Source organism: Cornus florida, unplaced genomic scaffold, assembly GCF_030987335.1.
Source record: "Cornus florida cultivar Cherokee Brave unplaced genomic scaffold, ASM3098733v1 CherokeeBrave_3.0.0_Hap2_Chr03, whole genome shotgun sequence".
Taxonomy (NCBI): domain Eukaryota; kingdom Viridiplantae; phylum Streptophyta; class Magnoliopsida; order Cornales; family Cornaceae; genus Cornus; species Cornus florida.
In genome coordinates, this window is record NW_026775573.1 from 63,446,254 (window position 1) to 63,518,342 (window position 72,089).

General features: G+C 36.3%; 2 protein-coding genes across 4 annotated transcripts; one reads left to right on the plus strand and one right to left on the minus strand.

Moving 5' to 3' along the window:
- Positions 1 to 15,145: 15,145 nt before the first annotated feature.
- Positions 15,146 to 44,017, plus strand: LOC132300669 (ubiquitin carboxyl-terminal hydrolase 26). Of its 3 annotated transcripts, none has more exons than XM_059797849.1 (16): positions 15,146 to 15,191; positions 15,358 to 15,476; positions 15,750 to 15,863; positions 16,252 to 16,848; positions 18,089 to 18,344; positions 19,901 to 20,658; positions 20,956 to 21,064; positions 22,685 to 22,866; positions 23,218 to 23,502; positions 23,577 to 23,784; positions 24,346 to 24,417; positions 24,625 to 24,849; positions 27,271 to 27,510; positions 29,493 to 29,634; positions 36,372 to 36,571; positions 43,548 to 44,017. In XM_059797849.1, the coding sequence occupies exons 3-15, from the start codon at positions 15,781 to 15,783 to the stop codon at positions 36,482 to 36,484; spliced, it is 3,270 nt and encodes a 1,089-aa protein (XP_059653832.1). In that variant the 5' UTR covers positions 15,146 to 15,191; positions 15,358 to 15,476; positions 15,750 to 15,780; the 3' UTR covers positions 36,485 to 36,571; positions 43,548 to 44,017. The 3 variants fall into 3 exon arrangements, with proteins under 3 accessions (XP_059653832.1, XP_059653833.1, XP_059653831.1); XM_059797850.1 differs by lacking the exon at positions 15,146 to 15,191 and adding an exon at positions 15,610 to 15,652 and having other exon boundaries at positions 15,240 to 15,476; XM_059797848.1 differs by lacking the exon at positions 15,146 to 15,191 and having other exon boundaries at positions 15,240 to 15,476.
- A 15,121-nt stretch (positions 44,018 to 59,138) lies between these two features.
- On the minus strand, positions 59,139 to 62,834 carry LOC132300670 (polyol transporter 5-like). The gene is made up of 3 exons (XM_059797851.1): positions 62,559 to 62,834; positions 61,820 to 62,182; positions 59,139 to 60,437 (listed from the first exon to the last, which is right to left on the minus strand). Exons 1-3 carry the CDS (start codon positions 62,707 to 62,709, stop codon positions 59,383 to 59,385), a joined length of 1,569 nt encoding a protein of 522 aa, XP_059653834.1. The 5' UTR covers positions 62,710 to 62,834; the 3' UTR covers positions 59,139 to 59,382.
- Positions 62,835 to 72,089: the final 9,255 nt, after the last annotated feature.

The following is a 72,089-nucleotide window of genomic DNA, read 5'->3' on the forward strand; positions in this document are numbered from 1 at the left end:
GTGCCTTCAAAACCTTGTGAATGATAGAAGATGTAACTACCATACAAGCCATAAAAGCATCCGACAATTCATCCACCTTCTTCAACGCATTCCACTCAGTAGTGAATAGAGCAGAAAGACTTCCCACAGGTCGGCGACTGAGTGCATTCGCCACCACATTCATTTTCCCTGGATGATACTGTATAGAAAAATGATAATCCTTTATGAACTCCAACTATCTGCGCTATCTCATATTCAACTCCCGCTAAGTGAATAAATACTGCAAACTCTTGTGATCACTGAATAATCTAAAGGACTCACCCAACAGATAATGCCTCCATATGCGCAAGGCAAAGACCACAGCTGCCAATTCCAAATCATGTGTTGGATAATTAAGCTCATGAGGCTTAAGCTTCCAAGATCCATATGAAATCGGTCACTCCTCCTGCATCAAAACACATCCAAGACCCTGCAACGAAGCATCCGTGTAAACCAGATACTCTATCCCGCTTTGTGGGGTAGACAAAACCGGTGCAGAAGTCAACTTAGTCTTCAGCTCATCAAAAGCTTTCTGACAATGTTCATCCCACACGAACTGTACACCCTTTTTAGTCAAATGAGTGAGTGGTCCTATTATCTTTGAGAACCCCTGGATAAACCTCCTGTAATATCCTGCCAAACCAGGAAAACTCCGAATCTCGGTAGGTGATGTAGGCTGTCCCCACTCAATCACCGCTGAAACCTTGGCCGGATCCACCGCTATTCCCCTTTCTGACACCACGTAACCCAGAAATTTCACCTCCCGCTGCCAAAATTCACATTTCTCGAACTTGGCATACAACTGGTGATCACAAAGTGTCTGTAAGACTATCCGAAGATGTCTAACATGATCGTCCTCTGACCTTGAGTAAATCAAAATGTCATCTATGAAAATAATGACAAATTGATCCAAGTAAGCCCTGAAGACTCTATTAATTAAATCCATGAAAACCACTGATGCATTAGTCAACCCGAACGGCATCACCCGAAACTCATAAGATCCATATCCAGTGAGAAACGCTGTCCTTGGAACATCCTGCTCCCGGACCCAAAGTTGATGATATCCAGACCACAGATCAATCTTAGAGAAATAGGTAGCTCCCTTCAATTGATCAAACAAATCATCAATCCTGAGCAAATGATACTTGTTACGAATCGTAACCCTGTTCAACTCCCGGTAATCTATACACAGGCGGAGCGAACCATCCTTCTTCTTCATAAATAATATCGGTGTTCCCTAAGGTGAAGTACTCGGCGAATAAAACCCTGGCTGAGTAGCTACTGAATCTGATCCCTTAGCTCGCGCATCTCCACTAGTGCCATCCTATACGGTGCCTTAGCAATAGGCGTAGCGCCTAGAGCTAAGTCTATCACAAAGTCAATCTCGCGGCTAGGCGACAACCCTAGAATCTCCTGAAATACATCTGGGAAATCCTATACAATTGGTATGTTATCCAGTGATACAGTAGTCCCCTCCTCCGTGCCCTCCTCCATATGGAACAAATAGGTACTAGTGACCCCACTAGAACGCAGCATAGCTACGACGTACATATCCTGACCAGGTATGGTGAAAACAACTGACCTATCATAACAATCAACCTAGGCATGATAATGCAATAACCAATCCATCCCAAATATCACACCATAAGTATGCATGTCCAGGACCAATAGATTGGCTAGAAATCTGAGTCTACCAATATCTAGTGTCACAGGCCCATCACTCTCATGAAGAATGGCTATATCGCCTAACGGTGCAGAAATATCATGAGGTCTACTGCATACCCGAGTCGTCATCCCAGACAAAACAACAAAAGTCCTAGCTACAAATGAGTGTGTAGCACCCGTATCAAATAAAACACGTCCAAGTAAACCATGAATAGGAAACTTACCCTCAACAGCCCGAGGTGCATGCATATCATGTGGCATGGGATTGTACACTCTGCCATAATGTAACTGCTGCGGTGCCTGTCCCTGAGGCTGCGGCGGTGCCGGTAATGCCGGATAAGTCTGTCCTTGAATCCGTGGAATCTGTGGAGCTGGAAGAGGCACTGGCGCCCTCTGCCCCTACTACACATGCTGTCATTGCCCCTGTCTCTGTCCCTATCTGGCTGTAGCACACTGCCTGGAAGTATGACCATACTCTCCACAAGTATAGCAACTACCCTGGAAAGTACCAAATGGCCTCCTCTGTCGGTTAGCCTGTGGCTGACCTTGTCCTACCTGTGGTCCCCCATTCTGCTGTCGCAGAACAGGTGCCACATCCCTGGGAGCATCCGAACCACCCTTGTGCTTCTTCCAAGGCTGTTGTCCCTGGAATTTGCCCTTGTCATTCTGTCGGTGCCCGTTCCCATTCCCTTTCTCAGCTGACTGATTAGCAGAGTCTCTGTCACCCCGCTTTTCACCCTTGGCCTGTCTGACATCCACAGTCAACTGATACTGTTGTAGAATGGCGTCTACCATCTGAGCATAGGTAGTATAGCCTGGACTACCCGTAATAGCTCTCTTGATAGACCACATCAGTCCCTTGACGAAACTGTTGCGCTTCTTCTCCTCTGTATCCACCTTCTCTAGTGCAAAGAGAAACAAGCGTGTGAACTACTGCTCATACTCTGCCACTGTCATGTTTCCCTGCTGCAGATTGAGAAACTCAGTCTTCATGGCTGCCCTAACTGCATAAGGGAAATACTTTTCTTCAAAGCGTGCATTGAACTCATCATATGTCAATGTCATCCTCTCCTCTGTGGTGGTAACTGATTCCCACTACTGTAGTGCATCCCCGACTAGCTTGAAGGTAGCAAGCATCTGCTTCTACACCTTTGTGCACTGAACCAAGCGAAGATGTCGCTCGATATCCTGTTTCCACTGGTGAGCTGCTCTCGCATCAGTGGAGCTTGTGAACTCAGGTGGGCTCCCCGTTGTGAAAGAACTCCTGGCCTTCTCCCAAGTATCAGTCTGAACAACCGGTGCTTATAGCGGTGCCGGCTGTACCTGAGGCTAATTCTGAAGTGCAGCTATTACCCCAGTTTTTATAGCCTGAGCAATGAGATCATTAATGTAAGGAGGGTACTCTGGCTCTCCTCCATGATCCCGAGTCTGTTGAACTGCCTCCTGAAACTGACCTTCATCATCCTAAAACCCAAGCCTTTGCTACTCTTCCTCCATTTGCTAACGACGTAGGAGATATTGTTGCCTACGAGACACTCTCATTTCCTTCCTAGTTCCTTGCATGTTCTGTCTGTTTCTAGCGTTGACCATCTGTTAACATGGAAAGACAAACATCAGTACCATTTCTAACGAACCGTAAGGAATACAATGAATCCTAAACTTAAGCTCTAATCAAGAGAAAACACTACGCGGAAGTCTTATTACGAAACATCCTAGAGACACTTGAACCTGGAGTGCTCTGATACCAACTGTGATACCCCTCGGATCCGAGACACGGGTTGATCAGGCCTAGGCCCAAACCCGAGGGAATATCAAACAATTAATATTTTAAAGTGAACACAGAATACGAAATGAATTTAAGAAATAAATATTTAAGCTGAATAAAAACTAAAGTACATAATCCTTTTGAAATTAAATACTTAAATCCCAATAATCCAAAACCTCCATAAGTTAAACAACTAGGGAATCCATCTCTAGTGGACCCCTAATAAAAATCCCAAACTGAATGAAAGTAAAACTGAGGATAAAAAATCCAATATTTGGAAAGAAATCTTACATCGTCGGTAGAATGGAAGATCGTCTCTGCTCAGCACGAACAAGCTCAAGCCTGGAACTGACGTACACCTGAAAAATAGGAGTGGGTCAGGCCCACGCGCAAGTTCTATACTACTACAATCCAAACAGAAGCCCGATACGCATTTACATCCTAAACAATTCAATAATAGCTAATAGTCCGTAAATATATATATAGTCACACTAAAGGACTCTCACTGGACTACAGGTCGGTCTCAACCTGAATAAAGGTAACATGCTAAAATGCACACGAAGCGGACATGTGTACCTAAACCTAAACAGGGTACACCTCCAACCATCGTATCTAGCTATGCATGCATATGCGCTCCCTAACCGTCGATCCTGAGACTCAAGCTCATATCAAGGTACCATAACAATATATTTAAAATCCATCCTGTATCCTAGTAGTGCCGCTCAACTAGTCGTTGCCATGACACTACAATCAATAGGACTTAACTTTTAGCTAATCCAGTTCTTAATCCAGAGTAGGTAGGTATTGGTATTTTGAAACCAAACCGTCCCTAGTATATGACCGTCCCATACTGGTGTATACTATCCAATCATCCAGCAGTTGGTAATACAGACGACTACAATAAATATCAACTAAATCCATATCTCCGTTTCTGATACTAACAGTCATATTGTAAGCATCAATAAACACAGTCAACCATATACATAAACAGGCTCAGTTTTATATCCATTACTGATACTATCAATTAAGCACAGTCAAAATATTTATTTACACAGGCTCAGTTTATAGTGTTCCACAAAATCCGATCTAGTGCTAAGTTTAAATCTTATTAGCATTCAACATCCAGCAGTTAATATTACAGTCAGTTAAGATAACCATCAACTATTTCCATTCTTCCAGTAATTGATACTAGCAGTGGTAAGATAAGCATCAACAACAAAAACCACAGTATATACATAAACATGCTTAGTTTAAGTTGTTTTACAAAATCCCATTAGTGTTAAGTTTAAGACCTAATATCACTCAACAATAACCCATCCTAAACAAGTTTAATTCAGATACATGATCATGATATATGATAAAGCAGGTTTTCATTATATTATCTGTCTCAGAAGATTCAAATCACAGAGAATTAAACCAATTTAATTCTTCCATCTCCAACCACAGTGTATTAATTTGTTTAAAACGTATACTGTTCAAATGACCACCAAAGTTAGATTATTAACATGCCTTCCTAAGTCTTAGAATTGTCTCTAGACATCATCCATACCCCTCACACACAGTCCTAAACCCAACTGGAACCACAGAAAACCAACCACTACAACCAAAATTGACTAGAAATGAAGAAAAAAATAAAAACACAGCAAGGAGACGTCTCCCAAAAGTGGAGCCACCTCCTTTAGGCCTTGGAGCTGGCTCCCACACTTGGGAGCCGCCTCTAAATCAAAAGGAGCCCGCTCTCTCCAAGGGAGAGCCGGCTCTCTCCCTCTCTGCCTCGTCTCTTTACCTTCCCTCTTCTTTAGACGTCTTCTGCAATTTCTCTGCCCTACGCTATGGTTTCCAGAAGTTGTAACTCAATCCCAGTAGGTTCCCAGTCCATGTTTAAGTCATTAACACATTCTATACATAGGTTTAAACAGAGAATTAAGCAAGCAAATAACATGTTTTAACAGATTTTTCAAGCATGCAACACATACTGATATGTTTCAGTTTAAGAACGAACAAAGAAAATTTATAATTGATTCACTTAATCCTAGAACTATTTAAGAATGCAAAGAATATGAAGCCTAAGGCGGAAAGTAAGGATAGAACTTTCCTTACACCAACGTCCGTTTCAAATCTCCGGCAAAACCCTTTGTTTGGTCTCTGTTTTCTCCCAACCGTCTCCAAAACTTCTCTCAGCCTTACTATGTCATAGTATATCTCTCAAACCCTAGGCAGACATCCTAAGTGAGTATTTATAGGCCACACCAATCCTAGGCTCTCTTAAACCCTAACTGGATTTACTCGGCCCATAAAGTAATCTAGGTTTATATCAATGACGACTGTGAACTATAAACCTAACATACGCAACCAATCTTACAGTCACGTTAAAACTAAATAAATTTAATTAATTAAATTCATACCATTAAATCAACTAATTAAACAAACACAATTTAAATAACAATTAAGTAATTAATACACTAAATCAATAATTAACACAATTAAAGCAATTAAATAAACACATATACATTTAAACAATTAAAAATGAAATTTAAACAATAAAGAAAATATTTAAACAATAAAGAAAAATACCAGGACTATCCTTTTGAAATTAGGGGTATTACAGGAAGTTTTATAGCAATGTTGTGAAGTTTAAATGCATATAAATGTCTAAAATATTGATTTCAAGATATGCATATCGATAGGGGGAGCATTCTTTCAAATGCTCCTTCACTTGATCATAAACACATAAATGTTTTGTTATCATAAAAAATGGGGAGATTGTTGGCCTTAAGGATTTCATCTAACGAACAATCTAATTCTTTTGAAGATTACAAACCATTAATGATGTTTAAAGTACTACTCCCTCTGTCCCATATTAATATTCAATTTTTCTCTTTTTACATGTCCCAAATTAGTTGTTCTCTTTGAAAAGTCAAAGCATCTTTTCATTATAATTCCATTATTGTCTTTTATTTTAAAAAAAAATTTCAAAATTTGTAACTATATATATATATAAATTAAAAAAGACAATTTGGTAATTTTAAAAGGGGATAATGCACTAATTGCATGTCCCCTTAAAAACTTCAATTTCTAAACATGGACTTCTATTGTGGAACGGAGAGAGTAATATTTTCATTGAGTGTTGTATAGATGATCAATATTCAAGGGTAAACCTTAATGATGAGCTACAAAGTCTATGCCAAGCAATGGATACAAAGTGATGAGCTATTGTGACGACCTTGGATTTTTCAACCCAGTGTGTCCTGTGATAACCCAAAACGGATCCAAAATGCAGAAGCAAAAGATAGAACAATGGTCTCTAGAGATATAACACTCCTCAAAGACACCAATGTGACCCTCAATGAGGTCGCGAAACCCAAAGGAAGAAAATACGGAAGCAACATTTCAAAAACGGATAAGAATGAACCTAGGGGAAAAATGGTTATTCCACACTAAAATGGGTGCCACCGTGCACACCATTGGAAAAAAAATGAAAAATTAATAAGGATAGACTCAAGAATCACTTGATTCGGAGTCCGGACGGCAAAGATATCCAGTTCTGAAGTCGAAGGAAGGGAAACCCTATCCCGGTTCGAACCAAAAACAGACACTACCTTACTAAAACTTAAATAACTTGAGGCACAAGAAGAATCTAAAGCTCTAATTAGTACCATTAGAAAGCTTATTTCGACGCGATCAATTTAGACTTAAGAACGGACCAATTCGGAGTTAAAACGAAGAAGTTATGATGATTTGAAGTCGGAGGTGCAGTGCTAAACCAAGACACACACACCTGTGAACAGTACTTCGAGTGCTCGAACAAGGACTTCGAGCGCTCGAAAATTGCCCTAAGAATTCTGCCCAAAGTTTGAGCGCTCGAACTCCCCATTTAGAGCGCTCGAACTCCTGTAGGCTACTCTTGAAATGCTGACTTGAAATGCAATTTTGAGGACTTTTTAGGCCTTTTTGAGAAAAAACACAAAGAAGAAACTACCTTCAAAATCATGTTTTCTAGCCAACCATGCCAATAGAAAACTTTATTTTTCAAGTGAAAACCCCAAAATGCCCTTATGCTTAGTTTAGGCTCAAAACGGCAAAAAATGTAAGTTTGCACCAAACATACTTTTGACCCCAAATGCACTTCTAGGCTAAAAAGAATATGCACGCAAACGTAACAAGTGATTTTGAGCACGCCGGAATGGTCCGTGGCTCCCAGAAATGGTTGAGTTAAAATCCGACCCCCCTAACGGCCAAAAAGGCGAAAATGAACTTGAAATGGAAATTTTGAAGACCAAAATTAACAAATGATTGGAAATTACCGTTTAGCCCTTGGCCACACTTCATGTATGATTAATGAAATCCTACGAAAGAATCAAAACGGAATTTCCACACCCGATGCAAACATAGTGAGATAATAACTTAACATTTTTCAATATTTTCATAATATATCATGAAGTCAAAACTATATAGGATACAAATACATGTCATTGGCCTCCGGCCTCATCTCATACATGTCAAATACATTGTAAAGAGTGTACTCATGTACACATTACTTTTATGGAATCAAATATACATATTTTGACATATAAGGCTACAAATGGCTTTTCAAGCCAACCTTTACAAGAAATGGAAATCTTCAAGTCCACCAATCATCCAAGCATGACGAGAATTGCAACATTGATTCTTGTACCTGAAATATGCTCCAGTATCGTAGGGGTGAGTAACATAAAACTACTCGTAGGAAATGAGCATGCATCGACCTACGTTTTACAAGTTTGCATGATTTAATTATTGTGGTTCATTCCACCTAACGTCTGTGTCAAAGGTGAGACTCAAGGAGCATCCTAGCTACCTAAGATCATTTCTAGCATCAATCACCTCATTCATGCAATTTTAGCAACATAGGGTCATGCTTACACAAAGCAACAACATAGGAGTATGCTTATACAAAACAACAACATATAGATTCTCAAGGTAATCAACTTGAAGTCTAAAATGCAACATCAACTAAATATAACAATTTAGCATAATTAGAATATCTAATACCACACATCAAGACATAGGTTCTCTAGGTTATCAACTAGAAATCTAAAAGTGTGAAATCAACTAAATTTATCAATTTAGTATGGATGTACTTAACAACATCAAAATCGCCAATAACTAAAACCACAAGTTACAATATAAACATGATTGTTAACTTGGAATTGAATGCGAAAACAAATAATGGAAGACTTGGACATCTAAGCTCGGAATTCTGCCGAGACCTCAATGGTTATTCCAGGCACTAACCCGCAGGGAAGACCACCCTAAGTGCGCACTATCTCAATGACTTAGAGGACTCATGTCCCCGTACTAGAGCCAAACTCTAGCCATCTCAACTCAACAATGTTCCAAGATTCCAAAATTAAACTAAATAAGTTCATAACTTATACATAACTTATATAATGCATGAAAACACCTTCCATGCACAAGTAGGTTGAAACCACACAATCCATGCCTTAAAGTTTCAATTCTAAAATGACATACATAATGTCAATTACAAAATGTGCAATTCACTACACATGACATCAATATATTCTATAAAGAAAACATGTTCTCATGAATATAAATATAACAACAAAGTTGTCCAATGCTCAAAACACAACCAAGTGAATACATAACAAGTTCAAGTCCATGATTTGAATATAGAAATAACCTCTAAAATACCAATAGATCTATGGAGCAATTAGATAGAATTTAATTAAACAAGGTGATTAAATTCTCTAGATTTGAAATGATCTCAAATTAATATATGTTAAGCAACATATCATGGTCTTTACATATATCAAATCAAAAGTGCAAGATAAGCAAGATATCATCAAATAGAATTTAATTAATTTAAATCAATTAAATCTCTAGATTTCAAAAGTTGTCCAAATAATCTCAAATTAATTTATATCAAGCACTAAGTCATGATCATACCATATATCAAGTCTAAGATGGATTACAAGCAAACACAATTTACTATAATTTAAACCAAATTAAATCCATTTAATCTCTAGATTTGAAAACTCATCTAAATCAACCCAAATTAATATATATCAAAGATCAACTCATGGTCATGCCATTTACCAAGTCTAAAATGAGTTATAAGCAAACTACCATTAACCATAATTTCTCAAATTAATACACTACATGCATACAAGTTGTATAAGCATTAAAAACATGCAAGACAACAAACATATAACCCTATAACATTCCCTACCTCACTAGAGAAGTGTCTCTCTAGAATTCAAGACAAAATCAACACAAAATAGCAAACCCTTCTAGGGTTATGAAGAGGAAGATGAGGGGAACAAAATGTATTCCCAAGTTCAAGCTTGGAAATCAATGGAAGGCTCTCAAAAATCAAGGTCAAAGCTTAAAACTTTAGGCTCCATCCATGGAGGCTGGGGTTTTCTTTACAAGAGAGGAAGGAAATGAAAAATGATGAAGATGAAATGTGAGTGGAGGGGATAGAGATCCTCCACTCACTATGTGCTCTTACACTACCTCTCACACACATACTAATGTAAGATCAAATTGTGAGCCTACACTTGTCACAAATCCAAGACTCCATCCTAGGCTAAATCTCAAGCCTGCACTTGTCAACCATCCAAGCCAACAAGTGCACCAATCCTAGGCCAACAAGTGGTTAAATCTCCACCCTCTACATGTCCTCATCCAAGGCCTCAAAGTGTTTCCACACACATCACAACAAGTGGACCAATGAGAGTGTGACACTTGTCACACTTTCTGGAAATTGCAAAAAAATCCTTTTTGAAAATATCTTCCAAATTAAATTGCAAAATGGTCCCTAAGACGAAAAATAATTACTTTACAGTAATTACACAAAACCCCTAAAGTTTATAAAATTACAAAAAAGTCATGCATCTATACTCTTTACAAGAAAAGGAAGCATTTAGCATGCTTTTATACAAAAGTGAAAATACACATAGTATGGAATTTAAATATCGTGGATGCATGCAAAACCGGAATCGAATAAAGTGAAGTTATGCCAACAAAGTGACAACCGAGAAAAAGACGAAAGTGAATAGTGTCACAAAAGTGAAAATATGAAAATGACTCGGTCCTCAAAGGAAGTCGTCAATCCAAGGAAAAGAGTCTCGGAAACCATCCCCGAGCACTCAAGATGACACTAAGTGACGAGAAACTGAACTCAGAAAGGAAAAGATCAACGGAAAAAAAATATCCGTGAAAATCTGAGAAAATGAAAGGAAGGAAAATGGCTGGGTCATTATAGCTATAAAGACTATCCCAAATATTCCAAGTAATGGATACAAAGTAGCCTTAGAGTTGCAAGAAATCAAAGTCATATCCAATCAAAGAAAACTCGGACTACAATGATCACTCAAGCATTTCAAAGAAAGAAAGCAAGTCTTCATCAAGCCTGAACGATCATGGTCAAAGAATGATGAAAAGGGTAGATAGAATGGTGAGAGCTTAGGACTTAATGTCAAAGTATATTTGAATATATTTTAAAGCTCAAAATTATAGGATAATGCATATTCACTCTTATTCAGTTTTTAAATGCCTAAAAATTGCTCATGAACTTCATATATACACTTACACATTAGCTCCACATGATAGGAAGTGTATAGAACTTAATTCAATCCATTTTTAGTCATGCACAGCAATGGAGCCACCTCCATGAAGAGTATAGTAGGCTCTTTTTATTCCAGTAGCCAATCCTTGGCACAAGAAGCTCACTTCCAGGTAGAGAGCTGCCTCCCAAAATTGGGAGCAGCCTCCATGAAGATAGAGCCGCCTCTATAAGAAATAGAGCCGGCTCTCTCAAGGCAAAGGGAGCCGCCTCTCTTTAGGACAGAGCCACCTCTTTCCTTATCAGATTCAAACTCAACGGATATCTTTGCATTTAATGCCTCCAACCACCTCTAAAAGTTATATTGAGTTTCGAATTTCTATAAATACAGAGGGCTGGTCTACTGAACGGATACACCCCTTGAAAGAGCATTCAAGAAGAGCATCCAAGAGCATTCAAGAGCCATAAATATTTTCCCTTGAGCATTCATTTATATCACTACATTCTCTGCTCACATCATCTTAGAGCTTGAGCTTCATTTATATTCTTATCTACTCTAGTTGTGAGTTGAAATTGTATATCTTTTCTTTGAAAGAGAAACAATCTTGTATTTTACTTATATTACTTCAAACTTGTAAAGGTTGGTGTAACCCAAAAGAAGCCTAGGAGAATGGTGTTCTCCTAGCAAGGAAGAGAAGTAAGGTCTTACTTTATTTGAGGGTTTGCTCTCCACCATTAAGAAGAAGCTCTAGTGAATTTGGGAAGTCTCAAAGGGGACCTTGAGTCGAGGAGTACGAGTTTCCGAACCTCGCTAAATCGCTGAGTCATTGTTTGCAATTTCTTATCTCTATCTGTTTTATACTTATGCTATATATTGCTTAACTATCTCAATTGATTATTGCATGATAGTTAGTTAGAAATAATTTTTATAAATTGCAAAAATTGGCCATTGACTCTATTCATCCCCCTCTAGAGTCAATTAGTGATTAACAATACCTTTTTAAGCTGACTATTGATAAGATTACATCTTTACCCTTTGAAGGTAATCTTTGGACCCTTTTGCCTTTTGTAGAAGATCTTAGACTTTTTTGCCCTCTTGATGTATTATCCTTCAGCACCCTAACTCATCTGAGTACTATATTTCTATTTCACTCACTCAACAATTAAATATTAAAACACATTGTGTGAGATTTGCTAATCACATTACTAGAATCCTAAAAATCTTTAACAACTTGAAATTTGCAAACCTGTGCCATTAATCAGTTTAGTGATGTTCTTCCTATCTATTCAGCCTTGAGTCGATTGACTTGAAGAAGCAAGATGAATTGTTGTCCCTAAAAGCAACCAATAGATCCTTGATTTCTGCCTAGCATGCTTTCTTTTGCATTAGAAAGTTGTATATAGTTTTTGATCAATTCTTTTCCTACAGTGTGATAATAGAGCTATGTGGGTTGGAGTCCAAGATTAATTGGCAATGAGTGTGTTGTTGTTTGACTGCTGAAACTTTTAGAAAGATCAGGAAATTTCTTACAGGTGTCTGTTAGTTTATGTTTTATCAACTTTAACTTTTGACCACTTGCCACATGGAGTTGCCACGGATGCATGTATGATTTCCAAACTTTGCCAATTGGAAAAAATATACAAGGTGGGCCCTCACTTTTGTTATTCCATGTATGGATGGTACCTTGGAATATGAGCTCCTCAAAGGTTGGATTCCTCACTTTTGTAGCTAGGTTTTGAAATCTGTACGTTATAGTAGGGTTCCATCTAGAATAACCACCAAAGCTTTCACAAACATCATCAACAATGGCGTTGAAGATTCCAAGTTAACAATGTCTCCATCTCTTCAAGGGTTCTACCTTATGTCTCCAAGACACTCATGCAATCCCCTCATGTAGATATTAAATACCAACACCTTCAAATTTATCATAATTAATCAAAATATTTCAATTACCCTTATGCATGAAACCTTTAAGTCAATATATTGAATTGAATACCTAACAAAATTATATTTAAGTGGTCAGAGAGCATTCTCTGTCTGGCATATTCATTTTCTTAAAAACGAGTACAAACAAGTATACTCACACACTCAATGCGATTTCTTACTCTTCAACACCCAAAATCAAGACTCATGAAAAAAAAAACAACTCTATTGAACACGTGAATTTACCAACACAAAAACTTAGCTTGAACTTGTGCCAATTCATGCACTATTTAATATTCTTTGTCTCAAAATAAACATTCCCCTCCCTCCCTCTCTCTCTCTCTCTCTCTCTCTCTATTTTGAATGTTTCAAAATAAATGTCTCATTTTTAAATTTAATATTAAAAAAAAGAATAATGTTATTAAGAGAGCATTCTCTTGAGTATACTAATGAGCTTCCTTTTTGCAATTCTTGAATTAAAAAAGTTTAGAGATTAATGAAAGTTGAGAACGGTAATTAAAAGGGGACGTTAGTTTCCTATTTTGTGAGCATTTCTTTTTGGAAAAAGAAAAGAAAAAAATTGTTTCTCTCCCTCTATGTTTTTTTAGCAAGTAACATGTCACTCTTTAAATCTCTCTTCATAAAATTTCTCCATTTAAAATTTTATGAATCACTGTATCTTTATACAATCTTATAAGATCCAAGATTATGAAATTTCTATGTATTGTTGTATTTGATAAATTTGAGTACCAAACATTCTAACTAATCACACTTCTTTTTGTCTTCTTGATGTGTGAAAAATGAAGAAAAAATTACAGTTGTTTTATTGTTTTATTCTTAATATCCTTCTTTCAATAACTTTTTATATTTTTTTTGTATATCGCAATATTTAATCTTCTTATTTTTCTGATATTTTTTTTTTTGTAAAAAATTAATGATGTAAAATCTCCTAATTTCCAAAAAGTTAATGATGTAAAGACTTCTTCCATTTGGAAGAGTATTATGGCAGTTAGAGAACTTATCAAATCAAACTGTACATACAAAATTTGAGATGGCAGGAGATTAAATTTTTTATGGATCCTTGTGTGATGGGAAAACGATCACAGAGCTCTTTAATCACAGGATTTTAACTCATCTTAGCAGAAGTAAAAAAGAGAGTTGTTGGTGATTATATTGATTCTATTACTAATGGTACCTTCGAATTTCTCTTGCAGTACCCAATTATGGGAGGGGAGGATAATTTTGAGTGGTATCCAAAGGAATTTACATTTTAGGGTGCATGGAATGTCTGCAGAACCAGAAGAATTGAGGTTTTTTGGGTTGGTTTGTGTTGGAATGGAGAAAGACCAAGATGGTCTGTTATTGCTGTAATGGTATTACAGAATGATATTCTCACTAATGATTATCTGCAAAAAAAGAGGGGTTAGCTTAGCTCTAGATGCTGGCTGTGCTACAAAGAGAGGGAAGGGGTTGACCATTTGTTTTGTGGCTGTGAGTTTACATGGCAGGTTTGGATGGAACTTGCTATTTTGTGCAGATGGAAGTTACATATATATTTCTCAATCAAAGGGATGGCCAAAGACTTTGTTCAGAAGTTTAAAGTGAACAATACTAGAAATAAAATTTGCAAGTTGGTGTTCATAACTATGCTTTACTTCATTTGGAAGGAGAGAAATGATATGGTACATAATGACAAATGCTTTAATCCTAAAGAGATTGGCAAGTGCATCATGTGGGAGACACTTGATATTGTAAGACTTTGTTTACGTGATGTTATCTTAATGTTTGCATAGTTTTAAGGTTATTTTTCATATGCTTATGCATTTTCTTCTTTTCGGAGGGGATGCCTGTAAATAAGGGTCAGGTATACCCCTCTGAATTTTTGTATTTTATTGTTCATATTTATATAAAACTTTCCTCCATTTAGAGAAAAAAAAAAAAAAAAAAAACAAAATTTAAAGCTCTAGAAGCTAGAGTGTTGTAGTGTTAAATGGATTACATACAAATTAATTGTACTATAAAAGAAGGGGGGCGTAATCGTTTGGCCCGTTTGGCTAAACACAACAACTACTCTTTATCTTCTCTCCCCCAATCAAACGAAAGTAAAAGACCAAAAACACCCTACAATTGCCGAAGAAGAAAATTCTATTTTATATTCTTCCAATTATTAATACAACAATAAAAATATTCACGGGTAAAAATATACTTTTCTCTTTACTATTTTTCTCAGTGAAATTCTCTGAATAGAGGAGGTGATCTCTCTTTGGTCTTCTAAGCCCTCTTTTGTTTTTATCTTTTGATATATATATATATATATATATATGTATATATATATTCTTTGATTCTTGTGAAAACAAACTACTTGTAACTTCTGTGTCGATCGACACCAATTGACATCAGGCATTTCTGGTGATGTAGGACCGGAGAGGATACCGGCGACGACGACGGCGAGCTACGACTTCGAAACGAAATCGAAAGGAGGTCGGCGAGAAGCAGCCGACAGCGTTCCGGTCTGAAGGTTCCGGCGATAAACGCTGGTACATTTTTTTTTTTTAGCGTCTTCTTCTCCTTTTTCTGGGCAGCGAAGGTCTGATTAGGGTTTTAGGGACAGTGGTGGGTGGATTTTTGTGAGAGAAACAGTAAATTGATGGTTTGTGTTGGGTGTTTTAGGACTAAATTTGGTGTTGATTTGATGAAATTACTTTAGGTTAAGGTAATGGTCGTCGATGAACAGTAAGATTGTGTGGGTTTTTTTTTTATTTTTTATTTTTTATATTTTATTTTAATTGTGTTGTTGATGTTTAATTCAGAATTCCATCAGTGTTAGCTAATGATACAAAGATGAGTCATCGGCCGACTACGCGCAGCAAAAACAAAAGGCACAAGGTGGACGACAATGCTCGAAACACTTCCCTAGTATTTAGGTAACACACCACTCCACACCACTTCTAAAGCAAAATGATTTACCTTTTAAGACAATAACCAAAGGTCAATTTCTGGTTTCTTGTCTATTAGAACAAAAATTGTTTTGATTTTTTTTCCCCCCAAGTAAAAACTAGAAAAGAGTGTGTTCACAGTGCCAGTAGTACCCTACTTCCTAAATGTTGTTTTTGAAAGCAATTCTTGAATTTAGCTCAATGGATAAAGAAAACCCAATTTCCCATTGCATGCAAAACACTATCTTTGACATCTTACTTTTGAAAAGAAAATCTTTAATTTGATCAGTTTTTCTCCGAAAAGCAAGAATTCTGCTTTGAATCATAAACACACTACCATTGTTTTCTTAAAATTTGAAACTTTTTGACCATGTAGGAAAATTCACTCAGTGGGTCAAGTGACTGTAGACGATGTAAATCAGCTGTACATGATTTGGAAGCCTGTTTGTCAAGGTTGTAGAGTGAATACAAAAGACAACCCAAATTGTTTTTGTGGATTGGTTCCCCCTCTCAATGGAGTTCGAAAATCTGGCTTATGGCAGAAGACATCTGAGATTATTCTTTCACTTGGTCCGGACGTGTCCTCAGACCTTCGTTCTTCCACTAATTCACCTGCGGGCCTCACAAATCTAGGTGCAACATGCTATGCCAACAGCATACTACAATGCCTGTACATGAACAAGTCATTCAGAGAAGGTGTGTTCTCTGTTGAACCAGAGGTTCTGAAAGAACAACCAGTGTTGCATCAGCTTGCACGGCTATTTGCGCAGTTGCATTCTAGTAAAATGGCTTTTGTTGATTCAGCTCCATTTATAAAAACTCTGGAGCTAGATAATGGTATTCAGCAGGATAGCCATGAGTTCCTCACCTTGCTTTTCTCTTTGCTTGAGCGATGTCTAAGCTGTTCTAAAGTTTCTAAAGCAAAAACAATTATCCAAGATCTTTTCTGTGGAAAAGTGTCGCATGTGACCACGTAAGTTTGGAGTTGCTTTGATTCTAATTTCACTATGTGGTTTCTCCCATTTTCATCAAGTTCAAATTCTCAACCACATGATTATGACTCTTACATTGACTTGGAAATTTGGTGCCTTTCATCCAAACTTGCATTATTTGCTAGGCTAACTTCCTCACTTAGAATTGGCAAAGGCAAAGGGAGTTTAATGAAAGAGGTTTTATGTTTAAATCACCATCATGATTCTATCAAAACTTTGTCTGTTCTAACTTTCCCCACATAGGGCATAACTTTGAAGGGAATAATGATCTTGTTCCCACAAATTTGCCTATTCTTCTGATTTGATTGATTTATTTATTATTATTATTATTATTTTTACACAAAGTGGTTTTTGTTTTTTCATAATTTTTTAAACACAGTTTTTTTTACACAGAGTGGTTACCGACAAATACTAAGCTTACCTCTAAATTCTTGAATCCTTGTTTTGTGCACCTCATAGTTCTCTGTTACTCGGTAAGGTAAATATCAAAAATTATTGTTTAGCTCCTTATCAGTTTTTCTGAGAATTTTGAATTATTACAATTATGTTGAATAAAGATTAGAACTCCCTTTCGTTGCTTTCTTTCCCTCCAATGACTCCACCAACACTAAGTTGCATGTAAATCTTCCTTTCCTTCTATTAACATGTTAGGGTTGTATGTAGACTTGAACCATTGATAGACATGAATTGAGAACTTATGCTGGCCTCTGGCAGTGTTGATAACATCTTATTAGCAGTTTGGCATTAAAAAAAAAAAAAAAAAAGAGGAGAAGAAGAAAAGCGATAAAGAAAAATTATGTTCAGAGTTGCAGACTGACCTTGTTGTAAATGGCTTTCTTCATGTGTTGGGGAGTAGATATGCCGTAAATCCTGTTAGTACTTTCTCTCTTATTTTATTCTTTTATGGATCACATGTGTTTCTTTTTAGTAACAATAATATGCTTATTTTAGCTCTCTGGTGATAAAGTCCTCTGCCCTATTCAAGTTTGTAATTTCTTAGGGGTTTAATATTCTTATAATCAAATAAAAAGTTGAAAAGATCTAATTTTTTTTTTTTTTTTTTTTTTTTTCACCTTATATTTTGGAAAGCTATTTGTTGGTTATGTTTTTCTTTTATAACATGTAAACAGTTGCATAGCCAATCCTGTCTAAAACTAGTGCCTATGCATGAGATGAAAACTTGTCTTTGCTCAACTTTTTATTTGTTAATTGATGATCTAGGTGCTCAAGATGTGGAAAAGATTCTGAAGCTTCCTCGAAAACGGAAGACTTTTATGGGCTTGAGTTGAATATCAAGGGTTTGAAAAGTTTAGATGACAGTTTAGATGATTACCTTAGTGTGGAAGAACTTCAAGGGGATAACCAATATTATTGTGAGTCATGTGACATTCGGGTTGATGCTACCCGTAGCATTAAGCTGCGTTCTCTGCCTGCTGTCCTTAATTTTCAGCTCAAGCGATGTGTTTTCGTTCCAAAGGTACTAAAATTATTATTTGGAGAACATGTTTTTCCATCCTTTTTGTTATTTTTGTAAATCTTCTACAAGTGATAAATATGTAACTGCTTCTTTTATATATTATTTAATCTTCCATGCCTTTCTTTTTGGTTGACCTTAAAATGCATTTTAGAGTTACTGAGAATTATACATGTAAAAATATAAGTGGGAGTTAAAGCACATCAAAAAAATAACCTTCATAAATTAATAAGCCCATATATTTGATTTACAGAAAGCTTTCAAGTTCTCTTCCAGATGATAATAAATTTGTGAAAAACAAATCCTTTCACCTCTTTCAATATAGAGTTATGCTAGCTCCTAAAAGCTTTATTTGTCATATATCATTTGATTGTTACTCACAATCAACACTGAAAGAAAACTACTTATCTCAAATTCTTCCTAGAAAGGAGAAGGCTTTTCTTTTGGCTTATGACAATTATGGTGCAGTCTACTGGATTAGTTTAATGATGTAGTGCCACATCTCTGGTCTCTTGCCTTTTGCAATGGATGTCTCAATCTAGCTTATCATTTGATTATCAGTCAGAATAAATTGCAATATGGGATCGCGTAAGAAAGCTACTTATCTCAAGTTCTTCCTGGAAAAGAGAATGCTTTCTTTTGGTTTATGGCAATTAGTGTGCAGTCTACCGGATTATATTGTGCTCCGTTTGGATGTCTATTACATGTCACACAATATGGGTGCTTTATATTTATTTATTTTTTTTTGGATTTTGATGTTGATAATAGATGTTACAGTTATTGGTTCATCACCTTAACATGTTCTTCAAGGTTAACTGCTTGTTATTTAGGAGATCCTATAAAAAAAAAAAATAATAATAACAAAAATAAAAAATAGGAGATCCTAAGCCTATGCTGTTCTTAATCTAAAGCTTCAATTTTATCATACACAATGTTGCTACTAATTGGGAAATTAGTTATTAGCTGTGTGATGTCTTGCATACTGGGGCATTACCCATTGGCCTAGTTGGTAGAGCGCCCCGAGTGGGTGTGCCCGTATTTGAGTCCCCCCTCCCTAGTATGCGAGGGGAAAAAAAAATAGATGACGTCTTGCATAATGAAAGACAAAAAATCAGGTGGCACCTAGGTGATTAATCAGGCTGTTGTGTATACAATGTATGCCTTTTAAACTGTTAAGCTCCTGCACACTGTTTTGGGCTCCTTTAATGAAATCTGATTTTCAACACCAAAGCTCTATTCAAGTACCTGACTCCGTACTTTATACTCGTTTCTGGTGTGTTTGAGGAGGAGGATTCCCAACTACTCTAGTGCTGAATTAATTGGTTGTGATCAAATATCTTAGAAGTCTCTGCATCCTCTTGTTCTCTGGGCTAACTATTATTCAAATTGCCGTCTTCTTTGTTCCTTATTGTTCTTCTGTTTCATGGTCTAGTTGTCGTTCCATATTAAAGAAGCCAAATATATATATATATATAGTGTTGAAGTAGCTCTGGTAAAATTTTCCTTCTTTATTCTCTATATTTTACTCATTCCATTGTTTCTCCTGTTAACTGCTGTAGAGTACAACAAAGAAGAAAATCACTTCTCCATTCTGCTTTCCTGGAAAACTGGATATGAGGCACAGACTGTCTGAGCATTCCGAATCAGATGTAATATATGATTTATCAGCTGTGTTGATTCATAAGGGAACTGCTGTAAATAGTGGCCATTACATAGCCCATATCAAGGATGAGAATACGGACCAATGGTGGAAATTTGATGATGAATATGTCTCAAACTTAGGTCAACACCCATTTGGAGAAGGAGCTTCAAATTCTGTTGCTAAACCTGTTCAAACTGAGGCAATTGCCCGTTCATCTTCCTCTGAACCAATGGATGCTGTTGTGATTGAAAATCATGTAGATGTTAGTCTATCAAAATCCTCAGAAGCTAATGTTCTTAGTCATGTAGAGACATTTTCATCTAGTGATGCATACATGCTGATGTATGTGCTTAGGTGTTCAAAGAATGATGGTGAAAAACCACATATGGAGTCTGGTGGCAACAATATGGAGAAAAAAGGTGATATTGTTTCCCCACAAAGTGATGTTTCTCTTCCTTCTCATCTCTCTGAAGAGTTAAAACAATTGAATGCTTCATATCTTGATGCTTGTCAACTATACAAAACGAAAAAGGAATCAGAGTTGAATCGTATAACAGAGCGGCGACAGGAAGTGCGATCAGTTATTTCTGAAGCCCCTGTTCAATCACTTGGGGAGCCATATTATTGGATTTCTACTGACTGGCTTCGCCAATGGGCTGACAGCATATCTCCATCGTAAGCATGAGTTAGTTTATTTCAAACTTTATTTCAAGTGAGCGGTTAGTTCCAAAAATATTTTTCTGCAGTGCCGAAGTCACAATCCCGTTTTACATATTCTACAGTTTTCATTTAAGCTTGTAGTTGTGTTCTGTTTATGGTGCATCTTTGATCTTGTTTCTGTTATATTTGGTTTACTTCAATGAGAGAGAAAATAAAGGGAACATCCCATGAGTCATGGCTCATAGTGGGTCTGTTGTGACCAAAAGTTATTAATTTCAACTTTTTATGGATCTACTTTGTAACCTCCTGCAGTATTATTGACAACACTCCTGTCCAATGCTTGCATGGGAAAGTTCCAGTTTCAAAGATTGGTTCAATGAAGCGATTGTCGTCTAAAGCTTGGAACATGTTATTCTCTAAGGTAACCATGTGTGTGGTTGGAGTAAATGCTGTCGCTTGAACTTTAAACTAGTTTGTCAGAAACTGTTATCATGCTTTCTATAGCTATTATTTTATCTGATTTTTTTCTTTCTTTTAAAGTAATTAATTTGATTATTCAATCTTTTAAATCACATACAAGTACACAGCTTTTGCTAGTACTGTTTTTTGATATGGGGGGTAAAATTCAAAATAAAATGATGATTACCTAGTGTTGGTACTGCTAATGTGGGGTGTATGAGGGATGAATGACACAAATTTAGGAATGACACAAATTTAGGGATGGCAATGGGGCAGGTTTGGGGCCCCTTCCCTGTCCCCATTTAACCGAGTACAGCCGTCCCCGCCCAAAGCTGTTTAGCAAACGACCATCGTGCCCCCCCCCCCCCCCCCCCCCCAAATTTTCTCATTCATATTTAAGAAGATAAACCAAATAAACAATAACATTTCTTAAAAGCCTGGTGAGATTGAATGAACATGTTATGACTTATTTTTTTTATCAATTACAGAGATTAAATTAAAGATTTGTTCTATAAAATCCATGATATTATGTCTGTTGAAAACATTGGATTGATACTATGTTTGCTAGACAATTAATAAAAAAAAACTGGCATAGAAGAAATACTTCCACATGAAAGGGTGAATCGCTTCCTGATGTCTGTAATCTCAAACAATAATGAAACCATCAACCCTCTCACATCCAATATGTTCAAAGACCCAAACAAGAATAAATATTGTATTAAATTGTAAACCTGTTTGCAGCGTAAATAAAAAGCGAGAGATGTTGACACAACATTCACCATCTCATATCAACAGAAGGATCTTTCGGATAAGCTTAAATATGGGCACCGTTCAATTCTAGACGCACTGAGACGGCTAGGTACACTGATCGGGAACCGCTATAAGCACTGATCGGAGATGGCTAGGTGCATGGTTGAGCTCTCTAGAAGCGGCTGTGGCTGAAATGGTTACAGCCTTACAGGATATGAGTCATATGACTTATGTTAGGGTTTCTTAAGCTATATATATTTAAGGGGATTTTTTATATAATATAAACTATAAGGGTAAATGGTAAATTCATAGTATAAACAAGGTGGGGAGACCATTCCCCGTCGGCTGTCCCGCCCTGCACCCGCATGGATTTTCGTTATTAAACCCCGTCCCCATTCAAAGCCCTTGAACGGTCCCCCATTTCTGTTTTAAACTTTGCAATCCCTACCCACAATGCTAACCTCTGACATTATTTACATGTGGCTGCCGTTAGGCTTAGACCTGCATTCTTGACAGCCCGGGCTTATACCATTGCACCAAGCAATGGTCCTTAGGGTAGAATTTCAAGTGTTGGAGATATTTTGTTTCGCCCAACATTTTCTAATTCAGGCTTTTCTGTTGTTTATGTACAAATTTTATCCGTGTGTTTTATTTAGTATGGATACATAGGATTCATGTAGCCGACCCCAAGTAGTTGGGAAAATGGCTTGGTTTTTGATGTTGTTTTATTGAGATTAGATGCCATGGATTTGTTTTCCCGATTCTTCTGTTCTGCTACTCGTTAGCTGTAATATTGTTGTTGATATATATGTATCTAATGTTGTCAATCTAGTATGATGGGGGCCCGACATTGGCCATGGATGACTACTGTGTTGATTGCCTTCTCGAAGGGGCACATACTATGGTCTCTGCTGATAGCTATAAGGATCGAAGAAAATTGATGGTAGAACTTGCTGTGGCTGTAGTTGCGGGGAAGTGTCTAGATGGAACGTTGTATTATGTATCTAAGACATGGTATGACATTATAAAATATTTGACTAGTTTTCTGTTTGAATACTGGTGCCTATATTATTGCTTGTTTCATAAGTTCTTATCAAAAAAAATTTCTGAACTTGGAATTTCGCTAAACGCAAGAAAGGATTTGTGAAGGAATTTCACCGTACTTTTGAGGAAGAAAAGCCTAAGAACTTGATCATGTTCAGCTAAATACACTCTGTGTCACTGTCTGTCTGTCTCCTGGTACACAGTGGCATTTCAGATCCATTCTTTTTCATTATTGCAATTGCTCCTGTTCTGTTCTCTGTATTAGACTTTTATGTTCTGCGTGTTGTGTGTCTGGTGAAATTGATCAGTTCTAATTTGTAGGTTGCATCAGTGGCTACGAAGAAAAAACACAGACTCTCCATGTGAAGCTGATGCGGGACCAACAGCTTCAATTAGGTGTCCCCATGGCGAACTTTTGCCTGAGGAAGCTATGGGTGCTAGGCGTTTGCTGGTTCCTGAGAGTCTCTGGCTTTTTATTTACGAAATTGCTAATGAAGTAAAGCCTGATGATCTTTTGGGGTGTTCAACTTTCCGTTCAGACTCTGAGACATGCGTTCAATGCACTGTGGAGCTCACTGAAGTTGCATGCAATGACTATAATATAAGGTGATGAACATTTTTTAAGTAGTTTCGAGCTAATTAGTTGCATAAGTTGCTTGACTTCATTATCGATGCTGCAGAGAACTCAAGTTAAAACAACGCCAGAATCATGAGAAATTAGCTGCTGGAAAAAGTATAGCACTTTATCCCCATTGCAAATACTTCTTGTTGCCCTCTTCATGGTTGTCAACATGGAGAACCTACATCAATGCAAGTGGAAGGAACTCTTCTTTGTGTGTTGAACCTGAATCTTTGAATGGTGTCATTGATTTGCTGAAATGTGAAAAAGTAAGTTGCGACTTTGCCTGGGACTGAGTGATTTTTCCATATAATCATGCTGTCACCTTTCCGAAATATCTTCCATACAGGGTCTATTTAGTTTTTTTTTTTTTTTTTTTTTTTTTTTTTTTTTTTTTTTTTTTTTTTTTTTTTTCTCTTTGGTTGAGCATCTAGTTTTGTTTTGTCCTAATTTTGACTAAGGTTTCTACAATTATATCCCATGAGCCCCCCAAATGGCGTGGAGATTTGAGGGTGGGTTTTGCCTTCCGCTGTATTATTAAAATAATAAATTTTGTAGCTGACTTTTCTTAGTTCTTATATATTATAGGTAATACGTTGTGCTACTTTTATTTAAATGTTATTTTTAATCAAGAGAAAAAAAAAATATATTGCAAAAGACATGATTTAACTTGTTAAAGTGTAATGTTTTAGACGTGAATTAGAATCAAGGATGATGAACACATCTGGGACCTATGTCTGTCCCCTCTGCTTTGGTGTTAGGTGATTCTTCCCTTCAGATTACTATCATGACACGTAATTTTTTTATTATTTTTTTTTCATCTTCACCAGCATTCAAAACTTGTTGAAAGGCCTCCTGACTTGATCTGGAAACGTAATATGATTCTCCAAAGATCATCCACTGTAAGTATATTTTGTCCTTTTTACCTCATGTGCAAAACCGTATTGTAGAGCTTAAACTTGTATCTAGCATTTCCCAATTTATTTTATTTTAGCTTTCTCCACGATAAGATAGTACACATTTTTTTCTTCAAGTCCCTCAAAGTTTGTACTAACTCTCTGAATTTTTTTTTTTTTTCTTTTTCTTTTTGTTTGTGGCTTTGGTTTTAGATAGATGCATTAACAATCATTACTGAGAATGACTGGGAGTTATTTTGTAAAGATTGGGGTGGTACAGAGGAGAAAGGCGTATCTGCTGAAATTGAGTTTGGTGTTTCAGATAATTTAGTGGGGTCATGTGAGAAGAAGGCAATTTCTGTGGAGAATCTGAATTCTCATGATGAAGAGAATGGTGAGGTGGAGACTAGACGGCCCTTGTTTAAGACTTTTCCAGAGGTATTTTTGAAATTTTATTATGTGAGTTTATATATTCCACTTTTTTCTTTAAAAATATCGCGTTGATTGTTTTTAAGAATCTCTAATTAAGTTTTTTACCCCGTGAAATGAGTTGTTTATTATCTGCATAATTTGGGGTGTTTTTTTTTTTACTTTTCAAAAAAAAAAAAAAAAAAAGGTTTTTTTAATAGTGTGCGGCATGCCTGATCTAAGGGTGCCTGTTGGGCAGGTAGGATGGATTAGTGATTAATCTTGAGCTAAACCTGAAGTATATTTATAAAATAAAGGGCGAATTGCAAAAAAAACCCCTCGACTTTCACCTGTTAGCAAGAAACCCCCCTCATGAATTGTTTTAGCAAAAATAACCCCTCAACTATCATGAGGGGGGTATTTTAACTTGATGGCTGTTTAAGGGGTTATGTTTTAGGCGAAAATACCCCTTAAAGTTACCTCATCAACAGTTTTACTTTCTCTCTCTAACCTCTCAAATCTCCTCCATCCCACCATCGCCACCACAACCCACCTCCATCCATTATAATACAAATTTTGCTTCTTAACCGATGGGCAATCGATTGCTTCACTTCTAATCCAAACACACCTTTACCACCATCACCATCATCATCGTCGTCGTCTTCAATCATCCCTTTCGTTAAAAACCCTAATTTTTGCAGACCCATTTGTGAGATACAGAAGCACATTTCTATACATAAACATATACATACATATATGTAGATTATTTACAATAATCTATGTAACGTTTATATGGAAGACTGATAGTGCAATAAATTGAACGAACCTCTGATTACATGTATATATATTAGATTATGAACAACACAGATTGTTGGAACAAAAACGGGAAAAATGATGTTTAATGTCAAGATTAATTAGCTGAAAAGTGTAATAACATATTAATTCCAATTGATCTTCTTTTAAAAATTAAATCAATTCCAAGTGTTAGAATGTTGGGAACCTCGAACCATTTACCTTTCATTATATTGAAGAAGAGAAAATATCACTAAATAACATATTTTGGTGCTGAAAACACAATCAATCTTTAATCTTTCTCTTTTAGCACCTTTTGAATTGACAGCTTTCCAAATTTATTAAATTTTACCATCTTCTTGGGTTGGCTTTCTACTAGGTCGCAGTCGCAGTGTGTGTGTAGAAAGAGAGGAGTGAGAGAAGCCCTCCTTTTCAGATGTGTATATTTCAAATTCGTTCCAAATCAAGATGCCCTTGATTTTGAATTCTTTCACTTGAACCCTTGTCTTCTTCTATTTAAAAATGATAGTAGTAATTGGCTAAAGATGTGATATTGGGCTCTAAATTCTATAATCTCTACCACCCTCTCCTTAAAAACCCTGATTTTTGCAGACCCATTTGATCTCAATTGTGTATTTGTGGTTCTGTGTCAATCGTCATGGGTCATGAATCTGTAGCAGTTACATCGCTGCCGGCGACGTCGCTCGCTCCCTGTTTCCGATTCCACCCCACTGATGAAGAGCTCGTGCAGTACTATCTCAAGAGTAAGGCTTGTGGGAAGCCTTTCAGATTCGAAGCCTTTCATGGTGTTAGAGAGAGAGTAAAACTGTTTAAGGGGTATTTTCGTCTAAACATAACCCCTTGAACAGCCATTAGTTAAAATACTCCCTCATGATAGTTGAGGGGGATTTTTGGTTAAAACAATTCTTAAAGGGGGTTTTTTGCTAACAGGTGAAAGTCGAGGAGGGTTTTTTGCAATTCGCCCTAAAATAAATTTTAGGTTTTTCCATACATTTATCCAATGATATTATCTTTGTAAAAATTACGCTTTAATGTTCAACACTAGATAAATTAGTGTCCTGATGTATCAGAGGACTATCACAGACTTTTTAGATTTTATATTTTTATTATTTTTATATTTTTTTTGATACATTTAAGAAGCATGGACACATCTCTGAGTATTTGAGAAGTGTCACTATTCGAAAACGACACAATACATGTATGTTTCCCTTGTAGAAGTATTCGTGCCTCATATTTTTATATATATGAATTATCAATTGTAATTAAATACCATTGCAACATGGAAAAATCATGTATTATAATTGAATTGGTGGATTACGTGCTAAATTTTGTATTCAGATATAAAATATGCATGAATGGTGAAGCATTTTGTTTTGATTAATTGATGATGCTTACATTGAAGTAACCCAGTTATTGTCATACTTTCTGTAACAACAAAAAGAACACACACACATACACTGTTTGGGGGTGGCATGTGTTTTTGGAGAGGTTTATATATGATGCATATAAAAGGCACCTTCGCTTATCTTTATTTCTTAGGAATTGTTGGATTGTCAGCCCAAACTGATCTATAACTCTATAGTGAAATTTGTAGAAAATTTCTTTTCAAGCCTTGTTAATATGTTGTGATTATGCTAGATTTGCGAGGATTGCATTGGAGAAAGAGAGAGCAGTGAATTGATGAGGAAACTTAACTACTGCAACGAGGATATATTCATATTATTTGTCCGTGGCAAGGAACCTCCAAGATCAGTTATAGAAGGATGCCGAATCTCCAAGCGTTCTCGGAAGACTTCTTTTGGTGACTCAATAAATTTGAACGTTTCTGGGTCCACATCAATATACCAATTGAAAATGATGATATGGGAATCATTTGGGGTATGCTACATTTTTCATCTAACAAATTCGTCCAAATATATATGTGATTTTAATGTTCATATTGTTTGCTTCCTTATAAATGTTTACAGTTTTGTGTGATGATGATTGTTTGTTTCTTTATGAATGTTTACAGTTTTGTGTTAATTGGGTTCTCCTGTATTAATAATTTAATTATGTCATTACCTTGTACGAGGTTTTCAAATCTAAATATTGTGGAACACTTGAAACCTTTAACACTATTAGCTTGGCTATTTTATTTTATTTAAAGGTTGCATATATTGAAAACCCAGAGGTGATACTTTTTATTTTCCCCCTTTTGGGCGCGGTGAGGTGGGGAGATGTGCATGAAAATTTTGTATGAATTTCAGGAAATTATACGAGTTAAAGTCACCCAAGTACTTAAATGTATTATTATAAAGGCAGATGTATTTGAACACGTTTGTGGAAATTTAATTACCAAAGTTGCAAATCTCTGTTACATGTTTACACTCAGAGAACATAAAAATGATGATGTAAAACCAATCAGAATATATGACAAATTTCTGTGGTAATTTCAGGTGATGATAAACATATGTTTACACACTAAGAAATTGAACATATGTAGTACTTATCAAAAAAATAAGAAATTGAACATATGTATTACTTATATCAAAAAAAAGAAATTGAACATATGTATACTTTACCCAATCTGTAGATTGTTATAGAGAAACTAATATACTAATATAGGTTGTTAAAGGTGCTATTTAAATTTGCGCGCTTGTGGTTAGGCTGAATCTGTCATCTGTTTGATTGGGCCCGAAAATTGACGTGACAAATGGGATGCTGTTGATTTATTGTCATTGATTTTCATAATTTTCTTAAAAAGATAAATAGAAAATTAATATCCCAATGGCACGGTATTTATGAAAAAATTAAGATCCCACTGGCATGTATTTGAACAGTTATGATTCGTTCTCATAGCGGTCATATTCTCAAACCTCATGAAAAATTCAGTGTTTGATCCAGGTTAAACCTTTCCCCCCTTCTTGTGGTTATCAAACTGTAATGCAGTGTAGGCTAATTTATCAACAAAAAAAAAAGAAAAGGTTTTGATCTAATTTATTGGATGCGGATGAAACTGCACTGTCACTTACTTGTGAATGCCATTTCAAAATTATATTTGAACATATGATAAGTATATTATACCAATTTATTTTGTATATTTGTGGTATGAAAGATAATCTATTGATAGTAAATTAGTTTTGAAATGTTAGCTGGATTAAATATTGCCTTTCCCTTAAATTCCCATGCCTCCTTGTCATGTATATGTAACTTTTTTCATGGTTGGGGATGAGGATAGCAAGATAACATTTCAGAGAACTTGGCTCTTACATTGTTTTCATTTTGCGGCCATATTCTCAAACCTCGTGAAAAATTCAGTGTTTGATCCAGGTTAAACCTTTTCCCCCATCTTGTGGTTATCAAAGTGTAATGCAGTGTAGGCTAATTTATCATCAAAGAAAAAAAAGTTTTGATCTAATTTATTGGATGCGTATGAAAATCCAAACTGTCATTTACTTGTGAATGCCATTTTAAAATTTTATTCGAAAATATATATGATATCTATATTATACCATGTATTTTAATATTTGTGGTATGAAAGATAATCTGTTGATAGTAAATTAGTTTTGAAATGTTAGCTGGATTAAATATTCGGCTTTCCCTTAAATTCCCATGCCTCGTCATGCATTTGTAACTTTTTTAATGGTTGGGGATGAGGATAGCAAGATAACCTTTCAGAGAGCTTGTCTCTTACATTGTTTTCATTTTGCTGATATCATTCACTCTAACGTCAACGAAACTTTTCATGTGTTATCTCTGTTATAGCTAGATAGATAAATATTCTACTCCAACCCCCCCTCCCCCCATTCTCTCTCTCTCTCTTTTTGATTCTTGGTAGGTGCATCTGCAGCCTTCCCCTGACTGAGTTAACATCTGTGCAGGTTGTCAAAGAAAACCAGATACTTCACAAGGGTTCCAGCATAATTGAAGGGGAATCTGCTACTCTTGCCGACATGAATATATTCCCTGGAGATACTTTGTGGGTGACTGATTCAGAGATCCATGAGAATCGTGATATTGCAGGTAATTGGCATACAGCACAAAATGAACTAATTTGGAGGATATCTTTCTTTAGTGAAAATTATGAATACTAGAACTAGAATGAGAAGTTGAAGTGTGTGTGTTTTCCCATGCCTTCTATGGGTCATTAAGGGTTCTTAGACATTGTGGTCACATCTAGGGTGCTGGGAGAAACAACTAGATACAAACGTAACATTTTGCATCATTTGCAAAAAGTTACTCTCATGATTCGTGTTAGAGAGGGTGTAACTTTAACATGCATTCATGGTTGACAACCTGAGCCTTTACCACTGCACCTGGTAATGGTCCTTGTTTACTTTGTCTTCTTTTCCCAAAAAATCAGTTTTATTTTGAATGTAATTTAGTAATGAAATTTTGAGATAGCCTAATATTTATATTTTACTGTATGCTAAGGTGTAAAAGGGGACGGCCTGGGCCAGGTTGGCCTGAACATCCATAGTTTCAGTTTTTTGTATAGCTTGGGACGCGTTCCCCTTTTGAACACCTTTTAATACATTTTACTTATCAAAAAAAAAAAAAAAAGGTTGGCCTGAACATCTCCCGTCAAATATTCTGGTTGGCTAGGCCATGCTGAAATACAACACCAAAACTGAGGCTTGTGCCTAATTTGTTGGGCCTTTGGACCTTTTTAAAAAATATATTTTTTAACTTCTTTTTTGGAAATTAATATTGTTTTAACTTTTGAAAACAGTCAAATGTAGTTTCTATTAATGAAATTATTAATTTAGTGCCTACACGTGCTAGCTTAACTGGCAAGGCATTTAGGGGTACTCCTCTTAGGTCTCTGGTTTGAGACTCACCAAATGTGATGCCTGGACTTAAATGATGCACGTGGTTTATTTATTAACTATAGTGTCTGTGCGTGATTGCGTGTATCTGCAAACCATCCGAGAGTCCAAAGTGGCTAGCGGGTGGGTTGATTTCTTCGTTACATAAAAAAAAAAAAATTAAACTCTTATTTATTTATTTTTGATGAGTAAGATTTCATGAAAGGTGCTCAAGAGGGGAGAGCTCCCAAAAGAATACAAAAGGCGCCGAAGAAAAACTATAATTTCAAGCTATTCACAAAATCCACAAGATGCCCCATAGATTTACAATTCCTCCCATTGACCCAAAAACAAAAAAGTAGCCAGTATATTGTATTTGAGAGACTAAGTAGGTTTCCTCTCCATCGAAGAATTTCCTATTTGTTACGCGCCACAAATCGTTTCACAAACAAAGGGGAGTGGCCCTCTGCATGTTTGGCTTGGCTCTCCACTAAACACGCTCTCTAAGCCTCTATTAAATCAACCATGGAAGCGGGAGACACCCAAAACACGCCAAATACAATGAAGAACATAGACCAAACATCCCTCGCCACTGGGCAATGAAGAAGAAGTTGGTTCACTGATTCACCTGTCTTCTTGCGCATGCAACACCAGTCCACCACTATTTGTCGTCTCCTTCTCAGGTTATAGAGTGAGAATGCTTTTGTGAGCAGGTGACCAAGAAAAAAAAAGCCATCTTCGAGGGGGTTTTTGTCCTCCAAATCGCCCTCTAAGGGAAGGTGGGGACTGGGGTCTCCGTTAAACTTCGGTTGAAAGACCTAACCTCAAAAACCCCTCTCGAGTTAACCCACCCACACCATCTCATCCATAATCTCACCCTCCACCACCTGGCTGAAGAGCAACGCTAAGAGCTCAGCAACCTCCATAAGTTCCCAATCTTGAAACTCTCTACGAAACTGCACGTCCCAAGTCAACCTCCCATTATCAAGCCGATAACAGTCAGCCACCATAGCATGTCTATTGTGGATGTGATGAATGCAAATCGAAGATTTGACAGGAATAAATTATATTTCAAATCACAATCAACTTAACTAACTTAATTTCAAATTGAGATCAATGGTAATGCTCTTTTTGTATTTTTATTTTTATCTTGGTGCGAGGAACGTCCATTGTGTAGACAGTTTCCAAGGTTGTATAGAATTGTTGTGGATTGTCATGCTTCAGTTGCCGACTGTTATCACTTTGTTAGCGGTAGGTTTTCTTGGGATGTTTAGTTCCGGCGAGCCTTTCAGGATTGGGAGCTGGATGATGTTGTTGGCTTGTTGGATCTTTTGTATCGACAAGGGATGGATGGTAATGGGGAGGACCTCTTGACTTAGGCGTCTTCTTCACAGGGGATTTTTCAGGTCCGGTCTTTCTTCTTCTGTATTTCCGACTTTCAGAATTACTCTTACCTGTGGAAAACGGTTTGGCATTCGAAGACTCCTCTTAGGGTGTCTTTTTTTGCTTGGACTGCTGTTTGGGGGTAAGATTTTGACTCTGGACAATTTAAGAAAGAGACGACATATCATTGTTAATCGGTGCTGTCTGTGTATGGCTGATGAAGAGTCTGTGGATCACCTTCTCTTGCACTGCCCAGTGGCCCATGACTGTTGGAGCCTTATGTTGGGTCTTTTTGGTGTCCAGTGGGTTATGCCTCGGACCACACGGGATATTATGGATATTTGGAAGGGGCAAATGGTGGGAATTCGTGTTCGTGATTTCTGGAGGGTGACTCCTCTTTGTATTTGGTGGTGCCTATGGAAAGAACATAATAGAAGATCCTTTGTTGGGGAGGAGTTACCCATTGGGGTGTTAAAGTACTCAATCATTTGTTCTCTTTTTAGTTGGGGTACGAGGAGAGATCGTTCTTCTGTTGAGGAGATCATGGATTTTTTGGGGTCTTTGGGGCCATAGGACACTTTTTTTTTTTTTTGGTTGTTTTTTTGTTGTTTTTGTTTCATTCTTGGTTATTGTACTAATCTTGGGATGCATTCCCCATTTGAACGTTTTCTAATACAACTTCATTTGTAAAAAAAAAAAAAAAATTACCGTTTGAACGGTAGAGTTAGGTAGATGCAAATCAATATCCATAAGACCTGTTCACCCTCCCCTCTAGGTCTAAGTCACAGCTTACATTAGAGCCTTGGTAAGGTTCACAAATTTTCACAAGGGTTGCAGTATTGCTCTAACATTGGATTGTTGGTGTTGAGACAATGTTCTTGTGGTTTTTCTTCTTAGTAATTTTCCATGCAAGTCATTCTCTTTGTTCTTTTCCTCCTTGGTTGACTATTAATTGATTATGCACAATGGTTGATTGAAAATGAAACCTCAGATAGAGTGGTCAAAATATGATCACAAAACATGAAATGCTAATTCAAAAGGTCTTGTGCTTTTTTTGTCCGGTTACAGTTAATAAAAATACAAAAGAATTATCTTTTTTTTCAGGTAAATTATACAATAATTTTTATGTGCATTACGTCTTGAAGAAGCGTGAGACATCTTAAAAGCTATACATGATTGCATGAAGGAACCACTATTGGTCAAGATAGATTTTCAAAACTAAGTTGAATCAATTAGGGTGAAAGAATGGGAGAGAATAGTAGACTTCTAATAAATTTATGATAAATTTAGTTCTATACTCATTGGTTGTGGGAACTTAAGTTGGATAATCTTGACTACTATAGTACTTCCAAAATTTTGAGATATTTGCTTATTAGTTTTCAACCTTAATTAGCAGTTACGAAAAGAAAGAAGAATAAATGTTGTTTTAATCAAAGACTGGAGGAATGGTAGTTTGTTCTTGGATATTTCAACTCTAGCTTTGTTTCGTTGAAAAGTTCATTAGAATTACTTGTTTCACTTGTGCATCACTAACTATCCCTACTATGAATTCTTAATGATTTTTGTAAAAAAAAATAAAAAAAAATTCAATAGATAACAAATAAGAAAAGAAAAGAGAAAAATAAATAGGTTGAGATTAAAATCTTTTAGAAAAGTGTGACGTCTGGTTTTAGTTTGAATCTATTAAGAGTATAGTGACTATAAAAGTAAAACTAATTGGAAAATTGTTTTAAGATAGGGTTGACTACCCATTAGTGTAAAAGCCTATGTTAGATTAAAAGGAATTCAATACAGTGCAGTGATAATTCTTGCTTGAATCTCCAAAACTTTTTTCGATCTATATTCGTGTGATAACTTGATTATGACCATACCTACATCAAGTGGTGACAGTTCAAGGTCATGACCGCGTTTAAATTTTTTTCTTATTTTTGTTTTTGGTGAACGATGGTGGTGTTGGGCCTTTGAGGGCACCCCATGATCCACTACTAGGCTGTTGCAATCACCCCATCCCATATGCACTGTGCAATTACTGGCAAAATTACTCCTCCCCCTCCCTCCGGCGGGTCGGGGTGGGGGGGATTCAAACTCCCGACCTCTAGGATGTGTGGTGAGAGTCTTGACATTAGGTTACGCCCCTTGGGGTTGGTATGCCTAGTTCATAACACCAAGAAAGTTTTTGGTGGATGTATACTAGAAGTTATAAGTTGACCGACTTAATTTGAATTACATTGACAAAATAAGATGATTAAAATTGAAGTCTATCTTGTGGCTTAAATAATTGTCTTGGGTGTTCCATTAAGTTTTGACTATAAATTAGTTATATTGAAATATTGCACACTACATTACTTATAAAAAAAAATTAAGATTAATTGCAAAAATCCCCCTTATAATATAGGTTATGTGCACAATTAGTCCCTCTTTTTTTTTGAAAATGTGCATTTCAGTCCATAATATTTTAAAAAGGTGCAAATAAGTCCCTCTGATAACTTTTTGGCAAAAAATAAATCTAAAAATCCCATTTTACCCTTTTTTGTTCCTATTTTGCCCCTATCATCTTCTATCTTCCTTCTCTCTCCCACCAACGAGCCACCTCCTCCTACCACCATTACAGGCCACCACCTCGACGTCCTCCGGAGAGAGAAGTGATGTTTTGCAACACTAGTAGGCCCACTACGCGAATCCGGGTAAGGCAAAGCATGAAGAGAGGATGATTTTTCGGTTGGGTCACACAAGATGGTGGTAAGCATTGACGGCAGGTGGTGATCACCGGAAGCTCGTCTGCAACTTACGACGGTTTCATGAAGGAGGTGGTGAACACCGGCCAAACCTAGCCACAGATTGCCACCCTTGCCTTTTGCTCATTCATCAACAAAATCACTGAAACCATCCGCAACAGCCCCCCTTCACATGAAATGAACAAAGACCCATTTCTCTGCCACAGTAACCACCATCTGCCAAGCAAATCCTCAGTTCCATCGTCCTTTAAGCTCGCAACGCAGTCGTGGAGCTCGCTGCCATCACCATCGCTTTGAACCACTATCTGTAGTAACGATTCCGATCCTTGTTCGTCGCTGGTCACTTCTTCATCACCGTTCAATCACGCCGCCGGCATCATCTGCATCGTGCTTCACGTGCTCCTGCGAGTAGATCTAACTTGCCCTTCACGCGCTCCTACTTTAGTGACATTTTCTCAGTACTCACCAAACAACACGTTCTCTCTCTGCTTCATCTCCGAGGGCTCCACCTACTTCGCCGCCGTCACCTACAAGTTACGATGGCATCCCCATCTGGAAGGCCGGTGGCATTGACACTAGACTTCTCTGCCTCTCTCCAGTTCCGCTTTGATGACAACCTCCGCCTCGTCAACGGCCTCGGTGCCCTCGCCTGGCAATCCAGCATAGCCGGCCGCATCGTCTCCTCCGCCGCCGACTTATCTTGCACCTCCAGATCTGGACTTGCAACTCCGCCGAGGCGTCCCAAGTTCGGTAAAGCTTAATTTTTTATTTTTATTTATTTGATAAATAAAGGCAAAGCTTCATTTCAGTCTGGCAATGCTACAAGATGTGATGAGCCACAACGGTGACCAACGCTATAGAAGTTTCGATGTACTCCATCGACGACCAAAACTGAAGCTCACAGACCCAACGATGGGTGGAGAAGATGAGGTGGAGAGGAGAGAGAACTGAGAGGAAGAAGAGAAGAGAAAGATGAGGTGCTAAAAATGGGCAAAACGGTCATTTTACATGGCCCGCATTTTAACATATTAATTGACATAAGGGCATTACAGTCATTTTAAGTCTCATGGGGCTTATTTGCACCAAATCGATAGTATAGGGGGGTTTTATACTACACACGGATTTTTTTGCACTATATCGATAGTACAGGGGGATTTTTTGCACCTTACCCAAAAAATATTGCACGCTGCATTGGTCTGCTTGTCTTTGATGTTTCAGTCAAAATATTTGAAGAATACAAGATGCTCTCTTTTGAAGTGGATGCTTCAGTTTTCAAGTGCTTAAATTCATGGATTTTTTAATTATGTTTTTTATTTTTTAATTTCTTTTATGATCTTTATAGATTTTACTGATCTTTCTGGTAAATATATGTAAATTTTCATGAGATTATTTGTTTCCACAAATTTGAGAACCCAAGTGAAGAATTTGAGACGTAATCAATTTGAGGTGATCATTGAAATTAGTTCTTGGATTTCTCATATCTAGTTTTGTGAACTTATTTTTGGTTAGTAAAAATTCATTAAAGTTATCTTGTCTCACTTGTGCACTACTAACTATCCCTGTTATGATTTAAATTTTAAATGACATTAGATCAATCACTTATTAAGGACGAGCACTGAGTAATGTCCCTTTTACAATCACATATTTTAGATTGATTTTCAAATATCATCATGAAGGGAAACATGAAATTTGTTGAGAAATTTTCGAGTGTATATGTTACTTTTGCATCGTATAATTAAACATTAGTTTCAAGTTTCTTCCATTCGAAACAACAGTTTTTTCTGTTTTGCTTATTGATATTTTTGATAAGCTTCCTTGTGTAAATGTTCCACAGAGGAGCTTTCTGACCAGAAGATGGAGGTGCAGCAGGCTGAGGAAGGGTTTCGTGGAACACTTTTGACATCAAATATATCATCCCAGATTATTTCTGACGAATGTTATCGCTAATAGTTGTCTGCCTATAAAGCTCAACTCTTCTTTTGATATCGATACTTGGTGAGGAATCTACTGAAAGCTTCAACCTGTTTTTGGGAGGTGAGATGTTATTTCTTTTTTCCAACTTTTTCTGCTGTACTATCTTGCAAATGAGTTATTTATTGTTTTGTTGGATACGTGGATCTAATTTTATTCTCGTAGCCAAAACCATAGCTACAATGATGATGAATTTATTGTTTGGCCATACCAACCCCATTTTTGTTTTGATTTGAGATCGTTCTGAATTTGAATTTTATTGCCTAAGGTGCATCTTTCTTTCTCTCTCTCTACCTCTTTACTATTTTCTTCCTACTGCTGTGAATGAAAATGTATATGTGTGTGATAATAAGGCAAGCGGCTGAAGACTTGGCAACCTTATGATAGCTGTTTGGTCGTGTTCTGGGTAAGGGCTACTTTTTAGCAGCCAAGTTTGCTGGTAACAGCTACTTTATTGTGGTCTCTCCCTTGGTGTTTGGGCGGGGATTTCAATTCTGTCAGGTCACCGTTAGAGAGGTCTACAAGGGGAAGGAAGTCCTCAGAAATGGATCAGTTTTCTGACTTCATTGATGAACATCTTCTCATTGATCTACCAATGGAAGGTGCAGCCTACACTTGGTCTAATGGCAAGGATCCAATCACTCTTTCAAGATTGGATAGATTTTTTATCTCTGGGGAGTGGGAGGAGAAATTCCCGGATGTTGTTCAGGCGGTTTTAGCAAGGGTCACCTCTGATCATGTTCCTTTGGTTTTGGATTGTGGGGGTTTGTGTTCTCGAAAAACCCTGTTCCGATTTGAGAATATGTGGTTGAGAGCGGAGGACTTCTAAGGGAAAGTTCGTTCTTGGTGGGAGGGAGCAATAGTTACAGGTGTGCCCAACTTCATGTTAACAAAGCTCTCAAATTCGATCTTAAGCAATGGAATAAGGATGTTTTTAGGAATCTTGAATGGAGGAAGAATATAGTCTTTGCTGAATTTTTTGAGATTGATCGTCTTGAGGAGGCGGGCGGGGATGTGGAATCTCTATGTACTAGGAGAGCTTACTATCAGGTAGTTCTTGCTAAGATTGCTAGCATGGAGGAGATTTCGCGGCGACAAAAATCCCGGGCTCTTTAGCTGAAAGAGGGAGATCGTAACACATAATTTTTTTACAGACTAGCTAATGCTCAAAGGAGGAGTAACCATATAGGACGTATTCGGGTGGAAGGTGTGGAGCTGTGGAGGGAGGAAGAGGTGCGTAATGGGATCGTTTCTTTCTATCAGAAGCTTTACACAGAGCCATTAGCTTGGAGACCCAAACTCGATGGTCTCCCTTTTGAGGCCATTTTTGAGTTGGATAGAGATGGGCTTGAGATTCCTTTTACTGAAGAAGAAGTTCTAAAGGCCTTATCAAGTTGTAATGGGGACAAAGCTACGGGGCCTGACGGGTTTACTATGCATTTTCTGTTGGAAAGCTAGGCGGTAGTGAGAAATGAGGTGATGGGTACCTTTCTGGAGTTTCATTCTACTGGCGTTTTTGAGAAGTCGCTAAATGCCTCATTCATTGCCCTCATCCCTAAGAAGGGAGACGCTTCTGACATTAAGGATTTTTGACCAATCAGCTTAATGAGTTGTATTTACAAACTCATAGCTAAGGTGCTTGCTCTTAGGATGAGGGAAGTTATGGATGTGATTATCTCAGACTCCCAGAATGCTTTTGTTGGAGGAAGTCAAATTCTTGATTCTGTTCTTATCGCAGGCGAATGTGTGGATTCAAGATTGCGAAGTGGTGTTCCTGGAGTTTTATGCAAACTTGATATTGAGAAAGCATATGATCATATGAACTGGAATTTCCTACTCTACTTGTTACAAGAATGGGGTTTGGAAGTAGATGTAGGAAATGGATTGCGACATGTTTTGTTTGTCAAGTTCTCGATTCTTGTGAATGGTTCTCCCATTGGTTTTTTTGGGTGCACTAGGGGTATAAGACAAGGCGATGTCATCTTTCCTCTTTCTAATTGTTATTGAAGGCTTAAACAGACATATGCGCAGGGCAGAGGATCTTGGTCTCATCAAGGGATTCAGGGTGGGAAGAGATATAGACCATCAGGTGGAGATCTCTCGCTTACTTTTTGCAGATGACACCCTGGTTTTTTGTGATGCAGATGTGTCTCAACTCAGATATTTGAGGTGCATCCTGGCTTGTTTTCAGGCGATTTCTGGGTTGAAGGTAAACGTGGCTAAGAGTGTGCTTGTACCGGTTGGGAATGTTCAGGATATTTCTTCTTTAGCTGCAGTTCTTGGGTGTAGGGTGAGTTCTTTTCCTATTCCTTATCTAGGTTTGCCCCTAGGGGTCTCTTCCAGGATAGTGGGGAGTTGGGATTCTGTGATTGACAGGTATGCGAAGAGGTTGGCAGGATGGAAGAAGCAATATTTGTCTAAGGGGGGTTAAGTAACTCTTATCAAGAGCACTTTGTTGAGCCTCCCCATGTATTTTCTATCTATGTTCCAAATTTCATGCTCCGTTGCTGATAGGATTGAAAAAATTCAAAGGGATTTCCTTTGGGGCAGAAGGGGAGAAGAGTTCAAGTATCACCTTGTCAGGTGTGAGCAAGTTTGCAAGCCCATGAAGTTGGGTGGTCTTGGTATTAGAAGATTGATTTCTTTTAATCAAGCTCTCTTGGGAAAATGGCTGTGGAGATACGGGAAGGAAAGACATCATCTTTGGCGAAGGCTAGTCTCATGTTGGTATGGGGAAGACATTGGCGATTGGACTACCCTTCTGGTTTCTTTTGTGGGAGGAGTTGGGGCGTGGAAGTCCATTCGGAAGGGATGGGATGCCTTTTCTTCATATATCAGATTCAAAGTTCGTGATGGTAGTTGCGTCCGTTTATGGGAAGATATTTGGTGTAGGGATTAGCCATTATCTCGTACATTTCCCAGATTATACAGAATTGCAGTTGGTAAACATGCCTACGTAGCTGACTGTTATCGGCTTGATAGTAGTGGGATTACGTGGGACGTGCGTTTTTGGCGTTCATTTTAGGATTGGGAGTTGTACGAGGTAAGTGTTTTTTTGGACCATTTGTATCGACAGGAAGGAATTGGCAGAGGTTATGACAATTTGGTCTGGATTCCCTCTTCTCACGGTCGCTTTGAAGTAAGATCTTTGTTCTTTTGTCTGTCTAATTTTGTCAACCATGACTTCCCATGGAAGACCATTTGTCGCTCTATGGATCCAACTAGGGTGGCATTCTTTGTATGGATCACTGTTTGGGGCAAGATACTAACAATTGATAATTTGAGGAAGAGGGGAAATTGTTTTGTTAATTGGTGTTGCCTATGCAAGCAAGATGGGGAGTCAGTTGACCATCTCCTAATGCATTGCCTTGTGGTGCATGACTGTTGGAATCGTATTCTTGGGTTGTTTGGCATGTGTTGGGTAATGCCACGTTCTTCTAAGGATTTGATTCATGCTTGGAGAGGATGTCGTGCGAGTAGGGGTGTACGCGATTATTGGAGAATTGTCCCACATTGCATTTGGTGGTGCATCTGGAAGGAGAGAAATAGTAGAATGTTCGAAGGGAAGGAGTTGCCTACGACGACACTGAAACTTTTTATTATTCGTTCTCTCTTTAGTTATGTGAAGAGGAGTTCATGCTCCTCTTCTGCTGATTTAATTACTTTTTTGGATTCTTTGGGGCCTTAGCCCTCGGTTTCACTATTGTCTGTGGGACGCGTTCCCCTTTTGAACACCTTTTTTTTAAAAAAAAAACACTTGTACCTTGTACCTTTAGTTTCTCTTTTTCCACTTCTTCCCCTCTCAACATTCTTCCTTAAAACATTTCTATTCCAAAAGTGAATCTTCTCGAGGAAAGAGTATTCCTAATTTCAATTTTCAAATTTGAATGAGACCAGTAATTAATCTGTTCAAGGATGCATGACGTCATAAAAGATATTTTTAGCAATTTTTTAGTAATTTATTTTTTATTTTATAAATTTTATATCTTCATATAAATTAATGGATAGTGTTTGCTATAAAAAAATGTCTTTTATTGGAATGGAAAATGATCAATAACTGATCAGGTGGGTGAAAAGAACTGTACATGACAAAGAATGAAGACAGAGCAATTGAGATTATCATTGCTTCACTAGATGAAAACTTTATTACTCATTTTAATAGATCACATTTGAATTTATTTATAGAGTGTAAGGGGTGTCGTCAATTCTAGCATTGTTAGGATTCTTAGTTAAAAAATTATTGGTGCTAGCTAGGTTTGCAAATGAAATGAGCAAACGAGCTGTTCATGAAAAGCTCAGGCTCGGCTTGTTAACGAGTTCATTCGAACTCGTTCAAATAGTAAATGACCCTTAGCCGAGTCCAAATTTTGAGCTCGTTTCATAAACGAGCCAAGGTTGAACACATTGAAGCTCGACTCGTCTAATAATAAATTTGGATTTATGTTAGATAAGTTTTGTATAAATAAAGTCGATTCAAATAAGGCCCACTTCTTATCTAATTAGGCTTTTAATAAGACGTATATTGCTTTAAAATCACCCAATTGTGAAGCCCATAAAATACACTAAAACCCTTTCAGTTGTGTGCCATAAGATTACAACAAAATCTAATGGTTCTAATTAAATTGTATCCAGCAAAATAAGAGGTGGTCTCATTACCTCTCTCTCTTGCAACCTTAGCTATCACCCCTTTCTTGTAAATCCTAGCATTTCTCTCTCCCCCTCCCTCCTGTGAGCTCAATGGATAAATCCTTCTCTCATCTGTGTCTCACTGTTTTCCCGAGTTCTCTCATCTTTATGTGATTGTGATGAAGGAGCCTACAGCAGCTTCCTTTCGGTGGCCGTTGTCGATACTACCATGGCTACAATGCAAGCGGCAGTGATGCTAGATAGACCGATGGTTGCTGAAGATTGTATATATACAAATGAGCTTGAGCTGAGCCCGAGCTTAGCTAAACAATGTTGAGCCGAGCACGAGCTTGGCCTAGCCAAGCTCGTCCAAACACTTGCAGTTTCCTTTGACTTGGTTCTTATCTTTCGTTGATATATTAGTTGTCTTTGGCCACAAGCTACACAAACCAGAAACAAATTTCCTTCTAAATTATTGTTGGACTTGACTTCATAGCATTTTCCCTCCCCATAGTAATAGTCTTGTAACCTTGATCTTCAAAATTTTAATGTTTTTTCAAACATGAATTGTAATCATACGGAACACCAGGAGTCTGCTATATGGCGCAACTTAGATATGAGACTATCATACAACTATGTATAAAAGGAAGGTAATAATAGATTTTGCATTAAAAGGGACTATGACTCTATGCATATGGTTGATGCTTCAAATCGTAATTTCTGGCATAAGATAACCTGCTCATCACTAAGTGTCAAAAGCATATCTAATAGGCTAAATTACACTGGGGTTTGCCCTAATTACACACGGTGATCATTGGGCATAATTGCACCATCCTCACCTCTGGTTTTCTGTGTATGCTCAATGACCTCCCTCCCGTCAACTAGCCGTTAAAACCATCAATGAATATTTATAAAATGACTAAACTGCCCTTTACTTATATAAAAAGGAATATTAGCCTTATAAAGTAGTGTAAAATTACAAAACACCTAACCACATTTCTCTCTCTTCAAACCCACTTTTGGATATCCAAAAGCACCACCATCCACCACAACAACCTATCGTTGCCACCTCCCACAACCGAATCTCCCATCTCTCCTCATTGTCTCTCTCTGAGAAACTTCAAATCCTTATTCTTCATTGTGTTGGCCAAGGTTAGCTCAAACATACAAGTGCAATGCATGTAGGAGACCCACATGGGTGGGTCATGTTCTCTCTCTCTCTCTCTCTCTCTCTCTATATATATATATATATATACACACACACACACACACACACACACACACACCAATCCAAGTTACAATCCAGCACTATCATTGGTCTGATTTTGAGAAATGTCTTTCAATGGGTCTGCATAACACACACTCTGAAATCTACATAAACATACAGTACTACAATTCTATTAAATTTTTATATATCGTAACACTTTTATAGAAATAAGCTGAATTGAGATATATAGATCTTTCAACAGGTATTGAAATTTAGCTCTACCCCCGAATGATTAACATATTCTTTTCTTCCAATCACTCCATATATTCACCAAGAAACATTCCAATTCGTGCCCTCCTCTCCCTCTAAATTTTTTTTCACTATCATGGAACAAAATCTATTATGATATACTGAGACTTTGTTATTCCTCCAACTTTTATGGATTCTTCGAAATACCTGCAAATGTCACTAATTCAAATCCAATTGAACAAGAAATTTGAAATCTTGGGTTCTTCAAAAATTCCTTTATCTCTTTGACGACTTCTTGGGAGAGAGGAGAGATTGAAGTGAAGATGATGAGAGAGACTTGATTATCTGAGAGGGAAAGCAAACTGATATGTACCATTGACGGGTTGGAGAAATTTGGTGGGGAAGAGGATGATGCATTGTGGGTGAGAGAGGGGCAGCCGTATTACATGCCACTTTAGTCATTTCACTTGTACTATATTTTGGATAAAAATACATTATAAAATTTGCCTTATGTAATATGCACATTGGGCGATATCTATAACCAAGAAATTAATGCATCCAACTGGTCTTTTTAATTATTTTGGTAGACTTTTGCATATAAAATCTTTTGCTGTTGTCAATATTTTAATGTTTATGATATCAACTTTTATTTATTTCAGTTATAGCTATTGCAGACATATTCTGTTCTAATAATTTATATAATTGATGTTGGTTTCTTCCTTTATAGATATTTTATTGTTTTAAATTGGTGTGTCTTTGCTTCATATACATTGTAAATAAAAATTACTCATATCTTTCTTTTCTTTTTTTCTCTTTTTTTAACTCAAGAAATAAATTCCTCTGTACGTCATTTCTTCTGTGATCCTGATATATATATATTTTTTATTTGATTATTCTTCATCCCTTCTTATTCATGAGCAAAACCAGTAGCCTGACATAGGTGTTGTGCCCATTCAGGATGCTGGTGCATAATGTGAATGTAGACCTTGCTTGTACAAAGGCTGGCGACTGCCTCGGAAGGAAACAGCATAAATTGTTGCAGGTCCAACTGTGTAAAACATTTTAGTTTTGTGTATATCCGTTGTGGGTATAATATCATACTCATGTGGATGATGTATTCTTCATCGGTCTTATCATCTGCATCTTGATCGTGTTTTACAGTGGTAGGGAAAGGCAACCTTGTTAGTTCTCAAGTCAGTGACATTTTTGGACATTGTCACAGACAGCACTCAAGCAGGCAGTTGCCTTCTTGTTCGATTAGGAAGTATGCTGAATCGGCATTTTCTGAGTACTGTACATGCAAGTAATGCTTCCTATGTGTTGGATTAGTTTTGCTAAACGAGTCTCGATGTACATTTGTTAACATTTTCTTTTGTGTATTTTCTGAGTACATATTATAGTATGTACACTTTTTTGGGGTTGCAGAAGACTTGTCAAATACATGGGATGGATAGATGGTAAGGTAGTGGACTTCTTGGTTGACCCTAATCATATGTCAAATGTAGTATTTGCAACCCTGAAATGCGGAGGTCTCTTATCCTCTTCCTCCTCCTCCTCCTCCTCCTCCTCCTCCTCCTTTTATAGTATTATTTAGAAGAGGAAGCTTCCATTCCTTTTTAACTTGATCTGCTGCTGTTCTAGGTTGTGCTGTTGGTATCCTTTTGGTTTAAGTCTCCTTTTTAACACGGTTAATGTTGCAAGGAACTGAAAAAGTTGTTCACTTGCTCCCGTTGTTGCTATACTCGAGTAAGTTTTCACATTTATTGAGGAACTTGTGTTTACTCCTAAATCCTAAAATCAATAATTTCTTGAGGATCCAATTATTGAGGAACACGGTGTTGACTCCTAACTCATTCATTTAGCTGGTATTCTTACTACATATTTTGTATAGATGAAGTGTGGTGACAATGGCCATTTAAATGTGTGTGTATATTCATATATATGCAATTGTATGTCTAAATACATATATACGGACTCTTGTGCCTTGTGACCTATATATATATTGCTCTTGTGCCCTGTGACATATATATATATATACATACGGATGGGTGATGAGGAAATGGTCTTGTAATTGTGAAGGAGTTGTCTTTTAGTGTGTTGAATCGCCTAGAAATTTAGAGAGGTGAGGACGTATGGTGACATTTATGATTTGACAAAATGGATTACTGCGTTTGAAGGTTTGATCAGGTGAAATATGTTGGGCATTTCATATTTCCATACTTATACATTGCGGAAGACACGTTGGTGGTCCTCAAAAATAGTAATGTTATGATGTCTAAAAACATAAGCGTTGAATTTTGATTTGGAATTGAGAGAAATTTAATTAAAATTTTGATAATTTCAAATTCAAATCATTGATTTTGTTCTCCCAAGAGAAACACTTAGTTAATTAAAGGATAAAATACACGGATATCCCATATGGTTTGTCATAATTACAGACATTTTTTCTATAATTTGAAAAATAATTTGGATCTTTACTAAAAATGAAAGTAACATACATAGATCTCCCTTTTGTTATGATCAACGGAAGTCAATGATGGATTTTGCTGATGTTTACTGGATAAATTGAAATTCTCATATTATTCTTCGTTCATCTCCTCTCACACGCATACAGATGGGTATTACAACCATTTACTATAACAATTCGAGGGCATTTCACGTCACTAGGAAGGGAGGTTTGTGTAGGTTGGTTTCATTTTTTTGGAAGGTGTAAGTAATTTTTCAATCCATATGTGAGGTCACAGTAATTATGGAAAACCAAAGGGGAGGTTCATGTAATTTATCCTTACTTAAAAGAATAAAATTGATTGTATCTAACCTTAAGGTTCGTAGCCCGTAACAAATTTGATTTTATCTATCCCAAGGTTCGAAGCGGTAAAAGTAAGGATAGTAGATGGTAAGCCATCAGGGATTGGAAGACGGGGTATGGAGTGCCTAGAGCAGGTAAAAAGAAAGATTTTCGTGGTATTAGTTTTGGACGCGGACGTGATGTAACGAAATCGAGTCTGTATTAACGTTACATAACGAATTCGATTATCGCAGTTGTGATTTTTTTTCGATCTCGCACAAAGTTTATAAAATGCACTGATACGCAATTTTTTACAATATAATCAAACAATTTTTTTTTTTTTTTTTTTTTTTTTTTTTTTTTTTTTTTTTTTTTTTTTTGTGAATTTGAATGATTTTTACTAATTTATAAAGATTATTTAACATAAGTATTGACCTATATAATTTCAAGTCAATGCCTTAATTATTTAGTTGATATAATTTTTTTCTTACCTTGACAAAATTTTTTTTTTTTTTTTTTTTTTCCTTAGTTGGTACTCACACACGCATGCTTCCACTAAGGCTCCAACCCTTGACATTCCTTTGGAAAATAGGGGCTTGATATTACTAGGCCAGTGGCCTGTTGGTTTACCTTGACAACTTAGTTAATATAATTTTATTATACCTAAACAAAACAAAAATGTTTTATTTATAATCTTAGAATAAATTACAAACACATTAGGTAGAATAAAGGTGCAAGGTGTAAAAATGTTTTTTCATAAAAAAAAAAAAAGAAAGAAAAAAAGAGAGAGGGTAAATTACATCGACACCCCTAACAACCATATACAAGTTGGGCCAATTTTGAACACTGACACCCCCTTAAGTTTGCTCCATTGAAAAAGACACCCCTTAAGTGCTCTGACACGTGATAAAATGACCAAAATGCCCTTTGACTTGTGGAGTGACACTTTTGAATAGTGAAATTACCAATTTACTCATTCTAACAAATTTGAAGTATAAAAAATTACCTCTTCATCTCAAGCATCTACCCACAATGCCGCCACCACCTCTTACCACCATCACCACACCTCTTATTTCCTTTCTTCATTCTCTCTTATATATGTACATATATATAATATATACACGTATTACACGGAGACGTGCACATATACACAATACAATTGCAATCTAATCCACTTATACACTGCTTTAACCTTCCCTAAATTAATCACAAATTTTTTCTTTGCAACCCAGTTTCAATGGAGACCTAAACACTACTAAAAGATTCCATTTTTCTCTCCAGCCCAAATTGCCACCGCAAGTTGAACTTGGTTGGTATATCATAAGTGCTAAGTGTTTCACATTCAAGCTCTTAAAGTTGCATATGTTAATATCTTAGTAATGCTTATGTATTGATACTTATGTTAATTACTTGGTTTCAGTTATTTTCAGGTACTTGTCTTCAAAACCGGTTAATTCTACCTATTCTATGCCTTTAATGATGTTTCTAAGGATTGGGGAAGATGCCGGTGGACTTTGGGATGATTCTAGGCTCAAAGAAGATGAAAAGTTAGAATCCATGAAGCTAACATCAATCCTAGCTCCTCTAGGATCGATCCTAATCATTCCAGCAGAATTAACAAACATGGTGCAAGCTTTGCCACACTCATATAATTCTCTTCCAAGGTTAGCGGGACTTGGGATCGATCGTAGCTCTTCTAAGATCGATCCTAAGTGCATCAGATAGAAATTATGATAGTTGCAAGAATTGTATGTTTTGATCTCTTATTATCATCTACGGTCCAAACTTCATCAAAAGCTTATGGTTTACATTCAGGGACCGTTCTGGAGTTATTTTAGGGTAAGATTACCACAATTGAAGGGGGAATTAGACAAGTTTAGAGAGAGAGATTGGAGGCTAAGGGCCATTGTTGCTGAGTTTTAAAGGTTGGAGAAGGTGATTCCGGTCAGAATTTGCAGTCAATGGAGATGACGTTCATCACATCATTGAAACTTTCTACATTCTCCATGAGTAGCTAAATCTTTTCTTAGGGAATTAATGTAACCCTAACCAAGTTACACAGTTTAATTACAATTATATTTGGGGATTTTTTCTGGTTATGCATGATTATGATTGCATGGTTTGAGAATTGACTTAGTTATACTAAATAATTAGATTTAATGTTAATATTCAGTTTTAATAGGATCATGATCTTGTCTTAGAATTGTTTTTGTTATTATTGAAATCAAATTACTTTTATTTTTTGTGATTATGGAAGTAACGATCATGCAATGGTTTTCCTTGAATATATAAGTTGCACTATACCTTAGTTTAGCGTAGTTAGGTAGACAATTTGTGCCAACCGAAGATGATTTATACTTAATGCTTGATTAGATATATCCTCTTAATTGAACTAAGGTTAGCTTATAGCCACATGGTTAGCAATCATATATATAATGAATTTCCCCATATTTAACATAATTGACCATTGTTACGAGGTTAGTGGTGAAGTCAATTCCTTAGGGCTTTTCTCCCTGGTATCTCCTGTCATCTAACTTAGTCAAATTTTAGTTTTTTACTTTCATTGCAATTAAAAATAGAAAAACAACCAAACAATCTATTTTCTTAAATCAAATTAGCAATAATTTTATACTTAGCAATCTACTACAATCTTTGAGGTTCGACACTCTCAACATAGCCCTATCCTATAAGTGTACAAAAAACACCCCAAATCTTTTCACATTATGCAAAAATACCCCTCAATCAGAAATTTGACATAAATTAGTGTTGTAATACATGTTTTACCATTTTACTCTTCTGAGAATGCCCAAGGGGGTATATATGCTACTAATCTCATAGTATAGAGGTATTATGTGCAAATTACCTTATATATATATATATATATATATATATATGGAACTTATTTTTCTATATATATCTCTAAACTTTTTTTAAAAAAACTTTGAGAATTTGTAAAACAAGGATTTGAATTTTTAGAGATTTCAGTTTACTGTTTTTTACTAATTTTTTTTTTCATCATTTTTTTTTTCCGTACCAACACTGTTAAATAAGAAAAGGAAAAAAAAAAAAAGGGAAAAAAATTCCCAATATCAGTGTGCACTGGTTTTTGGAGTTTGGAGCAGATTTGTTTTATTTAGTTTTCACTTTATTTTCGTTTTTTATTTTCTATTTTTATCTTTACTTTACTTTTATACTTTTATACTTTTATTTTTATTTTCTATTTTTATCTTTACTTGTCCATTGTCAGCATCCTCCAATAGTGTCATTTTCAGTCATTTTACAAAATTATTTATTTTTATATATTTTATAAAATAGTTCAGTAAGGGTAATTTAGTCAACTTAGGGTTTAAATTTGTCAGAGGGACCTATTTGTAACAAATTGAAACTTTATGGGTGGTTTTTGCACATGAGGGGTGTCTTCTAATAGTGTCATTTTCGGTCATTTTACAAAATTATATATTTTTATATATTTTATAAAATGGTTCAGTAAAGATAATTAGTCAAGGGTTTAAATTTTTCAAAGGGACCTATTTGCACCAAATTGAAACTTTAGGGGTATTTCTTCAACTTCAGCATCACTATCTTTTTCAATTTCAACTAAGGCTTGTGGAGTTTCAAGAATGGCCATGAAGAGGCATTCATCTTCCAGTGTTTCTTCAGGTTTGTCTTCTTCAGGAGCTACATCCTAATCTGAAACAAGAGTCTTTCTTCCAAGTCTTCCTTTGTTGTTGGCCCCTTTATTCTTTCTTTGATTTTGCCCATTTGAGTTAGGATAATTAGACACATAGTGACCATGCTTACCACAACCATAACAGGTTTGGTTTTGTGGTTAAGTTCTTTTCTTGAACTTGAACTTTCTAAACTTCTTAGCCAAGTAGGGTACTTCATCTTCTTCAAGATCATCACCTTCGGACTTTGGTTTAGCTTCTTCAACTACTTCTTTGGTCTTAAGTGCAACATCTCTTCTTTGTTGAGTTAGAACACCAATTCTCATTTCATAGGCTGTGAGTGAGGCTTGTAGATCATCAATTTTCATCTGTGATAGATCTTTGTCTTCAAGAATGGTAGCCTTGGCATTGAACCTAGGTGTAAAGGACCTAAGTATCTTTTTACATACTTCAGAATCTTTGATGTATTCACCAAGGGCCTTCATTTTGTTAACAATGTCATTGATTCTAAATAGGTACTCAACAACAACTTTTCTCTTTTCTATCTTACAACTTTCATATTGAAGTTTCAAAAGCTGTATTTTATCCTTCTTGATAACATTATTCCCTTCATGAGCAGCCTTAAAAGAGTCCCACATTTCTTTGGTTGTCTTACAATTTTTTATCCTAGTAAACAGTTGTTGTTTCAAGGCACAAAAGAGAACATTTCTGGCTCTTCCATCATTAGCCAACATTTCTGTAGAGGGATTATCTAGATTGAGAATCACAATGCCAAACAAAGTGGCATGCCATACATAATAGGAGTGAGACATTAACAATGCCTCCATTATGGTTTTCCAAGAATCATAGTTTGAGCCATCAACCCCTGGGACTTTGTTTGTAATTGGCCTTCATCCATTGTTAGGATTAACTGTAGGCTTATTAGAATTTTACAATGAAGACCAAAGCTCTGATACCAATTGTTAGACCAAGAGGGGGGTGAATTGGTCAAAATAAACATCTTCGGGGGGTGAATTGTTTAAAATAAACATCTTCCAAGTTCATTGCAGGCTCAACAAACACACATAAGGCTTAGAACACAAGATATACACGGAAACCCTCTCAATAGGGAAAAACCTTGGTTCTTGGCCTCAGCTAATATAAAGCTCCACTAGCTGTATACAAATAGTTACATACTCAGTTGTCTCACACTCTGCACACACCCTTGTATAAGTTAAAACACTAGTTTTCATAACCTTTACACACACACTAGCTCAACACAGTGCATACAACACTCCCCCTGTCCTAAGCACCCTTGCTTGGGCCCTGTAAGCTCTTACAGCTCACAAAATACATAAAAATGAATGTATAACAACTATATTCAAGTTTACACAAATGATAAGAATGGTTGTGCAGCTCAAAACTTCAATTTGTGGCCTCTAAACCCCTTTCTGCAGAAACTAGGGTTTGAGGGGTAAAATGGGAAATCTATGTCCCAAAGATCTGAGATAGATGCCATAGCCTTATATCACCATTACAATCATGCTTAGATGATAAACAAGATAAGTATAACGTGTATATCACAATATAATCCCATTAAAGGCCTAGACTTAGTAAGTTAAAACTAAAGCCAACCAAAGTTCTACCCAAAATCCAATTTCAATAGCCTTGATTCATCAATATAAACTTACTAACAGGTAGATCAAACATAGTATAGCAAGATATAACCAATTTCTACATGAATCACAAGTCTAATCTAGAAAATACGCCAAATCACGAGTCTGAGTGTAAAAATTCATTTGCTACAATGTGTAGTTCAAAAACAAGTATTCTACAATGCAAATAACTCAAATATTATACCGGACTCAACCTTCACAAGGCACCACAACAACCTTTAGTTAATATCACCCTTCAATCCAGCCTTTGTGATGGTGGCTTCGCCGTCCTACACCATAAGCTACGAGAGTGTGCATTAAGGCAAGGGCCAAGTTTTACATTTATAAAAGCTACTACTACCTTCACTAAAAATATAGTTAGGGTGAGTAGGGATCATCCCAAGGGATTGGAGTCGAATTTGGTTGTGGAATCACTATTAGGGTTAGTAGGTTGAGTGATCAAACAAATAGCTGGTTGGTTGATTAAACTAGAGAACAAATTAAACTAAATAATTGAATGCAATAACGAGTAAATAAGAGAGAGATCTTGGGGTTTAAAGGTCACCACCAAACAATACTTTTTTACACCCTTAACAAGTGACTAATGAGGGAAATGTGTGTTGCAATATTGATATGTGTGTGTGTTTGGTTGATTCAATTAGCAAAGGTGACCAATTAAGAATATATTGTCTAAGCAACATGTGAAAAGCACAATATATCTAACAATTAAGTATATATTGTCTAAATAGCATGTGAAAAACACAATATATCTAGCAAGTTATTAATCCTTTTATTAAGCTCACAAGCCAAATACACCACAAGGTTAGAGACATATGCTACTTGCATTCAAAAGTATGGAACATCAAACAACAAGCATAGATTGTCCTCTCATCTAATAACTATGCTACCACTACACTACAATTAAGCTAATGACATGAAATTAAACTAATTAAGCTAAGGGAGAGGCACAATCCATTAAGAAATGAGCATGAACCATCAAGAAAATTACAAGAGCATTCCATTAAGCACAATATTTTGACAATCTCTAGATCTATGACATTAATACACATAGACATGCATCAATAACATAAGAAATAGAGACAAATACATGAACATCTATTCTAGCATACATAGACATATGGATAGAATGAAATGATCAATTGGAAGCATTAAACCACATAAATCATTGAATAAACAAGATCTATATATATATAAGTGCCAAAACATATATTACAACACTAATCCCTCAATAATACACAAAATCAAGATGCAGAAAGCATGCTTGGGGCTAACTCTAGCCCCAAGAGGATGTCTAGCCACTCATGGTAGTGTTTCTTTACCCTCAAGGGCTAACTCCATGGTAGAGATTTGCTCCTTGGTTGATGAAGAGTCTCCAATGGTGTCTCTAGCCTCCTCCTCCTCTAAGCTTCCTCTCCAAGAGTTCTACAAGGTATGATATGATATGATGTGATATGATGTAAAAAGTAATCCTTATCCTTATATAGGTAGGTTAAATGACACCCAAAATAAGCTGGGGTTATACAGTAAATATTCCCCAATGATTGGATAAAGGACAACTTTTTATGAGCTGGAAATTTAACTTTTTCGCACTGGAGGAAGTTTGATCGATCGAACCTTGGACTTAGATCGATAGAACATGGCTGAGATCTATCGAACTGAAGTTGAATCGATCCTCAATGGTGGCGCTTTTTGGATAAAAACAAATCTGAGATATTTTGAAGATATTTTTGAGAAAATGACAAAAGTGGTTGGTAGGGTGGTACAACTAGATAAGATCAATCATTTGGATGAGGACAAGGCAGTTCGATCGATCGAAGAATGATGTTGGATCAATCGAACTTTTGAGATCTCTGAAAATGTCATCATGGCTCTGATCTATCTTGAAGTGCTGAGATCGATCATGTTGGATCGATCGAACTTTGATCTGAGATTGATCGAAGATGTTGATTTCCATCTTTTTCTTCCTTTTACTTCCACTTGGCTCATTTCTTTAATTCATCCCAGAATTGCTTCATTTCTGCTCTTATTTGGCTGAGTTAGCTTATTTTCGGGATAAGTGCCTGAAAATGAAAATAATATGAAATTAATCTAAAACGGTAAAGTAAGATAGATAAACGTACTAGAATGCTTAAGCTTAAGGGGTTTAAATACGCACTTTTCAGCGCTCATCACCTTGCACCAACAATTTTGACAGCAACTCATTCTCCATTGTTAGTATAGTAACAAGGCTTGATTCAGTGAAGTTTTCTAGTTTGGATCATTATCAAAAACCTCATAAAACTTTGCTCATTTGAAACTCTCGAGTATATAGTAAGGCAGGTTAATTTAGGGTTATTCAACAAAGGCCTAAACCCTAAAACTTCTATAATAATGTATATAAAGTGAAGTTCAATACACTAATTGTGATACCCCTCGGATCCGAGACACGGGTTGATCAGGCCCAGGCCCAAACCCGAGGGAATATCAAACAATTAATATTTTAAAGTGAACACAGAATACAAGATGAATTTAAGAAATAATAGTTTAAGCTGAAAGAAATCTAAAATATAAAAATCCTTTAACCATAAATACTTAAATCCGGTAATCCAAAACCTTCAGTACTTTAAACAACTTGGGAATCCATCTCTAATGGACCCCTAACAAAATCCCAACTGAAATGAAACTACTCAAAGAACATCCAGAGTAAACCATGGCGAGAAGTCCTACGTTGTCGGAAGAATGAGTGACCGTCTCTACTCAGTACAAACAAGCTCAATCCTGGAACTGACGAACACCTGAAAAATAGGAGTGAGTCAGGCCCACGAACAATTTATAACCTACTACAATCCAAGCAGAGACTCGATACGCATGTACATCCTAACCAACTCAACAATAGCTAATAGTCCGTAAATATACATATATATATTCACACTACGGGACTTTCACTGGACTATGGAGAGGGTCTCAACCTGAATAGAAGGCAACATGCGAAAATGCACCCATAGGTGGGCATGAGTACCTAGACCTAACAGGGTACAACTCAACCTCTTATATCCAGCTACGCATCCTACTGCATATACACTCCCTAACCGACGACTTTGAGACTCAAGCTCATATCGCGGTACCATAAAAATATATTTAAAGTCCTCTCCTGTCCATTCAAACCAGTCCAGTTAGTCATTCAGCTTGTTCAGCTTCTTTAACTTAACTTGGATAACAAGTAATCCATTTAGTCATTCAGCTTGTGCAGCTTCTTTGACTTAATTATAAGTAGGATTGATTTCATAATCCATTTCCTTATTCCGTATAGGTAGGATGTAGTATTTTGAAACTAATTCGTCCCTCATATGTCACCGTCCCATACCGGTGCATACAATCCATCCATCAAATAGTTGATAATACACATAATGAATATAAATGCCAACTAATCCACAACATCCATATAACTGACAGAACATAAATAAGTGTTTACATCCATTAATTGCATACAAGGCATAACAGAATTTCATAAACTAACATGTTTGTCTTATACCACTGTTACATGATTATCTCATAACTTATAGCACAGTGAACAAGTATATACATCCTTTAATCCGTAATAAGCATAATCTAAATATATGTTTGAACATGCTTACTTTATACCGCTACACAATTATCTAAGAATTGATATTACATTTAACATATGTATAACTCCATTTATCCTTTATAAGCATATAATAATTCTGTAATCTGACATGTCTATACTTTACCACTGGAACATGGCACCTCAATTAATTTAATGGAAAGCACAATAGACCTAGACAACCTATCATGCTTATACATCCAGTCTAGCAATTGATGAATAAGTACTAAGATTTAGTCATCAATTTATATTAACAAGCGTAATTAAAATAAGATAGACTTTAATATGCTCATTTTACACGATTGTTATATGATTAAAATTGGATAATCATTCTCGAAAAATTATTGAAAACAACACAAGCTATTTTAATCATTCGCATCCACTGATAGTTTACATAATTGTTAAGAAACATTCACCGCTCAACCTGTAATCCCTAAGTGGTTTATCCTCCATTGCCACATCCTCTGAAGTCTCAATCTAACCTTAGATTACTTTTAAATTCCCATGTGCAGTCCCCGTTCACTTCAGACAGGTCAAAAAACCACCCTAGAGGCGGAAAAATATCAAAAATCAAGAGAGAGGGGGAAAAGAGACGTCTCCCCACAAAGGGGAGCCGCCTCCCTTTGAGTGGAGCCAGCTCTACCCCATGTGGAGCTGCCTCCACCTCTCTTAGAGCCGGCTCCACCCTTGTGGGGAGCCGTCTCCTTCTCTGGTTTGCTCAGTTCTCTCCTCCTCCTTCATTGGTTTGATCTACGGCGACTACCAGTTGAACTGTCCTCCCTCTTTAATGTTTCTACCGATTAAAATAAAGTTCCAGAGACTATAAAAATCTTTAATCACTAATCAACATCAATATGAACAAGAAATACACATAGAACCATTAAACAAACAAATACAGAGACATGTAACCACAGACAATCAACAACGAACCTAAACAAGCAAACAGATTAACTTAGCAGTTTATTTACTCCTGGAATTGTAATAGAGATGCAAAGAACACAAGTCCAAGGGAGAGAGTAAGGATAGAACTTGCCTTTAGCCTTACACAGTCGTCTTCTTAAGTTCTCCAGCGAACCACCTACTGAAATCCTCCTCTGTTCCCTCTCTGCCTCCACAACCGTGAGTAGGGTTCTAAAACCCTAGGCAGAGTCTTATTACATATATTTATAGGTTTATACAAAACCTAAACTTAATTTAAGCCCTAAACTGAATCTAGGTCGGCCCACAGAAAATCCTAATTAAAGTCTATATCGGCTTATAACTTAAACCTGAACAGAACCCTAACTATATTTTCATAATTAATAATTAATCCATGTAATAATTAATTTAATTTAAAGGAAACAATAAATTCTATGAAAGAAAACAATTAACACTATGAAAGAAAAATAATTAATTCTATTAAAGGACATATCATAATATAAGTCGTCATTTAATGCAAATAAACACGCCAATAAACAATTAAATAATTAAAATTCAATTAAAACAATAAATTAAATACTAGGACTATCCTTTAGAAATTAGGGGTATTACATTAATCCTCCTTCAACAAGAATATACACATATCATCTTTAGCCAATGATTGCTCAGGGAATGTTCTGACATTCTTCATGTGAATGGACCAATATAACCTTGCCACCTTAGTTGTTTTGTCCTTAAGCATACCAGAAATTACACTTTACTAAGATAAGGCTGTAATTGTATTCTTATCCAGACTTAGCCTCCAAGCAATGCAATTATATAACATACAATATCACTATAGGGCCACTGCAATGTGTCACACACCTGAGCTCCGTGTGGAAAGACCAAAATGCCCTTTATAACAGCCATTTGTCACTTTCAACATAATATAAGTCTTAAGAGTGGAATATAAAGAGAGAGAGAAATGTGGAGAGAGAGAGAGAATGGTGGTCGGATGAGAAGAAGAAATAAGGCCCCAAGTGTGGCCTCTAATCCTTTTAACAATGAGTGGTTAATAATGGGTCAATTCCTTAACCCCCAAAGTTACTATAATGCCCTCCTCACAAACTTTAACCACTAATTTGCCTTAAAATATCCCTCCTCACTCAAAGCTAACTACATATATATATATATACACACACACACACCTCATATAAAAATAAAGTGAGCATAAGGAATAAAATAAAAGAGAACACCGAAACCCACATGGCGAGTAAATCGAGATGCGTCAAAATGATTAAAAAAAAAATAAAAGAAAAAAATCCAAAAAAAAAAAAAAAAAAAAAAAAAAAACATTACATTACCCCTCATAGATCTTCTTAGGGTTGTTTCCGGACCTTTCTGGAGCTTTATATTGTTGGTCCCTTCACCTTTTGACTTTTAATGCCAAAAGGAGGAGAAATGAACCTAATTCAAGGATTTGTACATCCTTTGGTATGATATATGTACTGCTTTGATGGTATATTGCTTTCATTTTAAATGTTTATGAGATATTTAAGCAATAATTGATTTTTGACATTTAAAGGCAAAAAGGGGAGATTGTTGGTCCTATCTTTGAATTAGAGTTTGCTTTTTTAAATGTCAAAAAGCTGTCACAAGTCCATTTCAGTTAGTTTCAAGTGATTCTTGAGTGCTCAGTGCATTGCAGAGATTTATAGGGGCAATATGGTCATTCAACATTCCTATAAAGTATTTTCAAATAGACTAAGAAAGGTACATTGTGTTGACTGTACTCATTACAGGCCAGTTAGGGTTTGAGTCTCTTGTTTAGAAGAAGATAATTGGCTTAAGAGTTATTTAGGGGCAATTGAGTTTTTTCACACTTGTATCCTATCATAATACACTTATTTGAGATAGTACATTATATTGAATTGCTCTTATTTACATTTTGATCGAGTGTCTACAGTTGCAGCTTTAGAAAGTTGTGTATATTAACAAGTGTCCCTTATAGGGGTATTTTGGTCAATGCAATTGTTGACCTTCCTTATGACATGTGTCCTGTGGTCCTTGTGTAAGAAAATGAAGCTTGTTATGCATTGCTTAGTGGTTAAACTAGCTTGATATATATTACTGGTATATACATATATATAAGTTGTCATTTTGCATGCTCGCTGAGGATAAAATAATGAGTTGTAGAAGGGGCAATGTGGTCCTTTCACTGAAAGAATGTCATAACATTCTCTGGCTAATGATTGGTAGGTGATGTCATGTGGATTTGCTCTTTAGGGTAGGACTACAATCCATTGTACCCTATATATGATGTTATAGAAGGTGAGCCTCCTAAGCTTAATTAAGAACTTTGTGAGCATCCTTTGAGCTATATTGACAAACACTCGAGACACCAATGACAATGACATATATTTGAGTTTTAACAATCTTTTGAGAGCTTAATTCAACTCAAAATTATACATGGTGTGTGTGAATCATTGAAGATGAAGATGAAGGTGGCTGTGAGAGGCCTTTTTGCTGCTAAAGAGAGGTCCAAAGGTTCAATCCAATATTGAGGCCATTTCAGAGGGTTCTAGAGGTTGAGGCAAGTTTGTTTTACCATTTTATAACTGCAGGACTTGTGATTATATTCATATTTCTCCTATAGTTGAGTTTGATGTTTCGAACCTCATCACAAGCCTTGTTTTCTAGTTTAGCTATTTGTTATTAGTATATATGCATGATATCTTGCTGTGAGTTGAACTCTTATAATTTGAGTAAGTTTTTATAGTTGAATCAAAGCTGTGGAAGTTGAGATTTAGGGTTTTCTGCATAATTAACCCTATTGAACTAAGACTTTGATATACCTTGCTTGAATCATTGAGAATATCATCTGAGCAGGTGTATAATATTGATATAAGGTTGAGGGTTCCATTTTCAGGTTTGTGATAGTACAAAATTCCAGTTTTACCCTTGCAAGAACAGATTATGCATAATGTTGTGTTATTGTTGTTGATACTTTAAGTTGTACATTCACTCATAAGTTGTGTAATAACTTAAGTATTATTGTTATTCATATATTTCTATGTATTTGGTGAGCTGTGAGAGCTCACAGGGTCCAAGCAAGGTTGCTTAGGATAAATGGAGTGTCTGTGTGCATTGTTGTGAGCTAGGGTGTGTGCAAAGTGAGAGACAATCGAGTGTGTATCTACTTGCATTACAACTAATGGAGCTTACATTAGTTGTGGCCAAGAACGAAGATTTTTGATCTCTAGTTGAGTGAGATTTTCTTGTAAAAATCACTATATACTTGTGTATGTTTGTGTGAGCCTTAAATAATATTGAAATTGAACTAAGTATGAAAGAAATTTTTGTAGTAGAACCAATTCATCCCCCTCTTGGTTCATCAATTATTATTATTATTATTATTATTATTATTTTCTTCTGTTGATAGTTTACTTGAGTCATTAAATAGTTTGTTTCGATCAAAGAATAGTACGTGGGGATAATATAATAAATTCGTAGATATTATGTCATGAATATTTATACTTGATTGAGAGTATAGGTGAATTACATCAGTTTTTTCCACTTAATTATTTATTCATTTATTTTCTTTTTCTTTCTTTGCTATAGGAATCTTAGGATTGGGGGCATGACATTGGCTCCCATAATTTAGGCCCCACATCATAGATCATGTTAATATCTTTATTAATAAAGAGTCCATCCATGAACCATTTATAATAACACAATTTTCGCAATTTACATATCGCATATGACACGCCATCGTATATATGTAAATTACTTGTGTAGTCAAGTGAACACCTCGATTTAAAAACCAAATCGACCAATACACATCATTGACAAAATGAATATAAAACATCTCATTAGACCACATTTATGAGACACAAAATATTGTCTCATACCATCCATTAAATTTGTTAAGCTAGGGCATACAAAACCAACAAATTGTAACCTCTTCATAAATCCACTCCCACCACACTGCGATCTTTCTTTATTTGATTCAAAATACTATCATTACATAATTTACATGAAGAAAGGCCACTTTAACCAAAAAATGAAGAAAGGGGCCAACAATACCTTTAAATGACATACAAGACCTTACAACGAACGCACATTAAACTAACTACCCCTTACTCAACCTAACTTTGGTTGTTACTTTAGTGCCCATCGGAATCTAAATGCTAACGTTAGAGTCACCGTAAATCTCCTTCGAATTCTTTAGTTTCTTCGCAGTTGATCTCCACTTGAAAAAATCTCCAAACAATGTCTCCATTTCTTCAAGGGTTCTACCCTGTGTTTCCGGGAGGAACGTAAAAAAGAAGAACCAAGACACTGACGCGATCCCTGCGAAGAGAAAGAACGCCCCACCAATGGTGATGGCTTTATATAGAGATATAAAAGTCATCGCGATGACCCCACTCGTCACCCTATTAACTCCCACTCCCACACTAAAACCTTGAGCTCGTAGCTTCAACGGAAATATCTCCGAGGTGTACACACCGGTGATGGGACCCATCCCGATAGAGAAGAAAGCCACGAATGATGACACGGTGATCATGCATAGAGCGACGGCCCAGGTTATCTTACCGTCTGAGTGATCGATGATGGTTAAACCCACACCTAGTAACATCAAAGAAACGATCATACCAGCCACGCTAGTGAGAAGCAAAGGTCGCCGTCCGGTCCGGTCCAGGAAAAAAGTGGCCACCAAGATGAACATTGTTTTGACGAACCCAACTGCCATCGTCGCAAGTAGCTTATCTGTGTCGTTTGTGATGCCGGCCTTTTCAAAGATTCTGGGGCTGTACAAAACGACGGCGTCTATACCGGATGATTGCTGAAAGAAGTGTACGCCGATGGCTGCGACCAATATATGACGAACGGCCGGTGTAGGATGGAGGAGTAAATCTTTCCATACGGCCTCGCCGTGACTGAGTTTTGGGGGAGTAACGACGTCGTCTTTCCAGTGCTGGGGAATACCGGCGGCTTCTTTTATGTCGTTGAGTCTGAGCTGAGCCTCTTCTTTCGAGTCTGATGTTTTGTCGAGGACTCGCTTCGCGTCTCCGAGTCGACCCTGCATGACGAGCCAACGTGGTGACTCGGGCATGGCTAGCACACCAATTGCCAGGAAAACTGATGGAATAGCTCCGATTCCAAGCATGAGTCGCCAACCCAAGTGAGTTGGGAGCTTGGAAAATGCATAATTAGATACATATCCAAGTAAGATACCTATCCATACAAAAACAAACAAATTACGTATAAAATCATGAAATTTTTTAAAAGTAAAATAATTCGTTTTGTTTTGAATACAGATATTAGTTATTCTATTTGAAAAGTCAAAGAAAAATAAATTATTTCCTTAAAGTTTGATGTAGACATGAAAAAGCACCTTTTTTCTGCAGAATGTGGGTTTGTGCTCTTTAGCACCCTTGCAGTGCTTTTTTTTTTTTTTTTTTTCTTTTTTTTGATTTAATATAAATTTTAATCTTATAATGATTGGATCCAATACATCCATTACTAAATACGTTAACAACTGAAACTGTACTATAGAATACCAAATCAAGAACAGAACGAATTATTATAAGATTATGCGTGTATGTAGAGGGTAAGGGCTCGTTTGGGTGTATAAGACAAGGGTTTGGTTGTGGTTGGGTGCAGCAGTAAGATAAGGGTTTGGTCGTGTTTGGGTGTCACAATAAGAGGAATAGAGTCTTTTCATGTTTACGAGAGTACCATGGTCTTTAAATTATATATCTTGTGTCCTATAATCGCACGTGATATTTTAATAGTGGGATTCAACCAGCCGATCGCCAGACGGTGTCATCGCTAACAAAAATGTATAGTTTATAAATTTTTTGTAATTTTTGTAGTTTAAGGGGTTTATTACTAATTGGTCAATAGTTCAAGAAATTTTTGTATTTTACCAATTTTACCCTTAAAGTTAAAGTTAAGGTAAAGTACAAAAAAATTCTCTAAACTATGTTTAAATTTGCAAATAACTTCCTAAAAATATTTTTTGTACATAAAATCTTTCGAACTATCACATTTACTTGCAAAAAGCCCCATTGCCTTAACTATTTTTAATTAAATGACTATAGTACCCTTTCTTATTGAATTACATTTGATTTATTTTTTTTATTGAAATAAATTATGAAAAAAATTCATATTAATTTGATAAAACATTCTTCATTCAATTTGCATAAGTTTGCCTTTAATTTTTTTAATTAATTATTTAAATAAATATCTTAAGTAAAAAATTTTAAAACAATTTAACTAATTTCTTAATTTTTTATGAATATATTGCATAAAAAAAGAAGATATTTTTTATTTACATAATTTATTAATTTTTCATTAATGTTGTATGAAAAAAAAAATGTATTTTTTTACACTAGATTTTTTAAAAGTGAGTATAATAGGTTAATTATTTTTAGAAAATAGTAGCCATAAATCTATTTATTTTTTTATTTTTATGATATTGATATTGATTATAAAATTAAGATAAATGATATAATTAATATTTAAATAAAAAAAATATAATAAAAAATAATTTAATAAGAAATGACAAATTTAACAAAGGAGGGTACTGTGATGATGAGCATGATTGTTCATACCAGCGTTGATGAAGACTTCCGGGAAAGATGCGAGGAAGCCCCGGGAAGCAGCCGGTGAGATCTCGGCGGTGTAGACGGGCGCAATCAAGATAGCGTAGCCGACACCGAGTCCGGCGACAAAGCGGCCAAACATGAGAAATGCATAGTTTGGGGCGAAACCCATCAATAGTGCGCCGACGAAGAAGATTGCAGCAGCGACGACTATAGTGTACCTGCGCCCGATCCAGTCCGAGGTTCGGCCTGCTGCGGCCGACCCCAGAAGAGAGTAGAGGTTCAGTATACCCACCAGGATTTCCACTTGTGTATCGCTGATCTTCAGGTCCTTCTTGATGTAGATTGTTGCTCCACTCATCACTCCAATATCTGTAATTAATAAATTTTACAACAATGATTAAAATTTTTTTTACTTGTTTAAGATCGAATTTGATAATTATTGAATTAAATTTATGAAAGAGAAGTGACACGCCGTTATTATTCTATATTTTCTATTATATTAAAAAATATAAATATTTTACACAATCTTTTCATTCGGTTTGGTTTTGTCTCCTAGAATTGCAAATTATTAATGAATGGTTTTATGTTTTTGGAACCAAGGTCTAAGCTCAACAATTAAAAAATTCGAAACAAATCAATCGTTTGAAAAACCATACCAAACCAATTGTTCCGGTTGAAGTAAGGGGTTCTCAAAGATGAATACTACTTAAATAGAAAGAACTGTGTAGCTATTATAGTAACTCACCATAGCCCAATAAGATGGAATTCATTGAAGCTAAAATGGCACAAGCAAAAGCAAACTTGTTTCTCTTTGGTTTCGTCGGGGGATCAAAAGCTGGAATAGGTACTTGTGGTCGGTCTGTGAGACCACTGTTCCCAGGTTGCAGGTTGGCCATCTGTCTGTGTGTGTCAGTGTGTGTGTGAGAGAGTGTACCTGTGTTCTGCGTGGTATAGATAGATTATGAAGAACAGACGAAGGGTTGAGTGATCCGAATACTATGTGTTATTACTGTGTGTGTGTGTATATATATATATATATATATGATGGATGGTAAAATGGACATGGCCAGTTCTAGGTGTGCGATACGAATGGACAGAGGCAGGGGCCCAGGGCTATTTGGCCACATGCACAAATCGTGTGGAAGTGGGTTTACCTCTTTTCGTCATGTGAGATGTAAGCACTTGTCGCATACGGAGGCCAGATTTCATTAGTAGCTTTTTGGTTTTTACAACAGATTTCGTTAGTTTGAAAAAAACAAACAAAACAATTAACATAACAAATACTAGATAATTCAAAAGGCAAATAAGAAAAAAAAAACTTTGTTTTTGTCAATATTACACACAGATTATCTCTTCTTTTTATAATTTTATTTACTTCCACATAAAATTTACTTTCACATTTTCAGTGACGGTGGTATAATTTGATAATGATAATATGTTATTTTATTATTTTATCCCTTAAATGTTTGTCGTTATTTTAGTCATTAGAATAACATAATTAACCTTCTACTCATTTTCTGCTACTGACATTAGGATATTGTAATCTGAAATTATACAAATCCTACACATGTAGGATTGAATTATTTTTTTCTTGATTTAGAACTAATTGATAGGTAATTAGTTTCCTGATTATTATATATTTAGTTACATATTTTAGTTAAATAAATAGAGTTTTAATTCTCATATTTTTTCTCTGAATTTTAAGATGGTATCAGAGCAATCGTACTTTGAATCTCTTTGAATTTATTTTTATTTTTATCTTAAATTTATTGAACCATACCCATACACGTACACATACCCATACATTTATTTTTATTTTTATTTTAAATTCATTAAACTATACTCATACATACACATACCCATACATACACATACACATACCCATACATATATCCATACACCGGACCCATCACAAGCCGCCGCCGAACTGCTGTTTGCCTCTGCCAGCGATTTGCCATCACCGGATCTGAATCTGCCGTGAATAGCTGCACTGCTACCTGTCGGCGACTCTACAAACGACGACGACGCTGCCATAACGAACCGCTGCACCTCGCTTGCTGGATCTGCTCTCGCGGCCATCCTAAAACCGCCGGTCGTCTCCATCGCCGGCTACTTTCCAAACTCACTGCCGCGAGCCATCCCCATCGCGCTGTCCACTGGCAGTTAATCAATTGGTCGTGTCCCCAACGAAGTCGAACCAGCCGCTGCACCAGTTTGTCCCTGCCAGATTTATTGTCGGCGGTGGGCTCTTCTCAGATCAGATCCGCCACTACCGTCATTTTCTCCGCGACGCAAGCCATAATCGTTCTCTGCCGCTACCTCGCATCCAGTTTTTTTTTATTTATTTTTTGTCTTTCTTAACAGAGATGCAGCTTTATATATATATATCAAAAAAAAAAAGAGTGAAAAAAATATTGAATCCTCTAAAACGAAATCAGTTCCTATTTTTGTTCAATCTGAAGCTGTTTTTAATGCAGGGATTAGTCTTACTGAATCCAATTATGATGTTTGGTCCCAACTGATGGAGATGCATATTGCTGAAAGGGAGAAACTCTCCTATATTCATGGCAAGACTAAGCCACCTGCTGAATCAGAAGATGGTTATGACAAGTGGTATGCCGAAAATCAGAAAGTGAAGCGGTGGCTATTAATGTCCATGACTCTAGAAATTATGAAGCGTTATTTACGCTTACCCACTGCCCACGAAATCTGGAGTGCTTTATCAAAGGCTTTTTATGATAGGAATGATGAGTTACAAGTTTTCGCCTTGAACCAAAAAGCCTTCAATGCCAAACAAAAGGGAAAATCTCTATCTGAATATTATGGAGAGCTAACTGAGGTTTTCCAAGAAATGGACTATCGAGATAAAGTGGTCATGAGAGATCCAAATGACATTAAAGCATATCGAAAATCTATCGAGCGACTAAGGGTTCATATCTTTCTTGCTGGATTGGATGGTGATTTTGAACAAGTTCATAAAGAAATTCTACGCAACGATCCAGTTCCAGACTTGGAAGGCTGCTACTTTTTGGTTTGACGAGAAGCGGTACGTCGTGCAACTTTGAAAGGGGAATCCAAAAACTTTGAAGTATCAGTCATGATAGCTCGAAATAGGTCTAAGCAAAACTGGCAAGATACTAAACCCAATCAATCTAAAGCCACCAAAGGTGCAAACAAGTCTACCTACAAATGCACCCATTGCAATCAGACTGGTCATACCAAAAGTCGTCGTTTCGAACTTATGGAATATCTGGAATGGTGGGATCATAGTCGTTGGAAGAAGAATTCGATGAAGACCTCCACTGTAGTAGTTGTTAAGACAAATGATGATGGTGCTTACAAGGCATTGGGGTTGGAAGTAACTGGAGATAATGGTGGTAAGGTTTTAAATATTTCTACACCTGTTGTTAATAGTGCATGGATAATTGATTCTGGTACTCCAGATTATATGATATTTGAGTCTAGATAGGTCTCCCTTCTTAATTCCTCCTCACAACAATTTATTTCTATTGCTAATGGTACATCGACCCCATTTATTGGGGAAGGATCTTTGACACTCACTGAATATCTGCATTTAGATTCTGTTTTAATTGTTCCATCTTTATCTTATAATCTTTTGTCAGTTTCCTAAATAACCACAACTTTATCTTGTGTTGTAATTTTTTGGCCTGATTTTTGTGTGTTTAAGGACATCCAAACAAAGTAGACGATTGGTTGTGGTATTAGGCGAGGGAAGCTGTATTATTTAGACTTGTTGTCAAAAAGTTCCGACAAGCTATGACAAGCATCGGCAGTGGATGGTTCTTAAGGGGAGAAAAAAAATCTGAAATCTGGCTGTGGCATCGATGTTTAGGGCATGCTTCCTTTGGTAATCTGAAAAAATCATTTCCTAGTTTATTTAAAAATTTTGATGGTTCTAGTTTACGCTGTGATGTTTGTGAACTAGCAAAGAACCACCGTGCTTCGTTTCCATTATATTTGAATAAAAGTCTACTTCCTTTTATGATTATACATTCTGATGTTTGGAATCCGTCCAAAGTCATTACTTTAGGTGGATCACGTTGGTTTTTTACTTTTATTGATGACTGTACTAGGATGACCTGGTTGTGCTTGATGAAATCTAAAAGTGAAGTGAACTTATTGTTTCAAAAGTTTCATAAAATGGTTGCAACTCACTACAATGCACCTGTTCAGGTTCTTCGTAATGACAATGGTGGAAAATATCAGTGTTTTGACCTTCATCAATATTTGGGAGCACATTGAACTATTCATCAAACCACTTATTCCAATATACCCCAGTAGAATGGGGTTGCAGAGCGAAAAAATCACCACTTGTTAGAAGTTGTTCGTGCTTCCTTGATAGAAGCTCATATGCCGTTATCGTATTGGGGAGAAGCACTTGCCTCTGCAGCATATCTAATTAATCAAATACCTTCCAGCTCTATCGACTTCCAGACACCATTGCAGGCTCTCACTAACGCAATTGTTGCCTTAACCGTCCCAAATCTACCTCCTCATGTCTTTGGTTGTGTAGCATTTGTACACCTCTGTGATACCCCTCGATTCTAGAGCCACGTGTGTAATAACTCGATCATTTTCCTTTATTTCCTTTTTCTCAGATTTTTACAGATAAATTTTTTCCGTTGATTTTTCCTTTCTGAGTACGATTACTCATCATTTAGCGTCGTCTCGAGCCCTCGGAAGTGATTTCCGAGACTCTTTCCCTTGAATTGACAACTTCCTTAAAGGACCGCGTCATTTCCACATTTTTCATTTTTCGACACTATTCAATTTTCGTTCTTTTCCCTATTTTGTCTTTTCCCCGTTTGTCACTTTGTTGGCATAACCTCACTTTTTATGTTTGGAGTTGGTTTTTGAATTCATGTATCTTCATCCTAAGTGGTTTCCACGAAATACGTATCTTTACTTTTGTAGGAAAGTACTCTGGTTACTCTTGGTGTTTATAGGGGCATGGATGCAAAGTTCTTCAGAAACATTTTTATTTCTTGGGGTGTTTTTCATAAATATCTTTTGGAGATATTTTATTTCGGGGGGTTTTTAAGAAAATATCTTTTGGAAGATATTTTCATTCTGGACAGTTTTGCAGTTATCCTTTTTTGTAAGGGTCATTGTGCAATTAACGAAAGTTATTGCAAAATACTTCATTTTGAGCCTGGATCCTCGTAAGGGATTCATTTTCACATTTTGTCAAGTCGTGTACTCTTAGAATTGTCTTGCGGTCGGGAACCCTACAGTTTTCGAGTTTTCGGCCCTAGTTAGCGCCAAACTTGTTTGAAGCATATCTCTCTGCTCGGGACTTAGTTTTTGATGCCGTTTCTTCTGTTGTTCATATTTTCTCATTTTAGTTCTTTTTTGTTCATAGAGTTTTGTCATTTGAGCGCGTCTACTCAAATTCCACTTTTCCGGACCCGGTGGGGCACTTTCGGGGCACTTTTAGGGTTTTATTATAAATAGGGGGTTATAAAATTAAATCAGCTGATTTCCTCTTCTTCTCCCATGTTTCAGACCAGCTATGGCAGCCCAAGGGGCTGCCACCTTCTTTTCTTCTTTTCCACCTTCTTCCCTCGTGTAAAATGTCGTAGTGCCTTAGCGTTTATCGAAGGCCTTGACGACGCGCACTTTTCCCCCTTATTTGAATCCATTTTCGACCACTTTTGAGTTTGGGTTTCTAGTTCAGGTTTGGATTTTCATGGTACCTCAAAGGTTAAAGTTGTTCCTCTCGTTGTCCACGACATAACCTAGGAGTATCGTCGGATTCAAAGCGTTTTCGTTTCGGTAGGGATTTGTGATTTCATCACAAAATGAGGTAGGGGATGTTTTAGGTTTATATAAATGTTGTATTGAATGTATTTCATGCTTATACAACTTGAATGCATGCCTAGGTATTTTATCTAGAATTTAATTTAATTATTTTCTTTGTATAAGATTTAATTCTCATAGTTGTATATAGCTTAGAATTAAATTGTGGCATACTATTAAATTAGGCCTTGATATGTTTAAATTGGGAGTATTTGAATAAGTATTGAAACTTTTATTTAATCTTTCACTTGTATGAAAATTTAATTCACATGGTTGTAACTAAGATGAAATCAGCTTGTAATGTGATATTAAAATAGACCTTGGTATGTACATTAACCTATGTTAAATTGAGAGCAATTGAAGTTGTTTTAAAATCTAGAGAAAATTAATTAATTAGATTAATTAATTTTATTTTAAGTATTTTAGTCATTTGAATGGATTTTTAACTTGATATTGTTGATGAGCTTGGTATGTTCTATCATATATACTAAATTGAGAATATTTGGATAAGTTTAGAGAATTTTATTTATTTATTTTCTTGGCATTGAGTTTAATTTACCTAGTTGTAACTAGTGTATAATTAACTTGTAATATGATTTTAAAGTGGGCCTTGATATGTTTATTAACATACCTTGAATTGAGAATATTTGAGTGAGCCTTGAATACTTTGTTTAATTATTTCCTTGTATGGAATGTAATTCACCTAATGATGCCTAGTGTAGAATTAACTTGTGTCATGAAATTAAAATAGGCCTTGATATGATCTTTGACATATATGATTTGTAGAATTTTTGGAGTTACTTTGTAATCTTAAGAATTTAATTATTTAAGTTAATTAAATTCCCTTTTATGCTTCTATTGAGATAATTAGGCATTGATGTTGTATACTTGCTTAATTTGTAGTTTGGAACTTGTTATTTGATTACATGATAGTATTCCATGAATTGAAGTTATGATTTAACTTGTAAGTTTTCACATTTTCTTATATGACATTTAATATGCCATTGTAACTTGAATGCTTAGAACATGGCTTGTGTGTATTCCATGACTTGGTTGTGCGTGGTAATTGATTTTGGTGCATTGTGTATATGTGATATACTTGTTGCACAACTTAATGATTTTTGGAAAACTTGTATAGACATTGAAAATTGTTACGGTTAGGGCATGGCTGTACTACAGGGGATGAAAGTTCCCTCTATTTCATATAGTGTGCATCGGGTGATACCCTAAAGGCTAGTAACCCAAAATCACCAATATAATGGTTTTATTCCAGGTTTAGTTACGCACTAGGTAGTACCTTGAAGGCTAGTAACTCGGAATCACTTGCTTGGTCATTGATACCTTATGTCATTTGTCTTTCCGCCATTAGTTGATCTCGCATTCAATTCCTCGTTCGAATTGTGGATTACTTTTAACTTGTACTTAGGTGCATGATACTTCATTTTTTGCTTAGTATACTTGGATTTGTATACTTGTATGCCTTATATATAAAAAATACTTAGTATACTTGGATTTGTATACTTGTACGCCATGTATATCAACATTGTTTAATATACTTAGAAATGTATACTTAAATGTATATGTTGCATTTCTATTTCAATATTGCTTAGCGTACTTGATGTGTACACTTGTATATTGATGATTTACTTTCGAGTTAACCTAGTATATTTGTGTCTTGTATACATGTCTTAAATACATTTCAATATTGAGTGTATACTTGTGTACGTATACTTGTAAATTGATTATCTTGTTGCGTTGTACCGCATGCTCCTATGTTGTTTAAATTGTATGAATGATATAGTTTATGCTAGAAATGCTCCCTGAGTCTCACCTTTGATATAGACGCTAGGTAGCATGACCATTTGAGTTAAACTATAGTAACTTAATAGGTTTGTAAAACATTAGGTCTTTGCATGCTCATCTCTTACGAGTAGCGTTATGTTACTCACCTACGTAGTGGGGACATTTTTCAAGTACAGGAATCAAGGTTCGAGATTCTCATATTGCTTGGATGATTTGTAATCTCGAAGGTTTCAATTCTTATAAAAGTTGGCTTGAAATGCCACTTGTAGCCTTATATGTCAAAATATGTATATTTGATTTTAATCATGTAATGTGTCCATAAGTACACTCTTTACAATGTATTTGACATGTATGAGATGAGGCCATAGTCAATGACATCTAATTTGTATCCTATGTAACTCTTGACTTCATGAAATATTATGAAAATATTGAAAAATGGCAAGTCATTGGCTCACCATGTTTGCATTGGGTGTGGAAATTCCATTTTTATTCTTTCATAGGATCTCATTAATCATGCATGAGGCGTGGCCAACGGCCAAATAGTAATTTGAAACCATTTTATAATTTTAAGTTTCAAAATTCCCTTTTCATGTGCATTTTCGCTTTTTTTGGCCGTCGGGGGTTGAATTTTGCATCGGCCATTTTTGAGAGCCATGGACCATTCCCGCGCGCTTAAAAATACTAAATACGTTTGTGTGCATAATTGTTTTAGTCTAGAAATGCATTGAGGGTCAAATGAACACTTGGTGCAAAAGCTGTATTTTTCTCGTTTTTGGCTTAGACTGATAAGGGGCGTTCTGGGCATTTCTTAGTGTTTTTTTCATTTTCATCGGTTTAGCCGGGTAGAAAACGTGATTTCAGGGGGGGTTTCTTCTTCGTATTTTTCCAGAAAATGTCGTTAAGGGCCCCGTTTTTGCTCTCTGTTCTGGCAGATTTCAAAACAAAAACATGTAGCAGCTTTTTGTTTTAACCTCTTGGTCTAAACTGATTTAGGGGCATTTCGAGAATTTCTTTTGAAAAATAAATTCCGGTCTTGACATGGTCATATAGAAAACGTGATTTTGGGGGAGGTTTCTTCACAACATTTTTTCAGAAAATGTCGTCTCAGACCCGAAATCCCCACGTCAAATCTGTTTTCCTGTGCACACCTGCACTATGTGAAAAAGTCTGTTATAAGAGCATTTTGGGGATTTCACGTCAAAAGTAAATTTTTCTTTTGACATGGTCATCTTGGAAAAATTATTTTAAGAGGGGTTTCTTCTTCGTATTTTTCCAGAAAATATCGTTTAGTACCTCAAAACGGCACACGAACTTCAGCATTTTGCCCAGGTTACTATTCATTGCTGTCAAAACACTATTCACTGCCTTGGCGACATCAAAACTTTATTTTGATTTTTCTCTTCCATCCGGACTCCGAATCAAGTGATTCTTGAGTCTAACTTAATTCATTTTTTGCTGTCTTTCCAATGGTGTGCTCGGTAGCACCCAGATCTTGCTAAAAATTACTATTTTGCCCTTGGGGCTAAACTTGTCCAATTTTTCTTTTCTTTTCTTTTTTTTTTTTTTTTTTTTTTTAAATTGCTTCCGCTATACTTTTTTATGAGTTTCGTGACTTCATAAGAAGTCACGGATGTGTCTTGGGAATGGTGTACATTTCCAAAGACATTGTTTCCAAGTAAAAGATTATTTTGCTCTTGGGGGCTTATTTGGTCTTTTTCTGATCTTTTCTTCCGCGTCGGTTCGCGTGGAGTTCCGTGGCCTTATGAAAGGTCACTTTGGTGTCCTATGGATGTTGTATATCCCTAGAGACTTGTTTTCTATTTTTGCTTTCGCATTTCAGATCCGTTATCGGGTCAAACTACAGTTCATCATAAGACGAAATGGCTTGAAAAACCAGGGCCGTCACAATGGGTGATCAAGTCTGAGCACAGATCCGAGGGATACCAGACAATTAATATGTAAATAAGTAAGAGTACAAAAGTATTAAAAATAAAATAATACGCTGAAAAGAATTCTAAATATAAAAATTCTCTAAATAGTAACTAGATTAATATAATTTAATATATCCAATCCATACAACTTGGGAATCCATCTAATGGACCCCTAATAATTCTAAATGAAAATAAATTACAGAACCAAAATCCAAAACTAAAATATGAAAGGAAGTTTTACGTAGTCAAAAGAGTGAGTGACTGAATCTGCTTCATCACGATCAAGCTCTAAGCCTGGTACTGATGAATACCTGAAAAATAAGAGTGGGTAAAGCCCACATGCAAGTTCCATCCTACTACAATTCATACATAAACCCGATATGCAGATACATCCTAGATAGCTCGGCAATAACTAAAATAGTCCATATAGATATAGATACATACTAAAGGATGCTCACTAGCCTATAGTTATCACACCTAAGTAGAAGGTAACACGCAAAACGCACGTAGCGTAGTTATGCACACCTCGACCTACCAGGGAACATCATTAGGTCCAGTTATCCATCCGAGATGATATACGCACCCTAACCATGATCCTGAGACTCAAGCTCATATCACAGTACCATAAATATATATTTAAATCCTTCCTAGTACAAAAAAATAAAACAACCATCCATTATGTCGTTCAACTGTTTTAGTTGAAAGGACATGCATGCATGTAG

Coding starts and splice junctions, on each gene's coding strand:
- LOC132300669 (XM_059797849.1), top strand. CDS start 15,781: ATGAGTCATCGGCCGACTACGCGCAGCAAAAACAAAAGGCACAAGGTG. Junction 16,849..18,088: donor AAAGTGTCGCATGTGACCAC/GTAAGTTTGGAG, acceptor TTGATGATCTAG/GTGCTCAAGATGTGGAAAAG. Junction 24,418..24,624: donor TTCTCCAAAGATCATCCACT/GTAAGTATATTT, acceptor CTTTGGTTTTAG/ATAGATGCATTAACAATCAT.
- LOC132300670 (XM_059797851.1), bottom strand. CDS start 62,709: ATGGCCAACCTGCAACCTGGGAACAGTGGTCTCACAGACCGACCACAA. Junction 62,183..62,558: donor TTCCATCTTATTGGGCTATG/GTGAGTTACTAT, acceptor TATTAATTACAG/ATATTGGAGTGATGAGTGGA. Junction 60,438..61,819: donor GGAAGTCTTCATCAACGCTG/GTATGAACAATC, acceptor TTGTATGGATAG/GTATCTTACTTGGATATGTA.